The 72089-nt window shown below is 45.8% G+C and overlaps 1 protein-coding gene across 1 annotated transcript; it reads right to left on the minus strand.

Annotated features, from left to right (window-relative positions):
- Positions 1–13313: 13313 nt before the first annotated feature.
- On the minus strand, positions 13314–56510 carry LOC311121018 (choline/ethanolamine transporter flvcr2b-like; the record flags this gene model as incomplete). The annotated part of the gene is made up of 9 exons (XM_084195560.1): positions 13314–15311; positions 16579–16710; positions 22381–22436; positions 36106–36217; positions 37859–37964; positions 41103–41213; positions 46052–46155; positions 51191–51258; positions 56370–56510. Coding segments are annotated over 8 exons (779 nt in total), but the record flags the coding sequence as incomplete, so codon positions are not given.
- Between the last annotated feature and the right edge of the window lie 15579 nt (positions 56511–72089).

The raw sequence follows: 72089 nt of genomic DNA on the forward strand, positions 1-72089 counted from the left end.
CCTTCTTACATCAGCTAATATCTCGAAGTGCTGTACAGAAACCCAGCCTAAAACCCCAAACAGCTAGTAATGCAGGTGTAGAAGCACGGTGGCTAGGAAAAACTCCCTAGAAAGGCGAAAACCTAGGAAGAAACCTAGAGAGGAACCAGGCTATGAGGGGTGGCCAGTCCTCTTCTGGCTGTGCCGGGTGGAGATTATAACAGAACCATGCCAAGATGTTCAAAAATGTTCATAAGTGACAAGCATGGTCAAATAATAATCAGGAATAAATCTCAGTTGGCTTTTCATAGCCGATCATTAAGAGTTGAAAACAGCAGGTCTGGGACAGGTAGGGGTTCCATAACCGCAGGCAGAACAGTTGAAACTGGAATAGCAGCAAGGCCAGGCGGACTGGGGACAGCAAGGAGTCACCACGGCCGGTAGTCCCGACGTATGGTCCTAGGGCTCAGGTCTCTCAGTTGGCTTTTCATAGCCGATCATTAAAGAGTTGAAAACAGCAGGTCTGGGACAGGTAGGGGTTTCGTAGCCGCAGGCAGAACAGTTGAAACTGGAATAGCAGCAAGGCCAGGCGGACTGGGGACAGCAAGGTGTCATCATGCCCGGTAGTCCTGACGTATGGTCCTAGGGCTCAGGTTCTCAGAGAGAAAGAGAGAACGAGAGAATTAGAGAGAGCATACTTAAATTCACACAGGACACTGGATAAGACAGGAGAAGTACTCCAGGTATAACCAACTAACCCCAGCCCCCCGACACATAAACTACTGCAGCATAAATACTGGAGGCTGAGACAGGAGCGGTCCGGAGACACTGTGGCCCCATCCGAAGAAACCCCCGGACAGGGCCAAACAGGAAGGATATAACCCCACCCACTCCGCCAAAGCACAGCCCCCGCACCACTAGAGGGATATCCCCAACCACCAACTTACAATCCTGAGACAAGGCCGAGTATAGCCCACAGAGGTCTCCACCACAGCACAAACCAAGGGGGGGGCGCCAACCCAGACAGGAAGATCACGTCAGTAACTCAACCCACTCAAGTGACGCACCCCTCCCAGGGACGGCATGAAAGAGCACCAGCAAGCCAGTGACTCAGCCCCTGCAACAGGGTTAGAGGCAGAGAACCCCAGTGGAGAGGGGAACCGGCCCGGCAGAGACAGCAAGGGCTGTTCGTTGCTCCAGCCTTTCCGTTCACCTTCACACTCCTGGGCCAGACTACACTCAATCATATGACCTACTGAAGAGATAAGTCTTCAGTAAAGACTTAAAGGTTGAGACCGAGTCTGCGTCTCTCACATGGGTAGGCAGACTGTTCCATAAAAATGGAGATCTATAGGAGAAAGCCCTGCCTCCCGCTGTTTGCTTAGAAATTCTAGGGACAATTAGGAGGCCTGCGTCTTGTGACCGTAGCGTACGTATTGGTATGTACGGCAGGACCAACTCGGAAAGATAGGTAGGAGCAAGCCCATGTAACGCTTTATAGGTTAACAGTAAAACCTTGAAATCAGCCCTTGCCTTAACAGGAATCCAGTGTAGGGAAGCTAGCACTGGAGTAATATGATCAAATTTCTTGGTTCTAGTCAGGATTCTAGCAGCCGTATTTAGCACTAACTGAAGTTTATTTAGTGCTTTATCCGGGTAGCCGGAAAATAGAGCATTGCAGTAGTCTAACCTAGAAGTAACAAATGCATGGATTAATTTTTCTGCATCATTTTTGGACAGAAAATTTCTGATTTTTGCAATGTTACGTAGATGGAAAAAAGCTGTCCTTGAAACAGTCTTGATATGTTCGTCAAAAGAGAGATCAGGGTCAAGAGTAACGCCGAGGTCCTTCACAGTTTTATTTGAGACGACTTTACAACCATCAAGATGAATTGTCAGATTTAACAGAAGATCTCTTTGTTTCTTGGGACCTAGAACAAGCATCTCTGTTTTGTCCGAGTTTAAAAGTAAAACGTTTTCAGCCATCCACTTCCTTATGTCTGAAACACAGGCTTCTAGCGAGGGCAATTTTGGGGCTTCACCATGTTTCATTGAAATGTACAGCTGTGTGTCATCCGCATAGCAGTGAAAGTTAACATTATGTTTTCGAATAACATCCCCAAGAGGTAAAATATATAGTGAAAACAATAGTGGTCCTAAAACGGAACCTTGAGGAACACCGAAATGTACAGTTGATTTGTCGGAGGACAGACCATTCACAGAGACAAACTGATATCTTTCCGACAGGTAGGATCTAAACCAGGCCAGAACTTGTCCGTGTAGACCAATTTGGGTTTCCAGTCTCTCCAAAAGAATGTGGTGATCGATGGTGTCAAAGGCAGCACTAAGGTCTAGTAGCACGAGGACAGATGCAGAGCCTCGGTCTGACGCCATTAAAAGGTCATTTACCACCTTCACAAGTGCAGTCTCAGTGCTATGATGGGGTCTAAAACCAGACTGAAGCATTTCGTATACATTGTTTGTCTTCAGAAAGGCAGTGAGTTGCTGCGCAACAGCTTTTTCTAAAAAGTTTGAGAGGAATGGAAGATTCGATATAGGCCGATAGTTTTTTATATTTTCCGGGTCAAGGTTTGGCTTTTTCAAGAGAGGCTTTATCACTGCCACTTTTAGTGAGTTTGGTACACATCCGGTGGATAGAGAGCTGTTTATTATGTTCAACATAGGAGGGCCAAGCACAGGAAGCAGCTCCTTCAGCAGTTTAGTAGGAATAGGATCCAGTATGCAGCTTGAAGGTTTAGAGGCCATGATTATTTTCATCATTGTGTCAAGAGATATAGTACTAAAACACTTAAGTGTCTCTCCCGATCCCAGGCCCTCGCAGAGCTGTGCAGATCCAGGACAGCTAAGCCCTGGAGGAATACGCAGATTCAAAGAGGAGTCCGTAATTTGCTTTCTAATGGTCATGATCTTTTCCTCAAAGAAGTTCATGAATTTATCACTGCTGAAGTGAAAGCCATCCTCTCTTGGGGAATGCTGCTTTTTAGTTAGCTTTGCAACACTATCAAAAAGAAATTTTGGATTGTTCTTATTTTCCTCAATTAAGTTGGAAAAGTAGGATGATCGAGCAGCAGTGAGGGCTCTTCGGTACTGCACGGTACTGTCTTTCCAAGCTAGTCGGAAGACTTCCAGTTTGGTGTGGCGCCATTTCCGTTCCAATTTCCTGGAAGCTTGCTTCAAAGCTCGGGTATTTTCTGTATACCAGGGAGCTAGTTTCTTATGACAAATGTTTTTCGTTTTTAGGGGTGCAACTGCATCTAGGGTATTGCGCAAGGTTAAATTGAGTTCCTCAGTTAAGTGGTTAACTGATTTTTGTCCTCTGACGTCCTTGGGTAGGCAGAAGGAGTCTGGAAGGGCATCAATGAATTTTTGTGTTGTTTGAGAATTTATAGCACGACTTTTGATGCTCCTTGGTTGGGGTCTGAGCAGATTATTTGTTGCGATTGCAAATGTAATAAAATGGTGGTCCGATAGTCCAGGATTTTGTGGAAAAACATTAAGATCTACAACATTTATTCCATGGGACAAAACTAGGTCCAGAGTATGACTGTGGCAGTGAGTAGGTCCAGAGACATGTTGGACAAAACCCACTGAGTCGATAATGGCTCCGAAAGACTTTTGGAGTGGGTCTGTGGACTTCTCCATGTGAATATTAAAATCACCAAAAATTAGAATATGATCTGCTATGACTACAAGGTCTGATAGGAATTCAGGAAACTCAGAGAGGAACGCTGTATATGGCCCAGGAGGCCTGTAAACAGTAGCTATAAAAAGTGATTGAGTAGGCTGCATAGATTTCATGACTAGAACAGAACAGAACAGCGCCGGAAGAAGATGGCTGCCGTTTTACAGCCCTCTAACCAATTGTACTATTATGTGTGTTTTTCCGCGTTATTTGTAATTTATTTTGTACATAATGTTTATGCCATCGTCTCTTATAACCAAAGAGAGCTTCTGGATATCAGGACAGCGATTACTCACCTCGCGTTGGACGAACACTTTTTCTTCAACGAGGCGTTCGCGAAGGATATTCTACAGACTCCAGACAAGGCCCAGATCCCCGTCATTCGCGTGAGGAAGAGACGGAGATACCGTGGACGTAGGTCGGGGTGCCTTGTAAAGATCCGACGGCGAACGAGTAAACTGCCTCTCCCATCAATCCTATTAGCCAACGTTCAAGCTTTGGATAATAAAGTGGACGATTTAAGATTAAGGTTATCCTACCAACGGGACATTAAAAACTGTAATATCTTATGTTTCACGGAGTCGTGGCTGAATGACAACAATGACAACATTCAGCTAGCAGGCTATACGCTACATCGGCAGGACAGAACGGCAGACTCGGGTAAGACGAGGGGTGGCGGTCTCTGTATTTTTGTAAACAACAGCTGGTGCACAAAATCAAATACTAAGGAAGTCTCAAGGTTTTGCTCGCCTGAGGTAGAGTATCTTATGATAAGCTGTAGACCACACTATTTACCAAGAGAGTTTTCATCTATACTTTTCATAGCTGTCTATTTACCACCACAAACCAATGCTGGCATTAAGATTGCACTGAATGAGTTGTACAAGGCCATTAATCAACAGGAAAACGCTCATCCAGATGCAGTGCTCCTAGTAGCAGGGGACTTTAATGCAGGGAAACTTAAATCCGTTCTACCTCATTTCTACCAGCATGTTAAATGTGCAACCAGAGGGGAAAAAACTCTAGACCACCTTTACTCCACACACAGAGACGCATACAAAGCTCTCCCTCGCCCTCCATTTGGCAAATCTGACCATAACTCTATCCTCCTGATTCCTGCTTATAAGCAAAAACTGAAGCAGGAAGCACCAGTGACTCAGCTAATAAAAAAGTGGTCAGATGACGCAGATGCTAAGCTACAGGACTGTTTTGCTAGCACAGACTGGAACATGTTCAGGGATTCTTCAGACAGCATTGAGGAGTACACCACATCAGTCACTGGCTTCATCAATAAGTGCATCGATGATGTCGTCCCCACAGTGACCGTACGTACATACCCCAACCAGAAGCCATGGATTACAGGAAACATCCGCACTGAGCTAAAGGGTAGAGCTGCCGCTTTCAAGGAACGGGACTCTAACCCGGACGCTTATAAGAAATCCCGCTATGACCTCCGACGAACCATCAAACAGGCAAAGAGTCAATACAGGTCTAAGATTGAATCATACTACACTGGCTCTGACGCTCGTCGGATGTGGCAGGGCTTGAAAACTATTACAGACTACAAAGGGAAGCACAGCCGCGAGCTGCCCAGTGACACAAGCCTACCAGACGAGCTAAACCACTTCTATGCTCGCTTCGAGGCAAGCAACACTGAAGCATGCATGAGAGCACCAGCTGTTCCGGACGACTATGTGATCACGCTCTCCGTAGCCGATGTGAGTAAGACTTTTAAGCAGGTCAACATTCACAAGGCCGCAGGGCCAGACGGATTACCAGGACGTGTACTCCGAGCATGTGCTGACCAACTGGCAAGTATCTTCACTGACATTTTCAACATGTCCCTGACTGAGTCTGTAATACCAACATGTTTCAAGCAGACCACCATAGTCCCCGTGCCCAAGAACTCTAAGATAACCTGCCTAAATGACTACCGACCCGTGGCACTGACGTCTGTAGCCATGAAGTGCTTTGAAAGACTGGTCATGGCTCACATCAACAGCATAATCCCAGAAACCCTAGACCCACTCCAATTTGCATACCGCCCCAACAGATCCACAGATGATGCAATCTCTATCGCACTCCACACTGCCCTTTCCCACCTGGACAAGAGGAACACCTACGTGAGAATGCTATTCATTGACTACAGCTCAGCATTCAACACCATAGTGCCCTCAAAGCTCATCACTAAGCTAAGGATCCTGGGACTAAACACCTCCCTCTGCAACTGGATCCTGGACTTCCTGACGGGCCGCCCCCAGGTGGTAAGGGTAGGTAACAACACATCTGCCACACTGATCCTCAACACGGGGGCCCCTCAGGGGTGCGTGCTCAGTCCCCTCCTGTACTCTCTGTTCACCCATGACTGCATGGCCAGGCACGACTCCAACACCATCATTAAGTTTGCCGACGACACAACAGTGGTAGGCCTGATCACCGACAACGATGAGACAGCCTATAGGGAGGAGGTCAGAGATCTGGCCGTGTGGTGCCAGGACAACAACCTCTCCCTCAACGTGACCAAGACAAAGGAGATGATTGTGGACTACAGGAAAAAAAAGAGGACTGAGCACGCCCCCATTCTCATCGACGGGGCTGTAGTGGAACAGGTTGAGAGCTTCAAGTTCCTTGGTGTCCACATCACCAACGAACTATCATGGTCCAAACACACCAAGACAGTCGTGAAGAGGGCACGACAAAGCCTATTCCCCCTCAGGAGACTAAAAAGATTTGGCATGGGTCCTCAGATCCTCAAAAAATTCTACAGCTGCACCATCGAGAGCATCCTGACTGGTTGCATCACCGCCTGGTATGGCAACTGCTTGGCCTCTGACCGCAAGGCACTACAGAGGGTAGTGCGTACGGCCCAGTACATCACTGGGGCAAAGCTCCCTGCCATCCAGGACCTCTATACCAGGCGGTGTCAGAGGAAGGCCCTCAAAATTGTCAAAGACTCCAGTCACCCTAGTCATAGACTGTTCTCTCTGCTACCGCACGGCAAGCGGTACCGGAGTGCCAAGTCTAGGTCCAAAAGACTTCTCAACAGCTTCTACCCCCAAGCCATAAGACTCCTGAACAGCTAATCATGGCTACCCGGACTATTTGCACTGCCCCCCCACCCCATCCTTTTTACGCTGCTGCTACTCTGTTAAGTATTTATGCATAGTCACTTTAACTCTACCCACATGTACATATTACCTCAACTAGCCGGTGCCCCCGCACATTGACTATGCAACGGTACCCCCCTGTATATATAGCCTCCCTACTGTCACTTTATTCTATTGTATATATAGCCTCCCTACTGTCACTTTATTTTTTACTTCTGCTCTTTTTTTCTCAACACTTTTTTGTTGTTGTTTTATTCTTACTTTTTTGTTTAAAATAAATGCACTGTTGGTTAAGGGCTGTAAGTAAGCATTTCACTGTAATGTCTGCACCTGTTGTATTCGGCGCATGTGACCAATAACATTTGATTTGATTTGATTTGATTTAGAAGCTCAAAAGATGAAAACGCCATTTTTTTTTTTGTAAATTGAAATTTGCTATCGTAAATGTTAGCAACACCTCCGCCTTTGCGGGATGCACGGGGAATATGGTCACTAGTGTAACCAGGAGGTGAGGCCTCATTTAACACAGCAAATTCATCAGGCTTAAGCCATGTTTCAGTCAGGCCAATCACATCAAGATTATGATCAGTGATTAGTTCATTGACTATGACTGCCTTTGAAGTGAGGGATCTAACATTAAGTAACCCTATTTTGAGATGTGAGGTATCACGATCTCTTTCAATAATGGCAGGAATGGAGGAGGTCTTTATCCTAATAAGATTGCTAGGGTGAACACCGCCATGTTTAGTTTTGCCCAACCTAGGTCGAGGCACAGACACAGTCTCAATGGGTATGGCTGAGCTGACTACACTGACTGTGCTATTGGCAGACTCCACTAAGCTGGCAGGTTGGCTAACAGCCTGCTGCCTGGCCTGCACCCTATTTCACTGTGGGGCTAGAGGATTTAGAGCCCTATCTATGTTGGTAGATAAGAGGAGAGCACCCCTCCAGCTAGGATGGAGTCCGTCACTCCTCAGCAGGTCAGGCTTGGTCCTGTTTGTGGGTGAGTCCCAGAAAGAGGGCCAATTATCCACAAATGTTATCTTTTGGGAGGGGCAGAAAACAGTTTTCAACCAGCGATTAAGTGCTGAGACTCTGCTGTAGAGCTCGTCACTTCCCCTAACTGGGAGGGGGCCAGAGACAATTACTCGATGCCGACACATCTTTCTAGCTGATTTACACGCTGAAGCTATGTTGCACTTGGTGACCTCTGACTGTTTCATCCTAACATCGTTGGTGCCGACGTGGATAACAATATCTCTATACTCTCTACACTCGCCAGTTTTAGCTTTAGTCAGCACCATCTTTAGATTAGCCTTAACGTCGGTAGCCCTGCCCCCTGGTAAACAGTGTATGATCGCTGGGTGATTCGTTTTAAGTCTAATACTGCGGGTAATGGAGTCGCCAATGACTAGGGTTTTCAATTTGTCAGAGCTAATGGTGGGAGCCTTCGGCGTCTCAGACCCCGTAACGGGAGGAGGAGTAGAGACTAGAGAAGACTCAGACTCAGACTCCGACTCGCTACATAATGGGGAAAACCGGTTGAAGGTTTCTGTCGGCTGAATGAGCGACACCGGTTGAGCATTCCAACAGTATTTCCCTCCAGAAGCCATGAGAAAGTTGTCCGGCTGCAGGGACTGTGCGGGGGGATTTATACTAACGTTACTGTCTGTACTTACTGGTGGCACAGACGCTGTTTCTTCCTTTCCTACACTGAGATTACCCTTGCCTAACGATTGCGTCTGAAGCTGGGCTTGTAGCACAGCTATTTTCGCCGTAAGGCGATCGTTCTCCTGTATATTATGAGTACAGCGACTGCAATTAGAAGACATCATGTTAATGTTACTACTTAGCTTCGGCTGTTGAAGATGTTGATGAACCATGTCCAGATAAAGCGTCCGGAGTGAAAAAGTTGAATAAGGGAAAAAAGTTGCGATGGAAAAAAGGAAAATAACGTAAAGTTGGCAGCTAAAACGCACAGGAAAATGACTCTTCTGTCTCGGGATAAACGTCCGGGGTGAAAAAGTTTAACGAAAAAAGATGAGTGAGGACAAAACTAAAAAGTTGGTAAATTTGTTGAACACAAAGATTGATTAAACGTTTATTAAAAGTAAAACGTGAATAGTTTGGCAGGTAGCCAAGTAGCAACAAACAGCACAGCAGTACGGAGACAATGCGGAAGCGAGACGGAAGTCACGTCAAATCACAGGAAATCACAAATCCACCAGTGCAGAGCTTGCTCAGGAATGGCAGCAGGCAGGTGTGAGTGCATCTGCACACACAGTGAGCCGAAGACTTTTGGAGGATGGCCTGGTGTCAAGAAGGGCAGCAAAGAAGCCACTTCTCTCCAGGAAAAACATCAGGGACAGACTGATATTCTGCAAAAGGTTCAGGGATTGGACTGCTGAGGACTGGGGTAAAGTCATTTTCTCTGATGAATTCCCTTTCCGATTGTTTGGGGTATCCGGAAAACACCTTGTCCGGAGAAGACAAGGTGAGCGCTACCATCAGTCCTGTGTCATGCCAACAGTAAAGCATCCTGAGACCATTCATGTGTGGGGTTGCTTCTCAGCCAAGGGAGTGGGCTCACTCACAATTTTGCCTAAGAACACAGCCATGAATAAAGAATGGTACCAACACATCCTCTGAGAGCAACTTCTCCCAACCATCCAAGAACAGTTTGGTGATGACCAATGCCTTTTCCAGCATGATGGAGCACCTTGCCATAAGGCAAAAGTGATAACTGAGTGGCGCGGGGAACAAAACATCCGACATTTTGGGTCCATGGCCAGGAAACTCCCCAGACCTTAATCCCATTGAGAACTTGTGGTCGATCCTCAAGAGGTGGGTGGACAAACAAAAACCCACAAATTCTGACAAACTCCAAGCATTGATTATGCAAGAATGGGCTGCCATCAGTCAGGATGTTGCCCAGAAGTTAATTGACAGCATGCCAGGGCGGATTGCAGAGGTCTTGAAAAAGAAGGGTCAACACTGCAAATTGACTCTTTGCATAAACTTAATGTAATTGTCAATAAAAGCCTTTGACACTTATGGAATGCTTGTAATTATACTTCAGTATACCATAGTATACTGAACAGCGCCGGAGAAGATGGCTGCCGTTTTACAGCCCTCTAACCAATTGTACTATTATGTGTGTTTTTCCGCGTTATTTGTAATTTATTTTGTACATAATGTTTCTGCCATCGTCTCTTATAACCAAAAAGAGCTTCTGGATATCAGGACAGCGATTACTCACCTCGTATTGGACGAAGATTTTTTTCTTCAACGAGGCGGTCGCGAAGGATATCCTACAGACACCCGACAAGGCCCAGATCCCCGTCATTCGCGTGAGGAAGAGACGGAGATATCGCGGACGCAGATCCGGGTGCCTTGTAAGGATCCGACGGCGAGCGAGTAAACTGCCTCTCCCATCAATCCTATTAGCCAACGTTCAATCTTTTGAGAATAAAATGGACGATTTAGGATTACGGTTATCCTACCAACGGGACATTAAAAACTGTAATATCTTATGTTTCACGGAGTCGTGGCTGAACGACAACAATGATAACATTCAGCTAGCAGGCTATACGCTACATCGGCAGGACAGAACGTCTGACTCTGGTAAGACAAGGGGTGGCGGTCTGTGTATATTTGTAAACAACAGCTGGTGCACAAAATCAAATACTAAGGAAGTCTCGAGGTTTTGCTCGCCTGAGGTAGAGTATCTTATGATAAGCTGTAGACCACACTATTTACCAAGAGAGTTTTCATCTATATTTTTCATAGCTGTCTATTTACCACCACAAACCAATGCTGGCATTAAGATTGCACTGAATGAGTTGTACAAGGCCATTAATCAACAGGAAAACGCTCATCCAGATGCAGCGCTCCTAGTGGCCGGGGACTTTAATGCAGGGAAACTTAAATCCGTTCTACCTAATTTCTACCAGCATGTTAAATGTGCAACCAGAGGGAAAAAAACTCTAGACCACCTTTACTCCACACACAAAGACGCATACAAAGCTCTCCCTCGCCCTCCATTTGGCAAATCTGACCATAACTCTATCCTCCTGATTCCTGCTTATAAGCAAAAACTGAAGCAGGAAGCACCAGTGATTCGGTTAATAAAAAAGTGGTCAGATGACGCAGATGCTAAGCTACAGGACTGTTTTGCTAGCACAGACTGGAACATGTTCCGGGATTCTTCAGACAGCATTGAGGAGTACACCACATCAGTCACTGGCTTCATCAATAAGTGCATCGATGATGTCGTCCCCACAGTGACCGTACGTATATACCCCAACCAGAAGCCATGGATTACAGGAAACATCCGCACTGAGCTAAAGGGTAGAGCTGCCGCTTTCAAGGAACGGGACTCTAACCCGGACGCTTATAAGAAATCCCGCTATGACCTCCGACGAACCATCAAACAGGCAAAGAGTCAATACAGGTCTAAGATTGAATCATACTACACTGGCTCTGACGCTCGTCGGATGTGGCAGGGCTTGAAAACTATTACAGACTACAAAGGGAAGCACAGCCGCGAGCTGCCCAGTGACACAAGCCTACCAGACGAGCTAAACCACTTCTATGCTCGCTTCGAGGCAAGCAACACTGAAGCATGCATGAGAGCACCAGCTGTTCCGGATGACTATGTGATCACGCTCTCCGTAGCCGATGTGAGTAAGACTTTTAAGCAGGTCAACATTCACAAGGTCGCAGGGCCAGACGGATTACCAGGACGTGTACTCCGAGCATGTGCTGACCAACTGGCAAGTGTCTTCACTGACATTTTCAACATGTCCCTGACTGAGTCTGTAATACCAACATGTTTCAAGCAGACCACCATAGTCCCCGTGCCCAAGAACTCTAAGATAACCTGCCTAAATGACTACCGACCCGTAGCACTGACGTCTGTAGCCATGAAGTGCTTTGAAAGACTGGTCGTCATGGCTCACATCAACAGCACAATCCCAGAAACCCTAGACCCACTCCAATTTGCATACCGCCCCAACAGATCCACAGATGATGCAATCTCTATCGCACTCCACACTGCCCTTTCCCACCTGGACAAGAGGAACACCTACGTGAGAATGCTATTCATTGACTACAGCTCAGCATTCAACACCATAGTGCCCTCTAAGCTCATCACTAAGCTAAGGATCCTGGGACTAAACACCTCCCTCTGCAACTGGATCCTGGACTTCCTGACGGGCCGCCCCCAGGTGGTAAGGGTAGGTAACAACACATCTGCCACACTGATCCTCAACACGGGGGCCCCTCAGGGGTGCGTGCTCAGTCCCCTCCTGTACTCTCTGTTCACCCATGACTGCATGGCCAGGCACGACTCCAACACCATCATTAAGTTTGCCGACGACACAACAGTGGTAGGCCTGATCACCGACAACGATGAGACAGCCTATAGGGAGGAGGTCAGAGATCTGGCCGTGTGGTGCCAGGACAACAACCTCTCCCTCAACGTGACCAAGACAAAGGAGATGATTGTGGACTACAGGAAAAAAAAGAGGACTGAGCACGCCCCCATTCTCATCGACGGGGCTGTAGTGGAACAGGTTGAGAGCTTCAAGTTCCTTGGTGTCCACATCACCAACGAACTATCATGGTCCAAACACACCAAGACAGTCGTGAAGAGGGCACGACAAAGCCTATTCCCCCTCAGGAGACTAAAAAGATTTGGCATGGGTCCTCAGATCCTCAAAGAATTCTACAGCTGCACCATCGAGAGCATCCTGACTGGTTGCATCACCGCCTGGTATGGCAACTGCTTGGCCTCTGACCGCAAGGCACTACAGAGGGTAGTGCGTACGGCCCAGTACATCACTGGGGCAAAGCTCCCTGCCATCCAGGACCTCTATACCAGGCGGTGTCAGAGGAAGGCCCTCAAAATTGTCAAAGACTCCAGCCACCCTAGTCATAGACTGTTCTCTCTGCTACCGCACGGCAAGCGGTACCGGAGTGCCAAGTCTAGGTCCAAAAGACTTCTCAACAGCTTCTACCCCCAAGCCATAAGACTCCTGAACAGCTAATCATGGCTACCCGGACTATTTGCACTGCCCCCCCACCCCATCCTTTTTACGCTGCTGCTACTCTGTTAGGTATTTATGCATAGTCACTTTAACTCTACCCACATGTACATATTACCTCAACTACCTCAACTAGCCGGTGCCCCCGCACATTGACTCTGCAACGGTACCCCCCTGTATATATAGCCTCCCTACTGTCACTTTATTTTACTTCTGCTCTTCTTTTCTCAACACTTTTTTTGTTGTTGTTTTTATTCTTACTTTTTTTGTTTAAAATAAATGCACTGTTGGTTAAGGGCTGTAAGTAAGCATTTCACTGTAATGTCTGCACCTGTTGTATTCGGCGCATGTGACCAATAAAATTTGATTTGATTTGATTTGATTTAGTAACATCTGACAAAAATATCTAAAAACACTGAAGCAGCGAACTTTGTGAAGACCAATACTTGTGTCATTCTCAAAACTTTTGACCACGACTGTACTTTAGGAAACCATTCTTTATTTCAACAGAGACACGTCACATCTATTTAACAAACATTTTACAGAAAATCATGGACTGTTATACAAAACTATAATCAGTTATGTGTTTCTATAAAAAAAACAAATACTTCATAGATATAGGTAGTATAAAATGACCTTAGAAAAATACTCTACCCTTCATTAATGTGACACAATAATGTACCCATCTTCTTTTACATCAATTGATCATTTTGCAATCAATCAGTATTTGTAAAAAACATTTCTCCAAGATATTTGTGCATTCTTTCAAATATGATTAAAAAAAAACAGTTTCTGTTTTAACGACAAAGAACAGCAAAAACAAAAACCGTAAAGCTCAACGGATAGGCTACATATTGAAAACTGATATGTTACATGTCTTTGTGGTAGTTTTAGTAATGCTTCGATGCAACTGAAACCTTAAAAAAGGACAAGTTTGCTTTTTGACAGCTAAATCTCAAAATTTTCCCCACTTGTTTTTGAGAAAATTACACCAAACCAGCGATTCACTTCCTCATCCTTGTTGTGTAGTACGGGGGCTCTGGAAAAAAAATAAGAAACAATGCGCCAAAAACACCCAAATACGTCCTTTTAGAAATCGTTAGATGTTGTACAGATGACATTGTGTCATTCCGAACTTTATCCGCCATTTTGTGCAACTAGAGCAGTTTCCCCCATCCAGCTGTTCCATTCATGCTGCTAGAATGGACTGCTAGATGTGTCGCTTCAGTCGCCACAAAATGAAATATAATGTTGCGGATGAAGTTCGGAATGACACAATTTCATCTGTACAACATCTAATGATTTCTAAAAGGACGTATTTGGGTGTTTTTGGCGCATTGGTTTGTTTTTTCAGAGCCCCCGTACTGCACAACGAGGATGAGGCAGTGAATCGCTGGTTGGGGGAAGTAAAATGTTTTATTTAAAAAACAAAAATCACAAAAAGTGTCTAGAACCTCAAAACTTTAGATTTGTTATTAAAAAAGCTAAATTGTACTTTAAGAGAAAGAAAAATCATAGCTGGTGTTTAATTGAATATTGTAGATGTATATGTACTGAGTTTACCAAAAATTAGGAACACCTTCCTAATATTGAGTTGCACCCCCCTTTTGCCCTCAGAACAGCCTCAATTTGTCGGGGCATGGACTCTACAAGGTGTCGAAAGCGTTCCACAGGGATGCTGGGCCCATGTTGACTCCAATGCTTCCTACAGTTGTCTCAAGTTGACTGGATGTCCTTTGGGTGGTGGACCATTCTTGAAACACACAGGAAACTGTTGAGCGTGAAAAACCCAGCAGCGTTGCAGTTCTTGACACAAACTGGTGTGCCTGGTACCTAATACCATACCCAGTTCAAAGGCACTTAAATCTTGTCTCCCCCATTCACCCTCTGAATGGCACACATACACAATCCATGTCTCAATTGTCTCAAGGCTTAAAAATCCTTCTTTAACCTGTCTCCTCCCCTTCATCTACACTGATCGAAGTGGATTTAAATAGTGACATCAATAAGGGATCATAGCTTTCACCTGGTCAGTCTATGTTATGGAAGTGTCCTTAAAGTGTTGTATCCTCAGTGTCTACTGTAAAACGGCAGTATTATTTGTGCTAATTTTGGACAGTAAAAAATGTAATTGATTAGATATGACATTATAAATAATACAGAAATAATATTTGTTGTTGCATAAATAGTGGATGTCTTATTGGACGGTGTTAAAGGTGAAGTGGTCATAAACACTTCCTGATTGTGCTCCTCCCCTAAACTTCACCTTCTACAGGGCGGGAGATGCTGGTGATTTACTGTGTGTGTGTGTGTGTGTGTGTGTGTGTGTGTGTGTGTGTGTCTGTGTGTGTGTGTGTCTGTGTGTGTGTGTGTGTGTGTGTGTGTGTGTGTCCAGCAGATCGTCCGTCTCTAAAACCTGCTTCCTTTGAGGACTGCGGAGGCAGGGGGGTTCCCATCCTCGGGATCTGAAGGGACCTGTCATCAAAACAATCAGTCAATCACGTTACAGCTTTAAGACGATCCTGATTAGGGTTGCAAAGTTCTGGTAACTTTCTCAAAATTTCCAGGTTTTCCAGAAATCCTGCTTATTCCCTTCTGATTCCAGGAATCTTACAACCAGGATTTCTGGAAACATACATTTTTTGGGAAACCGGAATTTTGCAACCCTAATAAACCTGATGCAAACAATATTACAAGAACAAGCAGACCAACTGTGAGTATCCATGGCAACATAACGAAAAAATAACTAAAAAGGCACAAATAAACATAATACGCTACATAAATACAAGGATATACACTGAGTGCACAAAACATTAGGAACACCTGCTCTTTCCATGACATACCAGGGCTATTCAACTCTTACCATAAGAGGTACGGAGCCTGCTGGTTTCATGTCCTACCTAATAATTAATTGCACCCACCTGTTGTCTCAGGTCTAAGTCAGTCCCTGATTAGAGGGGAACAATTAAGAAATGCAATGGAACTGGCTTCGAGGTCCAGAGTTGAGTTTGAGGGACAGACTGACCAGGTGAATCCAGGTGAAAGCTATGATCCCTCATTAATGTCACCTGTTAAACCCACTTCAATCAGTGTAGATGAAGGGGAGGAGACAGGTTAAAGAAGGAACTGCAACTTGATAACTGTGGGAAGCATTGGAGTCAACATGTGCCAGCATCCCTGTGGAACGCATTTTGACAACTCGTAGAGTCCATGCCCCCGACAAACAGGTTGTTATGAGGGCAAAAAGGGGTTGCAACTCAATATTAGGAAGGTGTTCTTAATGTTTGGTACACTCAGTGTAATAAAGAAAAACACTACAAACATCAGTTATCACATACATCTTAATATACCCAGAAATACTACACATGAAATACTCCAGAAGCTGTGGAATCTGGTGGAAAGTGAAGACAGAAGGAGAAGAGGATCGAGATGCGAGGGGTGAAAGGTCAGGGAAAAGCTTCCCATCACTTAGATCATCTGAAGCCCATTTTAGCCAATAAGACTAAACGAAAGATGATCTTAGTAATAAAAAAGCTTTCCAGGAAATCTCAACCCCTGGTCAAAAGTGAAAGCGGTACAGATAGAGTGAATCCTATCTTCCATGCACTAATGTCAAACGGGGAGACTCAATTCTAATCCGATTTAAGCAGAAGTTAGGATTCACCCCCCTTAGAGAATAATGGACAAGCGTGTGGACAGAGAAGCGTGTGGTGATTGTTGGCTCGATTGGCCGTGCCCCTACCTTGGCCCGTCTGAGGTTCGAGCTAAGAGCGTAGGGGTTAGGGGTTAGTGATCAAGCCTGAGAAGAATCAGAAGGGCTGTCCGGTCTCTTGATTAGAGCCGTGGCACCGTAGTCCTGCTGCTGTCCGTCCGTCTGGAACATACAGCCTTTTTTATTGACCTTTATTTACCGTCAGGGGTTAATAAAGTACTATGTTATCATCTCTGTCGGGAAGAAAACCTTGTGTCTTTTCAGGAAAAGGAAAATAAAATCCATGTTTGACCATTAATGAACATAGATTTATGAAACTTCAGAAGTTATCTTGAATACTTTTACTTGGTCCTAGACTAGAGTCATGAAATGTTCAGATTACATTGCGTTGAGTTACTACTTTCAATACATTGAAACAATTTTTTTTAAAAGGGGCCAAAATGGAGATACAAGGTTTTCTTCAGACAGCGACGTTATCTTAATTTACCAGGTTTGTCTGTTGACGTCAAAACACCTATTTTTAAAAAGGGAGATCTGGCTGTCAAAAGACTCCATCCCAAATGGCATGCTAGTCTGAGGTCTGGGAGCACATGGGGGCAAAGGTCGAGAATGACGCGTTCTTCAACCCCTCAATCAGCCCAAGGTCTTGTCAATCGCATCACTGCTCTAGCTCATGGCTAACGCTATCAACTATCTGACTATAATATATCTGTCTATAATATATTTACATTTACGTCATTTAGCAGACGCTCTTATCCAGAGCGACTTACAAATTGGTGCATTCAACTTATGATAGCCAGTGGGACAAACACTTTATTTTTATTAAATGTTTTATGGGGGGTGGGGGAAGAAGGATTACTTTTATACTATTCCAGGTATTCCTTAAAGAGGTAGGGTTTCAAGTGTCTCCGGAAGGATATCTCTCCTCTCTGCACAGGCCATACAAACGCTTCACACGGCGTGGCTGCTGCCACTCTAATCTGGTAGCGACCCACGTGGAGTTCCAGGTCTCCGGTAGCCTCTGGAACTGCCGTTCTGCGGCCAACAAGGCAGAGTTAATCTCAGCCTATGCCACCCTCCAGTCCCTCGACTTCTTGGCGCTGACGGAAACATGGATTATCACAGAAAACACTGCTACTCCTACTGCTCTTTCCTCGTCTGATCATGTGTTCTCGCATACCCCGAGAGCATCTGGTCATCGCGGCGGTGGCACAGGAATCCTCATCTCTCCTAAGTGGACATTCTCTCTTTTCCCCCTGACCCATCTGTCTATCTCCTCATTTGAATTCCATGCTGTCACAGTCACTAGCCCATTCAAGCTTAACATCCTTGTCATTTATCGCCCTCCAGGTTCCCTTGGAGAGTTCATCAATGAGCTTGACGCCTTGATAAGTTCCTTTCCTGAGGATGGCTCACCCCTCACAGTTCTGGGTGACTTTAACCTCCCTACGTCTGCCTTTGACTCATTTCTCTCTGCCTCCTTCTTTCCACTCCTCTCCTCTTTTGACCTCACCCTCTCACCGTCCCCCCCTACTCACAAGGCAGGCAATACGCTTGACCTCATCTTTACTAGATGCTGTTCTTCTACTAATCTCACTGCAACTCCCCTCCAAGTCTCCGACCACTACTTTGTATCCTTTTCTCTCTCGCTCTCCTCCAACACTACTCACTCTGCCCCTACTCAGATGGTAATGTGCCGTCGCAACCTTCGCTCTCTCTCTCCCGCTACTCTCTCCTCTTCCATCCTATCATCTCTTCCCTCTGCTAAATCCTTCTCCCTCCAATCTCCTGATTCTGCCTGCTCAACCCTCCTCTCCTCCCTCTCTGAATCTTTTGACTCTCTATGTCCCCTATCCTCCCAGCCGGCTCGGTCCTCCCCTCCTGCTCCGTGGCTTGATGACTCATTGCGAGCTCACAGAACAGGGCTCCGGGCAGCCGAGCGGAAATGGAAGAAAACTAGACTCCCTGCGGACCTGGCATCTTTCCACTCCCTCCTCTCTACATTCTCTTCCTCCGTTTCTGCTGCTAAAGCCACTTTCTACCACTCTAAATTTCAAGCCTCTGCCTCTAACCCTAGGAAGCTCTTTGCCACCTTCTCCTCCCTGCTGTATCCTCCTCCTCCTCCCCCTCCCTCCTCCCTCTCTGTGGATTTTGAAAAGAAGGTTGACGACATCCGATCCTCATTTATTAAGTCAAATGACACCGCTGGTCCTGCTCACACTGCCCTACCCTATGCTTTGACTTCTTTCTCCCCTCTCTCTCCAGATACGGCCGGCCGCCCAACAACCTGCCCGCTTGACCCGACCCCCTCCTCTCTTCTCCAGACCATTTCCGGAGACCTTCTCCCTTACCTCACCTCGCTCATCAACTCATCCTTCTCCGCTGGCTATGTCCCTTCCATCTTCAAGAAAGCGAGAGTTGCACCCCTCCTCAAAAAACCTACACTCGATCCCTCCGATGTCAACAACTACAGACCAGTATCCCTTCTTTCTTTTCTCTCCAAAACTCTTGAGCGTGCCGTCTATAGCCAACTCTCCTGCTATCTCTCTCAGAATGACCTTCTTGATCCAAACCAGTCAGGTTTCAAGACTGGTCATTCAACTGAGACTGCTCTTCTCTGTGTCACGGAGGCTCTCCGCACTGCTAAAGCTAACTCTCTCTCCTCTGCTCTCATCCTTCTAGACCTATCTGCTGCCTTTGATACTGTGAACCATCAGATCCTCCTCTCCGCCCTCTCCGAGTTGGGCATCTCCGGCGTGGCTCACTCTTGGATTGCGTCCTACCTGACAGGTCGCTCCTACCAGGTGGCGTGGCGAGAATGTGTCTCCGCACCACATGCTCTCACCACTGGTGTCCCCCAGGGCTCAGTTCTAGGCCCTCTCCTATTCTCTCTATACACCAAGTCACTTGGCTCTGTCATATCCTCACATGGCCTCTCCTATCATTGCTACGCAGACGACACACAATTAATCTTCTCCTTTCCCCCTTCTGATAACCAAGTGGTGAATCACATCTCTGTATGTCTGGCAGACATATGAGTGTGGATGTCGGATCACCACCTCAAGCTGAACCTCGGCAAGACGGAGCTGCTCTTCCTCCCGGGGAAGGACTGCCCGCTCCATGATCTCGCCATCACGGTTGACAACTCTGTTGTGTCCTCCTCCCAGAGTGCAAAGAACCTTGGCGTGACCCTGGACAACACCCTGTCGTTCTCCGCTAACATCAAAGCAGTGACCCGATCCTGTAGGTTCATGCTCTACAACATTCGCAGAGTACGACCCTACCTTACACAGGAAGCGGCACAGGTCCTAATCCAGGCACTTGTCATCTCCCGTCTGGATTACTGCAACTCGCTGTTGGCTGGGTTCAGTGCCTGTGCCATTAAACCCCTACAACTCATCCAGAATGCCGCAGCCCGTCTGGTGTTCAACCTTCCCAAGTTCTCTCACGTCATCCCGCTCCTCCGCACACTCCACTGGCTTCCAGTTGAAGCTCGCATCTGCTACAAGCCCATGGTGCTTGCCTACGGAGCTGTGAGGGGAACGGCACCTCCTTACCTTCAGGCTCTGATCAGTCCCTACACCCAAACGAGGGCATTGCGTTCTTCCACCTCTGACCTGCTGGCCCCCCTACCTCTGCGGAAGCACAGTTCCCGCTCAGCCCGGTCAAAACTGTTCGCTGCTCTGGCACCCCAATGGTGGAACAAGCTCCCCCACGACGCCAGGACAGCGGAGTCACTGACCACCTTCCGGAGACACTTGAAACCCCACCTCTTTAAGGAATACCTGGAATAGGATAAAAGTAATCCTTCTACCCCCCCCCCACCCAAAATAAATAATAATAATAATAAAAAACACATAAAAATAAATAAACAAAAATAAAAATAAAACAACTATATATATATATATAAAACAAATAAATTAAAAACACTAAAAAATAAATGTTTTTAACATTTGAAAGAAATTTACAAAATATAATAATAATAAAAAAATACAAAATAAAATGGTAAAGTGGTTGTCCCACTGGTTATCGTAAGGTGAATGCACCAATTTGTAAATCGCTCTGGATTAGAGCGTCTGCTAAATGACGTAAATGTAAATGTAATAATGTTTCCATATCTTACACTACTCATCTCATATGTATATACTGTATTCTATTCTATAATATTCTACTGTATCTTAGTCCATGCCGCTCTGTCATTGCTTGTCCATATATGTATATATTCTTAAATCCCATTCCTTACTAGTTTTGTGTGTATTGGGTATATGTTGTGAAATTGTTAGATATTACTTGTTAGATATTACTGCACTGTCGGAGCTAGAAGCACAAGCATTTCGCTACACCTGCTATAACATCTGCTAAACACGTGTATGTGACAAATAAAATGTGATTTGATTTGTTCTAAAACTTTTGACCGGTAGTGTAATGTGATATTTCAGGTGTTTATTTGTTAAACATTTGCAAAAATGTATAAAAACCTGTTTTTGCTTTGTCATTATGGGGTATTGTGTGTAGATTGGTGAGGGGAAAAAACGATTTAATCCATTTTAGAATAAGGCTGTAACGTAACAAAATGTGGAAAATGTCAAGGGGTCTGAATACTTTCCGAAGGCGCTGTTCATAGAATCTCTTTCTTGCTTTCCCGGACTTCCCCTTCCTGACCTTACTTCCTTCTTTCGCTTTCACTTCCCCTTCTTGACCTTACTTCCTGTCTTTAGCTTTCACTTCCCCTTCCTGACCTTACTTCCTGTCTTTAGCTTTCACTTCCCCTTCCTGACCTTACTTCCTGTCTTTAGCTTTCACTTTCCCTTCCTGACCTTACTTCCTGTCTTTAGCTTTCACTTCCCCTTCCTGACCTTACTTCCTGTCTTTAGCTTTCACTTCCCCTTCCTGACCTTACTTCCTGTCTTTAGCTTTCACTTCCCCTTCCTGACCTTACTTCCTGTCTTTCGTCTTCCGCTCACAGCAATGTTACCAGAGGTGAGACAAGCATGTGATGATACGATGCAATAGATACAGTCTCAATACAATGGTCAAAAATAATAATGGCAACTAATGATTTCAGTCAATGGATGTTAATGTACAATGGAAATGGCATCGGTCTGTATGATGAACTATTTCTCCTGTAAGTCAGAAGTCATCAAATTTGACCTCACTAAACCTATATTTGTATTGTTTTCTAAGTTGTATCGTGCCTGTCTGTTACGTATATATATGGTAAGGTATTATTTACAGACAGACAGAGACAACAGAGGACATCAGACAGACAGACAGAGACAACAGAGGACATCAGACAGACAGACATATACAACAGAGGACATCAGACAGACAGACATATACAACAGAGGACATCAGACAGACAGACAGAGACAACAGAGGACATCAGACAGACAGAGACAACAGAGGACATCAGACAGACAGACAGAGACAACAGAGGACATCAGACAGACAGACAGAGATAACAGAGGACATCAGACAGACAGACATAGACAACAGAGGACATCAGACAGACAGACATAGACAACAGAGGACATCAGACAGACAGACAGACAGACAGACAGACAGAGACAACAGAGGACATCAGACAGACAGACAGAGGACAACAGACAGACAGAGACAGCAAAAGACTGTTAGGTGACTTTGGGAGCATACTGCACACCAGAAATACACAGCTACATGGATACAGATTTCTCTCTCTCTCACACACACACACACACACACACACACACACACACACACACACACACACACACACACACACACACACACACACACACACACACACACACACACACACAGCCCTAATCCCCCCCCCCCTTCACCCATACTTACAGCTGCCGTGGCCAACTGGTTGGCCTTCTGTCTCTGCAGGTCTGACTTAATGAAGCCTGGAGAGAAGAAATACATTTCTTAGAAAGTGGACATACTGTACATGTTTAGGGTTCGTGTAAGACTAGTGAGGTGTGTGGGAGCCATTTTGATGCCTGTCTCCAACAAATGACCTTTCAGCAGACCCCTCTATACCAATCCATGATCAGGTTTTCTACAGTTTAGGTCAGTGGTGTCAAACTCCTTCCATGGAGGGCTGTGTGTCTGCTGTTTTGTTATTTCCTTTCAAATGTGAGTCAAATGAAGACCTAGACAACCAGGGGAGGGGGGTTTAACTAATCAGTGACCTAGACAACCAGGGGACGGGGGATTCTAACTAATCAGTGACCTAGACAACCAGGGGAGGGGGGTTTCTAACTAATCAGTGACCTAGACAACCAGGGGAGGGGGGTTTAACTAATCAGTGACCTAGACAACCAGGGGACGGGGGATTGTAACTAATCAGTGACCTAGACAACCAGGGGAGGGGGGATTCTAACTAATCAGTGACCTAGACAACCAGGGGAGGGGGGTTTAACTAATCAGTGACCTAAACAACCAGGGGAGGGGGGTTTCTAACTAATCAGTGACCTAGACAACCAGGGGAGGGGGGATTCTAACTAATCAGTGGCCTAGACAACCAGGGGAGGGGGGATTCTAACTAATCAGTGACCTAGACAACCAGGGGAGGGGGGATTCTAACTAATCAGTGGCCTAGACAACCAGGGGAGGGGGGTTTAACTAATCAGTGACCTAGACAACCAGGGGAGGGGGGTTTCTAACTAATCAGTGGCCTTAATTAATCAATAAAGAACAAGGGAGGAGTGAAAACCTGCAGACACTCGTCCCTCGAGGAGCTTGACACACGTGGTCTAGGTGAATAAATGACTTGTTACACTGGGGTCAAATGGCATGAAGGAATATTCCGTTGCAAAGACAGTAGGGTTCAGCTTCCACTAGGGGGCACTCTAACACAATGACGGACCATACAGTATCTTCCACTAGGGGGCACTCTAACACAATGACAGACCATATAGTATCTTCCACTAGGGGGCACTCTAACACAATGACAGACCATATAGTATCTTCCACTAGGGGGCACTCTAACACAATGACAGACCATACAGTTTCTTCCACTAGGGGGCACTCTAACACAATGACAGACCATACAGTTTCTTCCACTGGGGGGGGGGGGGGGGGGGGCACTCTAACACAATGACAGACCATACAGTATCTTCCACTAGGGGGCACTCTAACACAATGACAGACCATACAGTTTCTTCCACTGGGGGGGGGGGGGGGGGCACTCTAACACAATGACAGACCATACAGTATCTTCCACTAGGGGGCACTCTAACACAATGACAGACCATACAGTATGAATGGTGACCCACAGCTGTGCTGACCCACTTCATGAACATAATCATCTAGCCGCTCTCATGTAGGTGAACTTGGCCTTCAGCCCTGGTCTGCAGTAGCCGAGTAACACAGTACCCCTCTAGATTGGCCCTTAATCCTTCTAGTCCCATCATTAACAGTCGGGTCAACAGCAATCCTTCTAGTCCCATCATTAACAGTCAGGTCAACAGCAACCCTTCTAGTCCCATCATTAACAGTCAGGTCAACAGCAACCCTTCTAGTCCCATCATTAACAGTCGGGTCAACAGCAATCCTTCTAGTCACATCATTAACAGTCGGGTCAACAGCAATCCTTCTAGTCACATCATTAACAGTCGGGTCAACAGCAACCCTTCTAGTCACATCATTAACAGTCGGGTCAACAGCAACCCTTCTAGTCCCATCATTAACAGTCGGGTCAACAGCAATCCTTCTAGTCACATCATTAACAGTCGGGTCAACAGCAATCCTTCTAGTCCCATCATTAACAGTCGGGTCAACAGCAATCCTTCTAGTCCCATCATTAACAGTCGGGTCAACAGCAATCCTTCTAGTCCCATCATTAACAGTCGGGTCAACAGCAATCCTTCTAGTCCCATCATTAACAGTCGGGTCAACAGCAATCCTTCTAGTCCCATCATTAACAGTCGGGTCAACAGCAATCCTTCTAGTCACATCATTAACAGTCGGGTCAACAGCAATCCTTCTAGTCACATCATTAACAGTCGGGTCAATAGCAATCCTTCTAGTCACATCATTAACAGTCGGGTCAATAGTTGGGTCATCTAGAGTTCTCTCTCAGTCCTGGAGTTCAGTAGCCAACGTCTGCAACCCAAATGGCACCTTTTTCCCTATACAGTGCACTACTTTTGACCAGAGTCCATATAGGCAGTGCACTACATAGGGAATAGGGTGCCATTTGGTACACAGTCAATATTTTTTTTTTTTTAAAGGAGTGACACATTGCGCTCTCTCTCTCTCTCTCTCTCTCTCTCTCTCTCCCTCTCCCCTCCCCCCCCCCCCCCCCACACTGGGGAGAAAGTAGCAAGATAGCATGTGAGGTGCTGTGTATGTATCCTGCTACTGCTTGAAAACTTCAAATAATACAGTTAAGTTGTTACACAGTAACCACGACGACATAAACAAATTCTAAGAACTCAAGATTTTGTAGGAATACATTATTGCACCATAACAAAACCCATGTTCTATATCGTGGAGCTCCGCCCCATAGGGGAGCTCTGCTCCTAGTGGTTTACCCTCTGCCCTACGGCAGAAACAGCCTGAAGCAAAATTATGCACACACCTGTCAGCCAATGGGAGCACAGGTGCCCCTATATAAAGGGACCCGTTCCCTCAATCTGCCTCCCATTATCTTCAGCGACTGGACTAGAATTGAAGAAGCCATAGAAGACTCAGGAAGATTTCGTCGTTGATATCCAGCCATCAACGTCTTCCAGTATGAGCACACCAGGGAAATTCCCACCCCCAAAAGCCCTTTTTAGGGCTCTATGTCGATGCACCGACATGGCAGCTACGGACCCCCACGACCTTTGTTTCGTGTGCTTGGGACCGCAGCATGCTAAGGACGGTCTCGGCAACCCTCCTAACTGCGCCTCCTGCGCCCTCCTTCCTATGAAGGAGAGGAAGCAGCGTTGGGCGTTCTTTAGAGAGGACGTCCCTCTAGAGGATGTATTGTCCACTCTCGCCTCTGCTTCAGAGGCGTCGACGGACAGTGCTGGCTCAGAGGACGACAAGGAGGGCGCAGAGATGGATATCCCAGTGGGACAATCCGGAGCTCTGGCGCCAGCTTTCAAGACCCCCTTTCCCTTGGAGAGCGCGAGGTCTGAAGGTTCCTTATACGATGACGACATGGGCTCTGTGAGATCAGAAGCCCTGTCCTTCGCGGCAGCCTCTCTGCGTTCGGACTTTCCCGAACTCATTGAGAAGGCGGCTAATCGACTGGAGATAGCGCTGCCCCCAGCTCCCCTTCCTGTGGAAGTGGACCTGATGGAAGGCGGCCCCTACTCCAAGCCAAGGAGGGCGGCTGAGCCTATGGCTCCAGCCATGCCTTCCCTTGGCAAATATGTCGAGGGCTCGTGGGGTTCACCTCTGGCGGCGCGTTCGCCGGCCAGAGCGTATATCCCATTCACCAGAGTGGCCGGTAATGAGTGGGCGGCTAAGGGAATCCCTAGGCTCGAAGGCACCATGGCGGCGTACTTGGTGCCAGGTTCGAGTCCCTGGGCAGCCTCCAAGAAGGCCACCCTGCCAGCACAAAGGGACAGGCTCACAGCACAGCTGGCTGAGAAGTCCTTCACGCTGGGAGCCCAGGGCGTGTCAGCGGCGAATAACATCGCCCTCCTCGCGGCCTCCCTATCCCGTCTCACAACGGGTAGGTCTGAGTTGACCGGCGAGGAAATCGAGGAGGCGTCCAGGATTTCCGGGGCCATCCTCCATCTGACGCAAGCTGTGGCAATTTGCGCAGGCAGGACCATGGCCACCTCGGTGGTCACAGAGCGTCACCTGTGGCTGTCCATGACGGCCATGAAGGAGACCGACAGAGCCTCCTTGCTCAACGCTCCCGTCTCCAGCGAGGGCCTATTTGGGGTCGCTGTGAAAGACGCAACAGAGCGTATCGCCAAATTGGATGAGGAGAGGAAGCACCTGGCCAAACATCTGCCATTGGCAATGAAGGCCAGCAGAGCCCCAGCTACTCCGTCCACCTCCAACGCCCCCAGTAGAGCTACAGGGAGGCGACGGGCCAGGCGACAGGCGTCCACCACAGGCAGCAAGAGAGCGGGTTCGGCCCCTCCAGCAGCGACAGTGGCAGCGACGGTCCCGCCGGCGAGGGAGGTCGTCGTCAAGCCGGCCTGGCAGCACCAGAAGGTCTCCCAAAAGAGGCGGCACCAATGACGAGGCGAGGGGGAGAGGACGGAAGACGGCTCGGCGCAAGACGCAATTGAGCCTACTGTTCCCCCCCACCCCACTGTTCAGGGCGTGGAGGGTGTGTTTTCTGGTTATGTGAATAAAGAGCTGGTTCTCACTGACATTGTCAAAGAAGGACATTTATTCCATAACGTACTACAGAACACTTCACGTTCTATGGTTTTCCCTCACCATCCTGAGTGTAGCTCAACCCACCAAGAGTGCGTAGTTGAGCGCATTCAGGAGAGGAAAAGGGAAAAGGTAGCAAGGCGCAGCCTTAGCTCACTTAATAAAGATCTTTTACTACAGACTCCTAGGAGTTCTGTAGTAAAGGTCTCACACAGCAGGCAGCTGTCTCTGTCCCAATGTGACATGAAGACGCAGCCGCTAGCCGGGAATGACGCCTTGCTGCAGGCTAATGCCTCAGCCAGCGCAGATCAGACCCGTGCGACGTTCACGGAGAGCGGGAATACCAGAGTTACAAGTATAACCAAGGTATGGACGCCTCCGGTCTATTCAGAACGTAACAATGCCCATGGCTCTGAGCGCAGCTCACCACACATTGAGTGTGCTGTTGAGCAGCCGCATGAGACCAGTGAGGAGGTATTGTGGCACCACCGTGTGGTACCGGTCAGTGATCACACCTTTCAGACTCTGTTGAGTACTGTAATGGATGGGTCTCATGGCAAGCAGCAGTCTCAGTCAGACAATGACATGATGACGCAATTGCTATCCGGGGAGAGCGCTCTGTCTCAGGCCAATGCCTCAGCCAGTGCAGTTCAGAACCGTGCTGCGTTCACGGAGGGCCGGATTACTGGAGTTACGGTCGTAACTAACGTATCAAGGCCCCCGATTCACCCAGAACGAGCTGATGTTTCCTCTCCCTTTCGAGGGGGGCCCGCCTTGGGCTATTCCACCAACTCAGTGCTGGGGAATAGCGGCGGCGAGGGCCATAGAGGAATACAGGTCCTTCCTACTGAATGCACCACAGCTTCGTGCGCGCCCGCTTTCTCTGCATTGCTGGCAGTGGCAACGAAGCTGTACCCTCTCACGCTGGCTAGATCAGACATTGCAGAAGGGTTATGCCCTCCAATTCCATCGGACCCCACCCCCGTTCAGGGGAGTGGTGGAGACGGTGATGAAAACGCCAGACAAAGTAGCCGCTCTGATGTCAGAGATTACGGAACTTTTGGCGAAGGAGGCGGTCACAGTAGTTCCCCGAGAGCAAAGGAACAAAGGGCTGTATTCGCCTTATTTCCTGGTGCCCAAAAAGACGGGGGGAGTGAGGCCGATTTTGGACTTACGCATTCTCAACGAGAGCATAACCAAACGGCCCTTCCGAATGCTGACGACAAAACGTCTACTGGAATGTGTCCAGAAGGGAGACTTTTGCACAAGCATAGACCTAAAGGACGCGTACTTTCATGTGCCGATACAATCGCGCCACAGAAAGTTTCTGCGGTTCGCCTTTCAAGGGGTGGCGTACGAGTTCACGAGGATGCCGTTCGGGTACGCCCTGGCACCTCGAACATTTTCCAAATGTGTGGAGGCGGCATTGGAGCCGCTGCGTCGTCAGGGGATAAGGATATTAGCCTACCTAGACGACCTGCTGGTTCTCGCCCCGTCAGCAGAGCTGGCGTTCACGCACACGACACAGACAGTGATTCATCTCACGCGTCTGGGGTTCGCTGTGAATTGGAAAAAGAGCGCACCCTGGCCCAGTCATCAGATTGTCTACCTGGGACTACAGCTAGACACTGTAATGATGAGGGCTCGAATTTCGGACCCTCGAAGGGCAGCATTGTTACTAGCCCTGAGGAAGTGTCGTCCGAATCACACAGTAACGGCACTATCGATCATGTCACTTTTGGGTCTCATGTCGGCAGCCCACTCTGTGGTCCCGCTGGGGCTTCTGCACATGCGCAGAACACAGCGGTGGTTCGCCCAACTAAGACTAGACCCAGTGCGTCAACGTCATCGGTTGGTGGTGGTTCCTCTCTCGCTAAGAGCAGACCTGGACTATTGGAGGAACCCGAGCGTTCTCACGCACGGAGTCCCGATGGGCAAGGTGTCATCCTACATTCCAGTGCTTACAGATGCCTCTCTGACTGGATGGGGAGGGACATGTCAGTCTCAAGCGATAGGAGGTGCATGGCCTCAATCAGGTCGTCACATCAACCTCCTAGAGTTGGAAACGGTTCGACTGGTTTTGACCCACTTCGCGTCTACCCTTCGGGGTCGCGATGTGTTGGTCTGGTCAGACAACCGGACCACAGTGGCTCACATAAACCGCCAGGGAGGGGTCAGGTCTCCTGCCCTCCATCGGGCGGCAGTGGAATTGTGGCTGTGGGCTCACAAGCACCTTCGCTCGTTGAGAGCAGCGCACATTCCGGGCTACTTGAACGTAGGGGCATACCTCATGTCAAGAGGGGGTCCTCGAGACGACGAGTGGTGTCTGCACCCGGACATTGTTCTACGAATATGGGAACAATTCGGGAGAGCCGAGGTGGACCTGTTCGCGTCACGTGTGAACGCGCAGTGTCTCCTATGGTTTTCCCTGAGGGAACAGGACGAACCACCACTGGGAAGAGACGCATTCGCGCACTACCCGTGGCCGAAAGTTCTTCTGTATGCATTCCCTCCGCTGTCTTGCATTCTCCCACTGCTAGCCAGGGTGAGGTCAGAGGAGCTGTCAGTGATACTGATAGCGCCAGATCGCCCGGGGGCTCCGTGGTTTGCGGAGATGAGTCAGATGTTGATTGCGCCACCTTGGCCAATTCCACATCGACGAGACGCGTTGACCCAGGCGGGAGGCTCGATAGGGCAGTGGCCCATAATCGGCCAACCACTGAAGGCTTGGTTCCTGAATGGGACAGGTTGAGGCGCCGTGGGTTATCTGATGCAGTGATCAGAACCATACAGGGCGCAAGAGCCAGTTCCACTTCTAGGGTGTATACCAGCAGATGGAATGTTTTCTCACGATGGTGTGACACACAGGACGTGGACCCCATGAGCTGTCAGGTAGAGAGTGTTCTCTCATTCCTGCAGTCTATGTTTGATAAACAGAAATCGCCCTCCACCATTCGAGTGTTTGCAGCGGCAATTTCAGCTGGTCATGAAGGGTTTAACGGGAAAAACGTGTTCAGTCATCCATTAGTGAAACGTTTCTTATTGGGAACGCGACGGCTTAGGCCGATGCCTAGAGCTACGCTGCCCAAGTGGGATTTGGCTCTGGATCTCGAAGCGCTATGTAAGTCGCCGTTCGAGCCATTGAATCAAATACCCCTCAAGATGCTGTCTATCAAGACGGCGCTGTTGCTCGCCTTGACTACTGCTAAGCGGGTCAGTGATTTGTGTGCACTGTCGACGAGACCCGACTGCCTTGCCATCAATGGCGATCTGAGCAGAGCGGTGTTACGTCCTAATCCGGCATTTGTGCCGAAGGTTATTAACAGTGCATATAGATCACAGATCGTGGAATTGTGGGCTTTTCATCCCCCTCCCCATGGGGAGAGGAGTGAGGAAAAGCTTCATTGTCTGTGCCCAGTACGCGCTTTGGCGTGTTACGTTGAGCGCACAGCAGCGGTTAGGTCATCGCCTCAGCTGTTTGTGTGTCACGGTGCGGCTGCATTAGGTAGACCACTTTCAAAACAGTGATTGTCTCATTGGCTTTGTGAAGGTATTGAGACGGCGTACGAGGCGGCGGGGCAACAACCGCCTCAGGGTATTAGAGCGCACTCCACTCGTGGAGTAGCAGCTTCTACTGCCCTCTTCAGAGGAACAGAGGTAGAGGATATTTGTAGAGCAGCGTCATGGTCGACACCGTCTCCTTTTATCCGTTTCTATCTGTTGGATATGTCTTCTAACTCTTTGGCTCGGTCTGTACTCAGCGTGGCTGAAGGGAGATCTTGAGAAAAAACAGAGAAAGAAAGCAGGATTGTGACCATGCTCATAAGTCCGCTTTTATTAGAAGAAACATATTATGGATGGACATGTTTTCTAACTCTTTAGTTCGGTCGGCATTCAGCAGAGCTGAAAGGCGATTTTGAGCTAGAAAGAGAGGACAAAGCAGGACCTTGGACAGGTTCCAATCAGGTCCGCTTTGGTTAGGAGAACGTGTTATATCAAGGATAAGCTTTTTAACTCTCAAGCTCGATTGCAATCAGCACAGCTGAAGGAGAATCTTGAGCTGGAGGAGAGAGAAGCAGGACGATAGACAGGTCTCTATCAGGTCCGCTTTGGATGAAAAGCATATCTGGTGGCATGTCTCCTGACTGACAGTGTCAGTATGGTAGAGACATGTATTGAGTGGACAGAATGTGAGGTCATCTATCTGATGGTTCAGTTTAGTATGACTGGTATATTTTGTTCCTGCCTACTAATCTCTGGGTTCCATTGAGTGAGTAAGGCGGTCTATTGGACACATAATGTAGAGTGACATTTTATGTCATTCCATTAGTGGACGATAGTGTTGTCTCAGAATATTGAGGCACGGCTATCTGCTAGTACAGATTAGCATGGCTTCTATTCTGATGATCTGCCCACTAGCCATTGGCATTGCCATTGAGCTAGATAGGGCGGGTCTATAACCGATGACGCGGTATATTGTGACGCCCGGATGGGGTTTTTAGTCACAGTACTGCGGGAATTGGTTGCAGCCATTGCTGGGCTTGATCTTTTTTCATTTTTTAATGGGAAGTGTTAGGCTCGGCAGGGAGTACATTTTGGAGCGTTTCGCTCCGCCTTAAACCACTAGGAGCAGAGCTCCCCTATGGGGCGGAGCTCCACGATATAGAACGACTAGTTACCGGAGTGTAACTCCAGTTCTATGAGTGGAGCGGAGCCCCATAGGACTTAAGGCCCTGCCGACCCTCTCTAGTCTCGCTGAAGATAATATCTCGGGAGGCAGATTGAGGGAACGGGTCCCTTTATATAGGGGCACCTGTGCTCCCATTGGCTGACAGGTGTGTGCATAATTTTGCTTCAGGCTGTTTCTGCCGTAGGGCAGAGGGTAAACCACTAGGAGCAGAGCTCCCCTATGGGGCTCCGCTCCACTCATAGAACTGGAGTTACACTCCGGTAACTAGTCGTTAACTGAAGCAATAACTACGGACTCCACATAAACCTTTTTAACCCTAGGATGCACAGTAAACATGACCCGCCAAGAATGCATATGCCGGGTCAAAATGACCCGATAATGTAATACCTGTGTTTTATTTATATGGTTCTAAAATATTATCCATTTTGTGGAACATCATTATTTTGAGTGATGATTTGGACCTTTCAATTATTTTATTGTTTGAAATGTTTTTAGTCGCTCTTCAACAGTTAGATAACATATTATGAAAATTCATAACGGCTATTGAAAATATTAGCATATTTTTCTTACAATCAATCTTAAAATCAAAGTTTCACATTCAACCTTTTAGTGTGAAGAACAAAATAAAACCACCTTAAACGTGTTTTATAATATTTAAAAACATCTATTTGAAAATCCAAAGTTCATCATCAATATAAACGACAAAGCTAACAATTGTGAATTTAGAAAACATAAACATTTTAGTCATTTAGCAGACGCTCTTATCCAGAGCGAATTCACAGTTAGTGCATACATTTTATTTAATTTTTTCCATACTGGCCCCCCGTGGGAATCGAACCCACAACCCTGGCGTTGCAAGCGCCATGCTCTACCAACTGAGAGCCTGGATTCGAACCAGGATCTCTAGTGGCACAGCTAGCACTGTGATGCAGTGCCTTAGACCACTGAGCCACTCGGAAGGTGTGCATGTGTCATGCTTACTTATGCTCTCTTAGTCCATGCATTAGTTATAAAACACAAGCATGTGACTGCTCTTTGCAGACGGTTGTGTTGCGCTGAGAACACCAGCAGCTGACTTTTCTATCCTTTGCTCTTGGGCAGAGCTGGTACCTCTTCCTCTTCTTGGGCAGAGCTGGCACCTCTTCCTCTTCTTGGGCAGAGCTGGCACCTCTTCCTCTTCTTGGGCAGAGCTGGCACCTCTTCCTCTTCTTGGGCAGAGCTGGCACCTCTTCCTCTTCTTGGGCAGAGCTGGCACCTCTTCCTCTTCTTGGGCAGAGCTGGCACCTCTTCCTCTTCTTGGGCAGAGCTGGCACCTCTTCCTCTTCTTGGGCAGAGCTGGCACCTCTTCCTCTTCTTGGGCAGAGCTGGCACCTCTCCTCTTCTGGCCCTGGCTGCTCTGAGTGGTGGTGGCACGGCTCTCTTTCATCACCCAACATCTTTCCATTGCCTCAGTTCTTCTGTGGAGATGAGAGAACCTTCCAGAAGGATAACCATCTCTGCAGCACTCCAACAATCAGGCCTTTATGGTAGAGTGGCCAGACGGAAGCCACTTCTCAGTAAAAAAGGCACATGACAGCCCCGCTTGGAGTTTGCCAAAAGGCACCTAAAGGACTCTCAGACCATGAGAAACAAGATTCTCTGGTCTGATGAAACCAAGATTGAAATCTCTGGTCGGAATGCCAAGCGTCACGTCTGGAGGAAACCTGCTCGTCCACTGTGACGCAGTCACTGGGGATGAACCTTCCTCTACAGTTTGCTAGGAAAAGGTCCCACACATACCGGAATGCTGCCAGGTGGTCCGTTGCCTCTCTGAACACTCTCTGGTCCTCTTGTCATCAAGCCTCAGGTAGCGACGGATATCCTCATATCTTCCGACCGACGTGGTGGCCTTGTACATTGGATTCTGCAGTGGATACAAAAATAGCTCCCGTGTGGAGACATCCCAGCTTTTCCCCACGCCCCCGGCGAGGAGGGTTAAACCAATAAAGGCCTTTAGTTCCTCTTTGTTGACCTCTCTCTCCACTCTTTCCCTTTTGCTGTCGCTGTTCTCCGTCCTTCTAAATATGTACACTCTAGGACCTCCTCAATGACGTTGTCACTAATGAACAGCTCCCAGGCATCTTTTGGTGGCACAACTGTTGACCCCAGCACAGGCCCTGGGCAGCTCTTCAGGATGTTATGGCTTCTGATCCTGCCTTTACTCAGTCTATTTGACTGGTTTTCAGTCCTCCCCATCTGTAGAATCATCTAGAACAGCTGGACTACCAGTTGCATCCATATCTCCAACTTGGACCCGCAGGCACATAGTCTGTGTCGTCTGAATTGGATACATCAGATTCTGAGTCAGAGGCACCAATGGCTTCGTCGTCCAGCATCTGCACAACCATTTTGGGTTGTATATCTGGCAACATTTCTTATGAAACTCCTTTTACTCAATGAGTTAAAAAGGAGAAAGGAAAACGGTGATTAATGAACATTAAAAAAACAAGATATTTAATACATTCTTTATTAATTACATTGATTTTATTATTGTTGTAGCAAAAAGAAAAAAGGTCAGTTTGACGAGTGCAATGCAGTGAATTCCATAGGAAATACATACGGGTCATATTTGACCCACATATGAAAACTTGGGGTAGTGATGCAAAAACTACTTTTACTTAAAAAAATAACATATTAAAAAACAAAACTATGATGTTGGAACATTAAAGACACATTATTTAAGGAATTCCTGGAATATTAGATGACATTTTTTTTGGGGGGGGATCAATACAGCAAAAAAACATTAGGCCGGGTCATTTTGATATGCATCCTAGGGTTAAAACTGCAGTAAAAGTGCAGTAACTGTAGTCGACTGTGGTATTTTGGACGCAGTAATTGCAGAATAACTGCAGTTAAACTGCATTGTACTGCAGTAAAAGCCAGTTACTCTGAAATTGACGACATAGCTTTACGGGAATCTTCATAATACCTTAATTTATTTTAATGAAAAAGCAAGCATCAACTGCCCAGTGAATTAACAATGTAATGACTTGCATGATATTTATGAAATTAAGCATGGTTTGTTCTAAGGTAGGCCGAAAAGCAATCTAGCTATTGTTTAGCTAACGTTGACTGACGTTAGCATTCAGCCTAGGTCGAAAATATACAGGTTAAGACAACGTCGTCACTAATCTGGGACCGCGCCGTTGCTAACTACCAGCGCCGTTGCTAAATAGCAACGCTGGTCCCATTGTTACAAAGAGTCTGTTGTCTTAACCTTTGTCATCTTCAACCTAGCATTCAGCTAACTAGGAAGCTAATGGGTACAGACATTTTGTTTAGCTTGCTAGCTACGTATAATATGAATGACACTGTATGATAACGTTACTGTACTTTCATATTCATATGAGAGGGGTAAACGTTAATTTTTGCTATGATGAAGTTACTTGATGAAGCAAATGTGGTTAGCAAAAAGGCCCTCAAAATTGTCAAAGACTCCAGCCACCCTAGTCATAGACTGTTCTCTCTGCTACCGCACGGCAAGCGGTACCGGAGTGCCAAGTCTAGGTCCAAAAGACTTCTCAACAGCTTCTACCCCCAAGCCATAAGACTCCTGAACAGCTAATCATGGCTACCCGGACTATTTGCACTGCCCCCCCACCCCATCCTTTTTACGCTGCTGCTACTCTGTTAAGTATTTATGCATAGTCACTTTAACTCTACCCACATGTACATATTACTTCAACTACCTCAACTAGCCGGTGCCCCCGCACATTGACTCTGCAACGGTACCCCCCTGTATATATAGCCTCCCTACTGTCACTTTATTTTACTTCTGCTCTTTTTTTCTCAACACTTTTTTTGTTGTTGTTTTATTCTTACTTTTTTTGTTTAAAATAAATGCACTGTTGGTTAAGGGCTGTAAGTAAGCATTTCAATGTAATGTCTGCACCTGTTGTATTCGGCGCATGTGACCAATACAATTTGATTTGATTTGATTAGCTAACGTTAGCTAGCTAGCAGCTGTGCCACTTTGGCTGTTTGCCAGAGATTGGCTTAGCGGTCAACACAGTCTTCATCAGCCCTTACATAGCCCCCAGTCTTCATCAGTCCTTACATAGCCCCCAGTCTTCATCAGCCCTTACATCGCCCCCAGTCTTCATCGGCCCTTACATAGCCCCCAGTCTTCTGAGGATGGAATCCCCTTTCTGCTACGTTCTACACCAGCAGAGGCCTCTAGACCAGACGATACCATGATCAGGTTTTCTACAGTTTAGGTCAGGGGTGTCAAACTCCTTCCATGGAGGGGCTCAGTGTCTGCTGGTTTTTGTCATTTCCTTTCAATTTGTGTCCAATTAAGTCTTAAACAACCAGGTGAGGGGAGTTCCTAACTAATCAATGACCTTAATTGCTCAAGGGAGGAGTGAAAACCCGCAGACACTCTGCCCTCCATGGAATGAGTTTAACTCCTGTGGTTTTACACTGCTCATCCTTTTCAATCAGTTTCTCCCTCTGTCTATTCAAGTACAAAATAGTCTCCTTACGTAAACATGTAAGTAAAGGGTCCGTACCTGTGAGGACCGATCCGATGAAGAGGAAGACAGAGAGGAAGATGTTTCCTGCCAGCGTCCCATAGTTATCTATAATCTTCCCCTGGCAGATAGTGAAGATTATACCAAACACCTGTATAGGGGGGGGGGGGGGGGTTGTAAATACAACCCATATTTATGTTTATTTATTTTCCCATTTTTACTTTAACTATTTGCACATTGTTACAACACTGTATATAGACATAATATGACATTTGAAATGTCTTTATTCTTTTGGAACTTCTGAGTGTAATGTTTACTGTTAATATTTATTGTTTATTTCACTTTTGTTTACTATCTACTTCAATTGCTTTGGCAATGTTAACACACATTTCCCATGCCAATAATGCTCTTAAATTGAGAGACACAGAAAGAGAGTCAGAGACAGAGACAGAGAGAGAGAGAGACAGAGAGAGAGAGACAGAGAGACAGAGAGACAGAGAGAGAGAGAGAGAGAGAGAGACAGACAGAGACAGAGAGAGACAGAGAGAGAGAGAGAGAGAGAGAGAGAGAGAGACAGAGACAGAGACAGAGACAGAGACAGAGACAGAGAGAGAGAGAGAGAGAGAGAGAGAGAGAGAGAGACAGAGACAGAGACAGAGAGAGAGACAGAGAGAGAGAGAGAGAGAGAGAGAGAGAGAGAGAGAGACAGAGAGAGAGACAGAGAGAGAGACAGAGAGAGAGAGAGAGACAGAGACAGAGAGAGAGACAGAGAGAAAGACAGAGAGAGAGAGAGACAGAGAGAGAGAGAGAGAGAGAGAGAGAGAGAGAGAGAGAGAGAGAGACAGAGAGACAGAGAGACAGAGAGACAGAGAGACAGAGAGAGAGAGAGAGAGAGAGAGAGAGAGAGAGAGATGATGATGATCTTCCCCTGGCAGATAGTGAAGATGATACCAACCACCTGTATGTGGAGAGACATGTATAGGCTGTAGTGCTATACACAGGCAGACAGACAGACATCTAGACAGACAGACGTCTAGAAGGCCAGACATCTAGACGGCCAGGCAGACAGACGTCTAGACGGCCAGGCAGACAGACGTCTAGACGGCCAGGCAGACAGACGTCTAGACGGCCAGGCAGACAGACGTCTAGACGGCCAGACAGACAGACGTCTAGACGGCCAGACAGACAGACGTCTAGACGGCCAGACATCTAGACGGCCAGGCAGACAGACGTCTAGACGGCCAGGCAGACAGACGTCTAGACGGCCAGACAGACAGACGTCTAGACGGCCAGGCAGACAGACGTCTAGACGGCCAGGCAGACAGACGTCTAGACGGCCAGACAGACAGACGTCTAGACGGCCAGGCAGACAGACGTCTAGACGGCCAGACAGACAGACGTCTAGACGGCCAGGCAGACAGACGTCTAGACGGCCAGACAGACAGACGTCTAGACGGCCAGACAGACAGACGTCTAGACGGCCAGGCAGACAGACGTCTAGACGGCCAGGCAGACAGACGTCTAGACGGCCAGGCAGACAGACGTCTAGACGGCCAGGCAGACGTCTAGACGGCCAGACAGACAGACGTCTAGACGGCCAGGCAGATAGACGTCTAGACGGCCAGACAGACAGACGTCTAGACGGCCAGACAGACAGATGTATATTTCCGTAAAACACAATATATCACATGGCTATGAAAAGCTTTGATCTGCCAACTGTCTGAAGCAGCTGCTGTGCTTGTGTGTGTGTGTGTGTGTGTGTGTGTGTGTGTGTGTGTGTGTGTGTGTTCACCTGTGCAGAGCAGTTGAGCAGGCCTGAAGAGGTGCCTTCACACTCGGGGTAGGTCAGCTCCACACCAAACTCAAAGCCCAGGGGAAGATAGCCTGTCATGAAGAACCTACAGACATACAGTACGGGTGAAAAGTTTGGACACACCTAGTCATTCAAGGGTTTTTCTTTATTTTTTACTATTTTCTACATTGTAGAATAATAGTGAAGACATCAAAACTATGAAATAACACATATGGAATCATGTAGTAACCCAAAAAAGTGTTAAAACAAATCAAAATATATTTTATATTTGAGATTCTTCAAATAGCCACCCTTTGCCTTGATGACAGCTTTGCACACTCTTGGCATTCTCTCAACCGAATGCTTGTTTTTCATATACTTTTACGATCTAGCCAATTTTGACTTTGCAGCTTGGCCATATACTGGGAACCGCTTTCCTGACCATGAAACTAGGAAGCCAATGTTCACTCTAGTCTTCTATTTCATTCTGTGGTAATACAGTGCCTTGCAAAAGTATTCAGTCCTCTTGTATATCTTCACATTTTATTCAATCAAAATGTATTTATAAAGCCCTTTTTACATCAGCAGATGCCACAAAGTGCTTTCACAGAAACCCAACCTGAAACCCCAGAGAGCAAGCAATGCAGACGTAGAAGCACGATGGCTACATCTGTGTTTTACAAAGTGGGAATTCAAATTGATTGAGTTGTCATTTTTTTGTCAACAATCTACTCAAAATACTTAAAAGTGGAAGAAAAAAATTCTAACATTTGTTAAAGATTCTTAAAAATGTAATAACTAAAATATAGGTAGATGCATAAAAGTATTCAGCCCCTTTGTTTCCGGCAAGCCTAAATTAGTTCAGGAGTAACACGGGCTTAACAAAAATGACATGGAATCACTCTGTATGAAATAATTGGGGTTGAAATTGTTTTTTAATGACTAACCCTTCCTCTGTCCCCCATACATACAACATCTGGGGCGGCAGGTAGCTTAGTGGTTAAGAGCGTTGTGCCAGTAACCGAAAGGTCGATGGTTCTAATCCCCGAGCCGACTAGGTGAAAAATCTGTCGATGTGCCCTTGAGCAAGGCACTTAACACTAATTGCTCCTGTAAGTCGCTCTGGATAAGAGCGTCTGCTAAATGACTCAAATGTAATGTTAAATGATCTGTAAGATCCCTCAGTCAAGTATTGAATTTAAAGCACAGATTAAACTACAAAGACCAGGGAGCCTGTCGAAAGCCTCATAAAGAAGGGCAGTGATTGGTAGATGGGTAACAATAACAAATCAGACATTGAATATCTCTTTAAGCATGGTCAAGTTAATAATTCTGCTGTGCATTATGCATTAAACCACCCAGACCCATCAAAGATACAGTCGTCCTTCTGAACTGAGCTGCAGGACAGGAATGAAACTGCTCAGGGATGTCACCACGAGGCCAATGGTGATTTAAAAAAACAGCTACAGAGTTCAATGGCTTCGATGGTAGAAAACTGAGGATGGATCAACAACATTGTAGTGACGCCACAATAATGACTTAAATGACAGTGTTAAAAGAAGAATACAAATATACAGAATAAAAAATATTCCAAAACATGCATCCTGTTAGCAACAAGGCACTAAAGTAATACTGCCAAAAAAAACACAGGAATACACTTTTTGGCCTAAATGAAAAGCTTTATGTTTGGGGAAAATCCAACAACACATCACGGAGTAACTGCCTCCTTATTTTCAAGCATGGTGCTGGCTGCATCATGGAATGGGTATGCTTGACATCGGCAAATACTGTGGGAGTTTTTCAGGATGAAAATAAATGGGATGGAGCTAAGAACAGGCAAAATCTTAGAGGAAAACCTGCTTCAGTCTGCTTTAAGGCAGACACTGGGAGAGGATTTCACCTTCAGCAGGACAATAACCTACAACACAAAGTCAAATATACACTGGAGTTACTTACCAAGACGTCAGTGAATGTTCCTGAGTGGCCAAGTTACAGTTTTGACTTAAATATGCTTGAAAATCTATGGCAAGAAAATTGCTGTCTACCCACGATCCCCAACACCTTGACAGAGCTTGAAGAATTATGAAAAGAATAATGGGCTAATATTGTACAATCCAGGTGTGTAAAGCTCTTTGAGACGTACCCAATAAAACTCACAGCTGTAAATCGGCGCCAAAGGTGATTTTAACATGTATTGACTCGGGGAGCTGAATACTTTGCAACAACTATATTTCAGTTATTTAATTTCTATTCATCTTTTTTTTTAAATACATGTAAAAAAAAAAAAAACACTGAGAGAATTGTGTAGATTGTTGACAACAATTTACAATTAAATCCATTTTAATCCCACTTCGTAGCAACAAAACGTGAAGAAATCCAAGGGGTATGAATACTTTTGCAAGGCACTATGTGTATATTGACGCCTAGAGACGCCACAACAGTCAACAAGGAGAAAGGGGACATACGGCAAAGAATGCAATAGAACATAAAAGAGTTGAATGCCAAACGCCTTGGACAGTTAAGTTACGCAAGGTATAATACTATACATAGCGTACTGTATTGTACAAATACCAGAATAGCCTGGGTTGACAGACAGCTTATGGCTTCATAAATGTCAGTGTGTAGGTCAGTGTGTGTAAAAGGCAAAGGTTGCAGCTCAGGTCAGAGAGAGCGAGAGGGAGAGAGGGAGGTCAGTGTGTGTAAAAGGCAGAGGTTGCAGCTTGAGAGAGAGGGAGAGGGAGAGGGGGAGAGAGAGAGAGGGAGAGGGAGAGGGAGAGGGGGGGGGGGAGGGGGAGAGGGAGAGAGAGAGGGGTGAGGAGAGAGAGAGAGAGAGGGAGAGAGGGGAGGAGAGAGAGAGGGAGAGAGGGGAGGAGAGAGAGAGAGAGAGAGAGAGAGAGAGAGAGAGAGAGAGGGAGAGGGAGAGGGAGAGGGAGAGAGAGGGGGGAGAGGGAGAGGGAGAGAGAGGGGGAGAGGGAGAGAGGGGGGAGGAGAGAGAGAGAGAGAGAGGGAGAGAGGGGAGGAGAGAGAGAGAGAGAGGGAGAGAGGGAGGAGAGAGAGGGAGAGAGGGGAGAGAGAGAGAGAGAGAGAGAGAGAGGAGAGAGAGAGAGAGAGAGAGAGAGAGAGAGAGAGAGAGAGAGAGAGAGAGAGAGAGAGAGAGAGAGAGAGAGAGAGAGAGAGAGAGAGAGAGAGAGAGAGAGAGAGAGAGAGAGAGAGAGAGGGAGAGAGAGAGAGTAGGTGGTCTTACCCCAGAGCTCCAGCAGTGAGGAAGACTACCCAGAGATGACCCAGACTGAGGGTGAAGGCGTAGACCAACATCCCTACGAAGGACATGAGGTAGACCGCCAGGGTAGTCTGTCTGGAAGACACAATCAATAAAAATCGGTAAATTGATAATTATTGTATTTATTTCATTAACAAAGTTATGCAACATCCAATTCCCCTGTGTGAAAAAGTAATTGCTCCCTTACACTCAATAACTGGTTGTGCCACCTTTAGCTGCAATGACTCCAACCAAATGCTTCCTGTAGTTGTTGATCAGTCTCTCACATCGCTGTAAAATAAATGTTGGCCCACTCTTGCATGCAGAACTGCTTTAACTCAGCGACATTTGTAGGTTTTCAAGCATGAACTGCTCGTTTCAAGTCCTGCCACAACATCTCAATTGGGATTAGGTCTGGACTTTGACTTCAAATGTGTTGCTTTTTAACCATTTTCATGTACTTTCATGACTTGATTGTGTGTTTTGGATCATTGTCTTGCTGCATGACCCAGCTGCGCTTCAGCTTCAGCTCACAGACGGATGGTCTGACATTCTCCTGTAGAATTATCTGATACAGAGCAGAATTCATGGTTCCTTCTATTAAGGCAAGTCGTCCAGGTCCTGAGGCAGCAAAGCATCCCCAAACCATCACACTACCAACACCATGCTTGACCGTTGGTATGAGGTTCTTACTGTGGAATGCAGTGTTTTGGTTTTTGCCAGGTATAATGAGACCCATCTCATCCAAACAGTCGACTCAAGTTTGTCAAAAAAGCACCTGGAAGCATCTGGATAATCATCAAGACTCTTGGAAGAATGTTCTATGGACAGATGAGTCAAAAGTATAACTTTTTGGACGATACATGTGTTGCGTACGTCTTTAGACAGCGATTGCCAACCAATTAACTGATAGTGAACAACACTTACGGATGCCTATTTGCTGAACTGAGAGGATGGAGTGGGGCAGAAACAAAGGTCAAGTAAACAGACAACGTTGGTGATGGGGCTGATTGGCTCAGGAGACAGGTTGACTGCCAGTTATTGGATTGACGTCAACCATAGACAATATATTAGTAGATAGGAATTCTAGATCTATTTGATGTCCCAACCAGAGCAGGCCCCAGCCAAAATGGCTGACAAATTCTGCAATTATGATGTAAAAGGGCCTCTATGACATCATCCTACCTAGGGTTCTAGATCCATGTCAACTTTATGGCGTGTTCCTATATTCATACTGGAATGCCAGAGTGCACTCTGGGCGTTCGTAAATTCAGAGCGTCTGCCAAAAACCAAAACACTGCATTCCACAGTAAGAACCTCATACCAACGGTCAAGCATGGTGGTGGTGGTGTGTAAAAGAGAGGCCTGTAAAATCACATTTTTTATGAATTTATTTGCAAATTATGGAGGAAATAAGTATTTGGTCACCTACAAACAAGCAAGATTTCTGGCTCTCACAGACCTGTAACTTTTTCTTTAAGAGGCTCCTCTGTCCTCTACTCGTTACCTGTATTAATGGCACCTGTTTGAACTTGTTATCAGTATAAAAGACACCTGTCCACAACCTCAAACAGTCACACTCCAAACTCCACTATGGCCAAGACCAAAGAGCTGTCAAAGGACACCAGAAACAAAATTGTAGACCTGCACCAGGCTGGGAAGACTGAATCTGCAATAGGTAAGAATCTTGGTTTGAAGAAATCAACTGTGGGAGCAATTATTAGGACATGGAAGACATACAAGACCACTGATAATCTCCCTCGATCTGGGGCTCCACGCAAGATCTCACCCCGTGGGGTCAAAATGATCACAAGAACGGTGAGCAAAAATCACGGAACCACACGGGGGGACCTAGTGAATGACCTGCAGAGAGCTGGGACCAAAGTAACAAAGCCTACCATCAGTAACACACTACGCCGCCAGGGACTCAAATCCTGCAGTGCCAGACGTGTCCCCCTGCTTAAGCCAGTACATGTCCAGGCCCGTCTGAAGTTTGCTAGAGTGCATTTGGATGATCCAGAAGAGGATTGGGAGAATGTCATATGGTCAGATGAAACCAAAATATAACTTTTTGGTAAAAACTCAACTCGTCGTGTTTGGAGGACAAAGAATGCTGAGTTGCATCCAAAGAACACCATACCTATTGTGAAGCATGGGGGTGGAAACATCATGCTTTGGGGCTGTTTTTCTGCAAAGGGACCAGGACGACTGATCCGTGTAAAGGAAAGAATGAATGGGGCCATGTATCGTGAGATTTTGAGTGAAAACCTCCTTCCATCAGCAAGGGCATTGAAGATGAAACGTGGCTGGGTCTTTCAGCATGACAATTATCCCAAACACACCGCCCGGGCAACGAAGGAGTGGCTTCGTAAGAAGCATTTCAAGGTCCTGGAGTGGCCTAGCCAGTCTCCAGATCTCAACCCCATAGAAAATCTTTGGAGGGAGTTGAAAGTCCGTGTTGCCCAGCGACAGCCCCAAAACATCACTGCTCTAGAGGAGATCTGCATGGAGGAATGGGCCGAAATACCAGCAACAGTGTGTGAAAACCTTGTGAAGACTTACAGAAAACGTTTGACCTGTGTCATTGCCAACAAAGGGTATATAACAAAGTATTGAGAAACTTTTGTTATTGACCAAATACTTATTTTCCACCATCATTTGCAAATAAATTCATTAAAAATCCTACAATGTGATTTTCTGGAAAAAATTCTCATTTTGTCTGTCATAGTTGACGTGTACCTATGATGAAAATTACAGGCCTCTCTCATCTTTTTAAGTGGGAGAACTTGGACCATTGGTGGCTGACTAAATACTTTTTTTCCCCACTGTAACTGTGTGTTCATCACTGTAGATAAAATCAGTTCATTGGTAAATAGTTTACTAAGACATCTCATCAAATGTGTTAGAAATGCCCTTGAACAGCTTCCAGTTCATGGACACACAGACACACACAGACACATCATGGACACACACACACACACACACAGACACATCATGGACACACACACACACACACACACACACAGACACATCATGGACACACACAACAGACACATCATCGACACACACAACATTGCTGTTTCACACAGATCAAGTCCAGGACAGGTAAAGAATGAGGGGTATTGTAGCTCTGGTGGTGTTGCTGTGTGTCGGTCTGACTGGGGCAGAGATACAGAACGTAGTCACAGATAATGAGATCAGTTCAGAGATACAGAACGTAGTCACAGAGAATGCGATCAGTTCAGAGATACAGAACGTAGTCACAGAGAATGCGATCAGTTCAGAGATACAGAACGTCGTCCCAGAGAATGAGATCAGTTCAGAGATACAGAACGTAGTCACAGAGAATGCGATCAGTTCAGAGATACAGAACGTAGTCACAGAGAATGAGATCAGTTCAGAGATACAGAACGTAGTCACAGAGAATGAGATCAGTTCAGAGATACAGAACGTAGTCACAGAGAATGAGATCAGTTCAGAGATACAGAACGTAGTCACAGAGAATGAGATCAGTTCAGAGATACAGAACGTAGTCACAGAGAATGAGATCAGTTCAGAGATACAGAACGTAGTCACAGAGAATGAGATCAGTTCAGAGATACAGAATGTAGTCACAGAGAATGAGATCAGTTCAGAGATACAGAATGTAGTCACAGAGAATGAGATCAGTTCAGAGATACAGAACGTAGTCACAGAGAATGAGATCAGTTCAGAGATACAGAACGTAGTCACAGAGAATGAGATCAGTTCAGAGATACAGAACGTTGTCCCAGAGAATGAGATCAGTTCAGAGATACAGAACGTTGTCCCAGAGAATGAGATCAGTTCAGAGATACAGAACGTAGTCACAGAGAATGAGATCAGTTCAGAGATACAGAACGTAGTCACAGAGAATGAGATCAGTTCAGAGATACAGAACGTAGTCACAGAGAATGAGATCAGTTCAGAGATACAGAACGTTGTCCCAGAGAATGAGATCAGTTCAGAGATTCAGAACGTAGTCACAGAGAATGAGATCAGTTCAGAGATACAGAACGTAGTCACAGAGAATGAGATCAGTTCAGAGATACAGAACGTTGTCCCAGAGAATGAGATCAGTTCAGAGATCCAGAACGTAGTCACAGAGAATGAGATCAGTTCAGAGATACAGAACGTAGTCACAGAGAATGAGATCAGTTCAGAGATACAGAACGTAGTCACAGAGAATGAGATCAGTTCAGAGATACAGAACGTAGTCACAGAGAATGAGATCAGTTCAGAGATACAGAACGTAGTCACAGAGAATGAGACGTCAAAGGGGGGCTTTGGGTTTGAAGGTGTCCTCTCTCTGAACACGTCGCCTGCGACCCCATGGGGTAAGCCAGGGTTCAGAGGTTAGGAGAGATATCAGCAGGCTGCACCTGGAAAAACAGAGCTGGGTTCTGTCTTGTCCCGAGCATGCAGCGAGCAAGTGACACAGACACAGACACCCAGCAGGGCTCTGAGTCTAGATGGGGAAACAGGCATCACACACAGAGAAACACTGAACAGCTCACAGCTAGCTGGAACACGCAACAACACGAAACAACATGAAACGAAACAGCTTTGTAATATAATAATAATATAAATAATATAATATGCCATTTAGCAGACGCTTTTATCCAAAGCGACTTACAGTCATGTGTGCATACATTTTTACGTATGGGTGGTCCCGGGGATCGAACCCACTACCCTGGCGTTACAAGCGCCATGCTCTACCAATTGAGCTACAGAGGACCACCGGGTTGGCCACCGGCTTTGCCCACTGGGTTGGCTCCAGACAGTGTTTTGAAATTAGACAAGGAAGCATATGGGAATAATAGTGCATCTTATCCCACTTCCCTGCATCTCCCCGCTCCCTTTCCCAGTGTTCCTTCATTCTTCTATTCACTTTAAATCACCTGGACTTTACTCACTTGTATGTTTTGGTTCTGTCTAGCCAGATGCCACAGATCAGCGAACCCACCATGCCAGCGATAACGATGGTGAGGCCTATCCTTCCTGCATTCAACTCTTCACCCTGCGGGTCAGGACAGACAGACAGACAGACCGGGGGAGAGTAAGGTTAGTGTGTGTGTGGCTCTGGTCAAAAGTAGTTCGCTATGTAGGGAATTCTGTGCCATATCTCAGGGTTAGCATTGTGCATGCTACACTAACCCAGCGGTTTCCATCCAAACTGTGGAGCGCGAGGGGTTGGCAAGGGAGGAAACTGGACTGGAAACGTTTCCCTGAGCTATGTCTTCAGTGTTGAACAGAGGAATGAGATGAATGTGATGCTTTACAGCAGGGGTGTCAAACTCCACGGAGGGCTGAGCGACTGCAGGTTTTTGGTTTTTCCTTTCAATTATGACCTAGACAACCAGGTGAGGGGAGGTCCTTACTAATCAGTGACCTAGCCAACCAGGTGAGGGGAGGTCCTTACTAATCAGTGACCTAGACAACCAGGTGAGGGGAGTTCCTTAATAATCAGTGACCTAGACAACCAGGTGAGGGGAGTTCCTTAATAATCAGTGACCTAGACAACCAGGTGAGGGGAGTTCCTTAATAATCAGTGACCTAGACAACCAGGTGAGGGGAGTTCCTTAATAATCAGTGACCTAGACAACCAGGTGAGGGGAGTTCCTTAATAATCAGTGACCTAGACAACCAGGTGAGGGGAGGTCCTTAATAATTTGTGACCTAGACAACCAGGTGAGGGAAGTTCCTTAATAATCAGTGACCTTAATTCATCAATCAAGTACAAGGGTGGATTGAAAACCTGCAGACACTCGGCCCTCCGTGGAATGAGTTTGACAAGCGCTATACATGCTAAAAACAGGTACCATCACGAGGGAGTGGGCAGCTAGTCTTTCTGTAGAAGAGACCGATAATATACTGATGTTTTTCAGCTCAATAGATTTGAGTGAGGGCAGCAGGGTTGGAGTGAATTCCTTTTCAACTGGAGCAAACAGAAAATAACCCAGCAGGCAACGTTCCCTCTTAATCATTTTCGGCACTGAGCAAATTTCAGGTCTGCTGAGCGCAAACTTTAACCTTCCGGCACGCGTTTACTGTGAACACTGAGGCTGTACCCACTTTAACTTACAGTTTTAACAGTGGTCCAGTAGGCTACTGTGGCTATTTGATCATAATGTAGGCCTATCAGAGTGGCCTACCATCAACAACAATGGAGAAAATGCGTCACATAACATTTTAACATGGAAATAGCTGTTCTATCGTTCAGCCGACAGTAGCAGCCAATGTGTGGTGTTCAATGTAGGCCTACATTTAATAAGACTTTAAAAAATAAAAAAAAATATCAACTTTTGTTGTGTTGTTTGATGCAAGAAACCAATTTGCAAAATACAATTCATTCTCATTCCCATACCATTATTACAGAGAATCAGACAAATTATGCTACCCTCTGCCTATTGGCTACTTAGCTTATTCAAGCCTGTCTCAAAATATAACACTGCCCCTTTAAGACATAAAAAAAAAAAGCTCTTTACCTGACTGGCTTTTCAAAGATGGCTAGAAATGGACACGTTTTGTGCTCTTGTAGGAAGCAAATCACTCCCCTATTGCTGACTACAAATGATCTATAACTGGGCTAATAACTCACTAACTAGCAAAGGATATGAACAGCATGTGGACACGTGGCTACACGCAGCTCTCTCTTTGATCTCAAAATATGTGCGTCTACTCACGACCGCTCACGTTGTAAACACGATCCAGTTCAAAGTGAATGGCACAAATCCATATATGGCAATGGTCTATTTGCATTAAGGCAGCTCTGATTGGTTATGGCGCCCCGGTCTGTGTAGAGTACCGGCCTGAGTCGTGCCTGTCAATGCAATAGAATCCTACTCCGATGCGCTCCGCTCTGCCTACAACAAAATCTCTCGCATAGTTTGTTTTTTGTTTCTGTATGTTGCATTGAAAGTAGCTAATATTGCGTTGATTCGATCACAATTCCCAACATTAAAAGGAAAAAAAACCTAAAAAGTCGAGTGAAGTTCAATCTTATGCTTCTTTGCGCGGGCTGATATTTCTTCTGCGCGGCAGCTCCACGCCCACACGCTTAGAGGAAACGTCACCAGAAGGTAAAATGTGTTCTAACTATATCATTACAACCAGCTAGGCAGGCTGGGACTGGGCCATTTCTTCAACAAACTACACTGAACAAAAATATAAACGCAACCTGCAACAATTTCAAAATGTTTACTGAGTTACAGTTCATATAAGGAAATCAGTCAATTTAATTAAATTCATTAGGACCTAATCTATGGATTTCACATTACTGGGCAAGAGTGCAGCCATGGGTGGGCCTGGGAGGGAACAGGCCCAGCCAATCAGAATGAGTTTTTCCCCCACAAAAGGGCTTTATTACAGACAGAAATACTCCTCAGTTTCATCAGTTGTCTGGGTGGCTGGTCTCAGACGATCCCGCAGGTGAAGAAGCCGGATGTGGAGGTCCTGGGCTGGCGTGGTTACACGTGGTCTGCGGTTGTGAGGCCGGTTGGACATACTGCCAAATTCTCTAAAACGATGTTGGAGGTGGCTTATGGTAGAGAAATGAACATTCAATTCTCTGGCAACACTTCTGGTGGACAGTCCTGCTGTCAGCATGCCAATTGTGCACTCCCTCAAAACTTGAGACATCTGTGGCATTGTGATGTGTGACAAAACTGCACATTTTAGAGTGGCCTTTTATTGTACCCAGCACAAGGTGCACCTGTGTAATGATCATGCTGTTTAATCAGCTTCTTGATATGCCACACCTGTCAGGTCGATGGATTATCTTGGCAAAGGAGAAATGCTCACTAACAGGTCTTTAACATTTCTGGGATCTAATATTTCTGCTCATTAAACATTGGACCAACACTTTACATGTTGCATTTATATTTTTGTTCAGTATATATCATTACAACCAGCTAGGCAAACTGGGCCACTTCTTCAACTAACTATATCATTACAACCAGCTAGGCAAACTGGACCACTTCTTCAACTAACTATATCATTACAACCAGCTGGGCAAACTGGGCCACTTCTTCAACTAACTATATCATTACAACCAGCTAGGCAAACTGGGCCACTTCTTCAACTAACTATATCATTACAACCAGCTAGGCAAACTGGGCCACTTCTTCAACTAACTATATCATTACAACCAGCTAGGCAAACTGGGCCACTTCTTCAACTAACTATATCATTACAACCAGCTAGGCAAACTGGGCCACTTCTTCAACTAACTATATCATTACAACCAGCTATGCAAACTGGGCCACTTCTTCAACTAACTATAACATTTACACATCCATGTTTTTCAATCATTGCACCTACACTGCTCACGAGCGTCTGCGTAGCCAGGCGCTAAAATAGAACTTGGTTCTATTTGTGACGCTCGACGCGCTGCAAGTCCCGCCTCTCCCATCTCCTCATTGGTTTTTAGGAGCATATACCCACATGGGTGATCGAAAGGTCCACACACCAGTCCAGTTGGGGGTGGTAATGCACCTTAAAGTTGGTTGCCAACTGCCATATAAAGTCCAAAGAAGAAGAGGAAGAAGCAGCAGAGTAGAGGACCTTGTACATTTCAGGTAAAATAACAACCCAATCTTTATGTCCCAGGACTAATTAGCTAGCAACAGCAAGCTAGCTAGCTAAATTGCCATACATGTTTAATGGTTTTCGACCTGTCCCCAAGTTAATATAGTTGGTTCAGAGTTCTGTGGGGTTCTATTTTCTCATAATTGGATCTGTATGTGATGAATAGCTTAGAAGGAATGCATTAATGATAAGCATAGGTTTGTACTATACTGATATAAATTGTTTCACATAACAGGCTGTGATTCATGTGAGGAACGTTAGGGGGTAGGATGAGATAAGAACTTGTGTCTCAAAATATTAGACTACACTGATTCTTTGTGATCTGTGAACCGTCCAAGGACATGGGTACTGAAAAAAAGTGCTGACTCTACAGGTTGTTATGATAACAACTTATGCCTGGCAACAGAGATGCACCAAGGGTCTGGGACCAGCCGGTGCGCCAACGGATTGGCTGAGTAAGTCTAAACCACGCTCAGTCTCTACTCTGATTGGCCAGCAGAGAGGTGGGAAATATCTCTGTCAGAGTATTTGAAGAAGAACCTGTAACAATGGATCAGTTCTCTGAGTGCCCTGCGTGGTATTTCAGCGGACCCGTATATACGAACCTTCATACTTATCATACATACATTTTGCATATAATAAATTTAGCTTGGATTGAAGATCTCTTGATTCTTATTCCAATACCAGATTTGAATTACGCAATTTCTAACAGTTTGTTTATAGATATTTCAACCCGCGTGTCCTGATCGCGTCTGGTGTGTGTGTGGCGCGTGGTCTGGTCAGCATTTTACAGGGTAGAGTTAAGAGGGAAAGACAATAATGTCTGCAGTGTGACCTCCTGTAAATGTTCCTGCTGTATTTTCCTGTTTCAGCGTGGGTCTTATTTCGTGTTTCAGCGTGGGTCTTATTTCCCAACACACAGGAAAGAGATTAGGACTTACAGGGTAGTCCTTGAGACTTGTCAAAATAACTTTCTCTCCTTATCATTTACCAAATACTGTAGGCTACTTGGCATAATGCCTAGATTGTTACTCAAATGACTGTGTTTTCCAGTATTTCAATGCTGTGTTTGACCGTAGTGTTTTCAGTGCCCACAGGCTGCATTAAAGAGCAGAGAGATCAGGACTCTGCATAATGGGGAAGGACAGTAATGTCTCTATTGTGATCTAAATGAGACACGCTCCAACTGTACTTCCTGTGTTTTCAATGAATAGTTCCAGTGTCCCCCTACTGCACCGTAGAGCCAACAGGGTCAGAGTTCAGTAGTGCGTACACCACAGGAGGTTGGTGACACCTTTAAATTGGGGAGGACGGGCTCGTGGAATAACAACAAATACAGACACGTGGTTTCCAGGTGTCTGACGTCATTCCATTTGCTCCGCTCCGGGCCGTTATTGTGAGCCGTCCAACCCCTCGGCAGCCTCCTGCGTCCACGCAGTTCGTAGAGGAAAGAGGGCGGGACTTACAGGGTAGTGTTCGATGATCGTGCGGTTCAGTAGTGTGCCAACAGCGTAGAAGCAGCCCACGTTCAGTCCTGTGGGAGAGAGACACACAGTCAGTGAGGTACAGCCAATAGGGACTTGGGCACGCTCAGAGAGCAGCCAATAGGTGGTTGAGGTTTGAGGTAGGTCACCCGTCTGTGGTGGATACAGTAGTAGCAGAGGCCGATGGGGTCAGTAAGTCAGGAGAGAGAGAGAGAGAGAGAGAGAGAGAGAGACAGAGAGAGAGAGAGAGACAGAGAGAGAGAGAGAGACAGAGAGAGAGACAGAGAGACAGAGAGAGAGAGAGAGAGAGAGAGAGAGAGAGAGAGAGAGAGAGAGACAGACAGACAGACAGACAGACAGACAGACAGACAGACAGACAGAGAGACACAGAGACACAGAGACACAGAGACACAGAGACACAGAGACACAGAGACACAGAGAGACAGAGAGACAGAGAGACAGAGAGACAGAGAGACAGAGACAGAGAGAGAGAGAGAGAGACAGAGAGAGAGAGAGAGAGAGGTAGTGGTTAGGGCTGTTGCGGTGACCGTATTACCGCCACACCGGCGGTCACGAGTCATGAAGGCAGTCAAATTCCACGTGACCGTTTAGTCACGGTAACTAGGCTTCTCCAAGCTCTGATGCTGCTGATGGTCGTTAGCAGCCAACCAAACTTGCTAACTGCCTGGTACTCAGCACTCCATTGTCCCTATTATCACTCTGACATCAATGCAAATGTAATCGAAAATCGAATCAAACACTTCATCCCAGCCCATGAGCTGATGTTGCGCAACATTTCTATAGGGTATGTCATTGCATGAGAAAACAGAGTGATGGCCTCTATTAAAAAGAGGAGGATCCCATCAGCTTTCTATAGGCTAGACCTACTATATTTATTTCTCAACATTCCTAATATTAAGCAAATATTAAGCACATTGCTTATTTTTACAACAGGAGTATAGCCAACTGGCTGGCATGAAAATGAACCACAGGAAAAGCGTCCTCCATTCGTTGTTTAAGTGCATAGATGACATGTATTTTTTCCCCCTGCCCCTGTTTCTATACAGGTGCATGATAATGGTCCATTCTAAATCAAAACAAATTTCACACATATATTATTTAGTATATGTAAAGACAAGATTAAATCAAGAATAGTCTGATGGGTGACAATATTAGCCTCACTTCTGAATGATATATTATCACTTGTGAATGATGCCCAGCATAAGTCAAGAAACAACGCCTTTTTGTGTGACTTTTTCTAAATCATAGTCGCACACAAGGTTTGTATCACAACTAAAGTGGCCAAATAACTTCTTAAAATTAAGCACATTAATCCGCTTTACAACGGGTGTAGAGCCTAACTTGCATACATATGCAGCGCGTGAGTTTCAAGTTTGGGAAGATAATTTTCACCATAAAAATGCACCTTTATAATAAAAGCATTATATGCATAATCACATTTGTGGTCACTTTTGATAATGGTGTTTTCCCGCTAATGGAACATTCGCGCCTATAGCCCACTGCCATCTACACATTGCTGCGCTTATAATGTGAAGAAATAGCCTAATAGTTTATCAACATATTAAGCTAAACGTTCTGATCTGTTGAGTCAGCCACATTGCGTAAAAAAGGTTTTTTGATGCTAGTGGTTGTATTAATTTGGGATCTATCGCATCCCACAACTGTCCCAGACTATGTTTGGAATATTTGTTTCTCGCACAGAATAGGTCAACTTTTGTTCGCTCGGCCTACTCATCTTGTTGGCTGACAAAAAGTAAAATGTGGACCGTTCTTCCAATATCTTTAATATGCACCTCGGAATTGGATAAGGACGCGCGCAGTTGCGTCCCCGATGTGTGTCTTCACTTGTAGCCTGTGAGAAAGACCTGATCACATGGAGAGAAGTGTGAGTGAGAGGTGCTTCGGAGCGGGCTGCAAAAGGCATGGATGTTTTTTTAGGGTTCATTATGGCCACACAAAGGAGATGCCGCCGGGAAATTCGAGGCATTATCAAGTGCTTCTCAAATTGTGAATGAGAGACTGACGAAGTGTGTACAGCCTGCGCAAAAAACAAACAAAGCAGAGCTCATGCCTTTCAAGCGACTTTTTTCAAATCATCATTAGAGTCGCATCATGCAGCCTTACAATGTATTAAAAATCAAAACATATAGCCCAACGTTTGTAGATCAACTAAAGTTACATTAATAACTCAAAATTAAGCATATAGGAGTACCTATTTCTTTGTTAACCGCTCAACACAGAATAGCCACATGTGCGCACTCCCTCAAATCGTTTGGATAAAATATTTATATTTTATTCAGCTTTGTTTAATTGTGTTCTTCAGACTATGAAATAATGTAAAATAATGGCATTGAATTCTAAGCAAATCGTGTCTGCTAAATGAACTAGTGTAGCCCACAGCCATATGGCATAGCCAGATCAGGACCTAACATAAGGACAACTCAGAGTATGCTATTCTGTTCTTCTGAAATAGACTACATTTTCTTCATATCATGTTTCTTTAGACTGGTCTAAAATAAATAATGGATTTATTGTGATGGTGTAGGCTATATTAAATGGATTTATTAGACTTTTTCAAATGTAGATGTTCCAAAAGGTCTGCATCAGTGGCTTGTAGGCTATGTGTGGAAGCCAGGAGATGCTAAATTTGTTTATGTTAATTACCCTCTACGGGATCGGTGTCCCGTATACGGGACGGTTGAGCTAACGTGCGCTAATGTGATTAGCATTACTGTTCAGCAAACCTTCCAGGACATAGACATGTCTTATATGGGCAGAAAGCTTACATTCTTGTTAATCTAACTGCACTGTCCAATTTACAGTAGCTATTACAGTGAAAAGATACCATGCTATTGTTTGAGGAGAGTGCACAACAACAACAAAAAACGTATCACGGCAACTGGTTTGATACATTCACCTCTGAAGGTAAATAATGTACTTACATTCAGTAATCTTGCTCTGATTTGTCATCCTAAGGGTCCCAGAGATAAAATGTAGCATAGTTTTGTTTGATAAAAATCCATGTTTATATTCAAATGTAGGAACTGGGTTCTACAGTTTGAACCCCTGCTGTCTCTGGCTCCACACCCACCCCACCTGGCGATCTAGATGTGTGAAAGTTAGTGTATAAGCTAATGATCCATCATGTATGACATTCCTGGGAATGTTCTCTATAGTTATGTACTTGAAAATGTATCAATTGACCAATTCGGCACATTTGGGCAGACTTGATACAAAATAGTCCAGTATTGCAATGCTTCACTGGATCAATCTGAAACTTTGCACACACACTGCTGCCATCTAGTGGCCAAAATCTAAATTGCACCTAAACTGCAATATTATATTGTGGCCGTTCTCTTGCATTTCAAACATGATGGAACAAAACAAAAAAATTGAAATACATGTTTTTTTGTTTGTATTATCTTTTACCAGATCTAATGTGTTATGTTCTCCTACATTAATTTCACATTTCCACAAACTTCAAAGTGTTTCCTTTCAAATGGTATCAAGAACATGCATACCCTTGCTTCAGGTCCTGAGCTACAGGCAGTTAGATTTGGGTATGTCATTTTAGGCGAAAATTGAAGAAAAAAAAAAAGGGTCCGATCCTTAAGAGGTTAAGGGTCAATTACAGTGAGACCGACAGTTATTTGCTTGACAATCACTAGTAGTGGTTCCCTCTGAAACACATGTAGTAGAGGCCCCTAACCACAGGACCACACACTTACAGTGTAGACACACACACCATGGCCTTTGCAGTTTAGTTTAATGTCCTGGGACACAAGGACAACATTGTCCACCTGGCCCAGAGAATGGCCCTAACACATGTCAGAGATGTCCTCTGTAGCTCAGCTGGTAGAGCACGGCGCTTGTAACGCCAAGGTAGTGTGGGTTCGATCCCCGGGACCACCCATACACAAAAAAAGTATGCGCGCATGACTGTAAGTCGCTGTGGATAAAAGCGTCTGCTAAATGGCATATTAAAATGTCAGGAGAGGAGACAGAACAAAGCTGTTACTTTCTCCTGCTTGTAAACCCAACAGCTGCTGTTAAACCAAGGCTACGTCCCACAAGGCACCCTATTCCATATATAGTGCACTACTTTTGACCAGGGACTATGGGCCTCTGGTCAATAGTAGTGCACTATATTAGGTAATAAACTATCCTATTATGACTTATGAAATAGTTTAGACAAGACGCAGAAAATAGACTATTCTATTATGACTATAGAGTGAAAGTAATCTTGAGTAACCCGTTTTTTTATTGTCTCTGAAGGTAGCAATCGATCAAATACATTTAGCCTATGTTAATAATAGACTGAATTATCAATAAACGTTTAACCTTTGGGGCAAAAATGTCTAACATCTGAGTGTTTAACAGGCAATAAGCCTGACGTGAATTTATGATACTGTGATTAGATGAAATAACGAAAGGGGAACAGAAAAACATTATTTTACCCTTTACCATGACAGCATAACACTTCCTTGTGCATCTGTTTGGGGACAGCCAATGGCGTCTGTTTGGGGACAGCCAATGGCGTCTGTTTGGGGACAGCCAATGGCGTCTGTTTGGGGACAGCCAATGGCGTCTGTTTGGAAACAACCAATGACGTCCTAGCCTGCACAGAGAGTCCTTTCCCATAGGATAATACATTATTGGTGTACCTGTGATGCAGTGTGGGAAATATGGTGCGTTCAGATGCTATCGGAAATAACCACTAGAATGGCCTTCCTAGTGGGAAACTCTGACCAGAATGATAATACATGAGTTTAGGAGTTTGTGACCTTTCACCTTTCAGACCAAAAGATGGTAACACAAACATGTAGCTAGGTTAACCCATACAATCAAGGGGAGGTAGGAGTTCCTGAGATGCCATCCGAACGCACCAATAAACACCTGGCACCAAGACTCAACTGGTTGGCTACTGTGGATTAAACTGACATTGATTATCAGACTTTTAGAACCTAGCACTTATCACGCTTCAAACTGGCTCAAGAATCACCTTCTAATAGAACGGCAGGTCACCAGGTACTGAAGACAACCAAAACCAGGCCAGCCCAGTACAGCTCGGCTCGGCTCAGCTAGGCTCAGCAGTGCGGTAGAATAGTTACAATAGTGATTACCAGGGTGGTGTACTGACCGTATGTGAGGATGAGGAGGAGGAAGGGTTTGTTTCGGAGCAGCCTGAGGATGGAGGCGGTGTAGGAGTACTGTTCTGGAGGGATGCAGCGAGCTGTCGCCTGGGCCTGGGTGGGAGGAAGCTCCGGACGCTCCTGGAACACTATGGAGAGAGGGAGGGGGGATGGAGAGATGGTGAGAGATGTAGAGAGATGGTAAGATGGTGAGAGATGCAGAGAGATGGTAAGATGGTGAGAGATGGAAAGAGGGAGGGGAGATGGAATGAGACATCAGTAACATATCATCAAAACAACGTAACGGGACATTTAACAATGAATCAGAGTGGGTTATACAGAGAAGAAGATTAACACATTATTCCTTCATCTCAGCTTCATACAGTCCTAAAGAATGAACACATTATTCCTTCATCTCAGCTTCATACAGTCCTAAAGAATGAACACATTATTCCTTCATCTCAGCTTCATACAGTCCTAAAGAATGAACACATTATTCCTTCATCTCAGCTTCATACAGGCCTTGAGGTGATTGTCTGAACATGCAAATATTATAAGGTGTTTAGCATGTTTTGCCTCATTGTCTTGTAATTGGTGCTTTCCATACTCCCTAGGAGATATGTCAATTAAGTGATAATGCCTGAGAAGCCGGTGTTTGGAGGATATATTCGTAGAGGGCCAGCAAACCGTGACAATGTATTCTTCAAAACACCGGCTTCGAGTGCATTATCACTTTTATCCAACGGGTTACCAACATATTCAAATATTGATTGACATATTTTCATTCAAAGTTACTTCAAATCTAAATATGTGTATGTGACCAATACAATTTTGATTTGATTTGATTAAATGTTAATTTGATGAATATATTCATACCATTTCATCCTTCCACGAGATATAGTCCCGACACAAATCTAGGATTGCTGCTCAAGCCGGTTGGTCGTTCGTTCTATCGGTTAGGTTGCTATAGAGACGCGACCCAGTCGTGAGTTTCAAGTTACCGTGGCGATAACTAGGCACATTAAATTATTAGAATATGGCAAAGATGAGTAAATTATTGCATTCTATCCATGCTGGCTTTAAATGGGCTACCACCGACCTATAGGTGGGAAGGGTATACAGGTTGTCCTCTTTATTAAATGCACAATTTGCCTAAATGGATCATTGAAACACTACAACCACATCATTTTTAAAAGGTGTGACGACATTACATACAGCTGTTTTTAAAATCGAAAAACAAGACAGTTCAAAGGAAACGCACCGTGGCAGGCAATGGTCCCCATCTAATTTCTAATTATTTTCACCCTAAACTCATTATTGTACTCTTCCAGATAAACACACACACACACACACTGATAAACCTAAACCTAAAAACGGACCTTCATCCATTTATAAAGGGAGAATATAGCCCTGGAGGCTATTGTCTGAACATGCAAATATTGTAAGGTATTTATTTAGCAGGTTTAGCTTCAGTCTTGCCATTGGGGCTTTCAAAACTCAAATATAGGATATGTATCAGTCAAAATTCAACAGTTGACATTCCTTTGGGTCTGAGAAATGTTTTTTTTGTTATTGCGTCTGTGTCTTTTAATCCTTGAAAGTATCTTGTTTGTCATCTAGCTGAAAGCCTAAAAGCCTGTGGACAGGAGTGGTGAGCTGTCCTGGTTTGACCTATGACATGCTTCAAGCTGCCATTCTCCTGAGAGAGCAGGCTTTCAGCCAGGAGTCAGGGGGAGAGAGATGCTGCAGATGACTTTGTTCTAATCTCTAAGCTATGGTCTTCCCTGGGGTGTCTTAACCAGCAGGAGTGTACTCTTTGCTAAGTACTGTCAACTACACTGTTCTCACTGAACTGGCCCCCTCAGCTACATTACACTCAGAGCAGAGACCCCAACTACAGAGCAGAGACCCCAACTACAGAGCAGAGACCCTAACTACAGAGCAGAGACCCCAACTACAGAGCAGAGACCCTAACTACAGAGCAGAGACCCTAACTACAGAGCAGAGACCCTAACTACAGAGCAGAGACCCCAACTACAGAGCAGAGACCCCAACTACAGAGCAGAGACCCTAACTACAGAGCAGAGACCCTAACTACAGAGCAGAGACCCTAACTACAGAGCAGAGACCCCAACTACAGAGCAGAGACCCCAACTACAGAGCCGAGACCCTAACTACAGAGCAGAGACCCCAACTACAGAGCCGAGACCCCAACTACAGAGCAGAGACCCTAACTACAGAGCAGAGACCCCAACTACAGAGCCGAGACCCTAACTACAGAGCAGAGACCCCAACTACAGAGCAGAGACCCCAACTACAGAGCAGAGACCCTAACTACAGAGCAGAGACCCCAACTACAGAGCAGAGACCCCAACTACAGAGCAGAGACCCTAACTACAGAGCAGAGACCCTAACTACAGAGCAGAGACCCTAACTACAGAGCAGAGACCCCAACTACAGAGCAGAGACCCCAACTACAGAGCCGAGACCCTAACTACAGAGCAGAGACCCCAACTACAGAGCCGAGACCCCAACTACAGAGCAGAGACCCTAACTACAGAGCAGAGACCCCAACTACAGAGCCGAGACCCTAACTACAGAGCAGAGACCCCAACTACAGAGCAGAGACCCTAACTACAGAGCCGAGACCCTAACTACAGAGCAGAGACCCCAACTACAGAGCAGAGACCCTAACTACAGAGCAGAGACCCCAACTACAGAGCAGAGACCCTAACTACAGAGCCGAGACCCTAACTACAGAGCAGAGACCCCAACTACAGAGCAGAGACCCCAACTACAGAGCAGAGACCCTAACTACAGAGCAGAGACCCCAACTACAGAGCAGAGACCCTAACTACAGAGCAGAGACCCCAACTACAGAGCAGAGACCCCAACTACAGAGCAGAGACCCCAACTACAGAGCCGAGACCCTAACTACAGAGCAGAGACCCTAACTACAGAGCAGAGACCCCAACTACAGAGCCGAGACCCTAACTACAGAGCCGAGACCCTAACTACAGAGCAGAGACCCTAACTACAGAGCAGAGACCCCAACTACAGAGCCGAGACCCCAACTACAGAGCAGAGACCCCTAACTACAGAGCAGAGACCCCAACTACAGAGCAGAGACCCCAACTACAGAGCAGAGACCCTAACTACAGAGCCGAGACCCTAACTACAGAGCCGAGACCCTAACTACAGAGCCAAGACCCTAACTACAGAGCCAAGACACTAACTACAGAGCCAAGACATTAACTACAGAGCCAAGACACTAACTATAGAGCCAAGACCCTAACTATAGAGCCGAGACCCTAACTACAGAGCCAAGACCCTAACTACAGAGCCAAGACCCTAACTACAGAGCCAAGACCCTAACTACAGAGCCAAGACCCTAACTACAGAGCAGAGACCCCAACTACAGAGCCAAGACAGGAACCACAGACTCAAGACAGGACCCACAGACTCAAGACAGGACCCACAGACTCAAGACAGGACCCACAGACTCAAGACAGGACCCACAGACTCAAGACAGGACCCACAGACTCAAGACAGGACCCACAGACTCAAGACAGGACCCACAGACTCAAGACAGGACCCACAGACTCAAGACAGGACCCACAGACTCAAGACAGGACCCACAGACTCAAGACATTGAAAGCCCTGTGATAGACTAGTGTCCTGTCCAGGGAGTGTACTCGTACATCATGCTACTTTTTATTTTTTATTTTTTTTATTTCACCTTTATTTAACCAGGTAAACCAGTTGAGAACAAGTTCTCATTTACAACTGCGACCTGGCCAAGATAAAGCAAAGCAGTGCGATAAAAACAACAACACAGAGTTACATATGGGGTAAAACAAAACAAAGTGAAAAATACAACAGAAATACATATAATATACAGTGTGCAAATTTAGCAAGTTATGGAGGTAAGGCAATAAAATAGGCTATAGTGCAAAATAATTACAATTAGTATTAACACTGGAATGATAGATGTGCAAGAGATGATGTGCAAATAGAGATACTGGGGTACAAATGAGCAAAATAAATAACAATATAGGGATGAGGTAGTTGGGCGGGCTAATTTCAGATGGGCTGTGTACAGGTGCAGTGATCGGTAAGGTGCTCTGACAACTGATGCTTAAAGTTAGTGAGGGAGATAAGTGTCTCCAGCTTCAGAGATTTTTGCAATTTGTTCCAGTCATTGGCAGCAGAGAACTGGAAGGAATTGCGGCCAAAGGAGGTGTTGGCTTTGGGGATGACCAGTGAGATATACCCGCTGGAGCGCAGACTATGGGTGGGTGTTGCTATGGTGACCAATGAGCTAAGATAAGGCGGGGATTTGCCTAGCAGTGATTTATAGATGGCCTAGAGCCAGTGGGTTTGGCGACGAATATGTAGTGAGGACCAGCCAACAAGAGCGTACATGTCACAGTGGTGGGTATTATATGGGGCTTTGGAGACAAAACGGATGGCACTGTGATAGACAACATCCAATTTGCTGAGTAGAGTGTTGGAGGCTATTTTGTAAATGACATCGCCGAAGTCAAGGATCGGTAGGATAGTCAGTTTTACGAGGGCATGTTTGGCAGCATGAGTGAAGGAGGCTTTGTTGCGAAATAGGAAACCGATTCTAGATTTAACTTTGGATTGGAGATTCTTAATGTGAGTCTGGAAGGAGAGTTTACAGTCTAACCAGACACCTAGGTATTTGTAGTTGTCCACATACTCTAGGTCAGACCCGTCGAGAGTAGTGATTCTAGTCGGGTGGGCGGGTGCAAGCAGCGTTCGGTTGAAGAGCATGCATTTAGTTTTACTAGTGTTTAAGAGCAGTTGGAGGCTACTGAAGGAGTGTTGTATGGAATTGAAGCTCGTTTGGAGGTTTGTTAACACAGTGTCCAATGAAGGGCCAGATGTATACAAAATGGTGTCGTCTGCGTAGAGGTGGATCCGAGAGTCACCAGCAGCAAGAGCGACGTCATTGATATACACAGAGAAAAGAGTCGGCCCAAGAATTGAACCCTGTGGCACCCCCATAGAGACTGCCATAGGTCCAGACAACAGGCCCTCCGATTTGACACATTGAACTCTATCTGAGAAGTAGTTGGTGAACCAGGCGAGGCAGTCATTTGAGAAACCAAGGCTATTTAGTCTGCCAATAAGAATGCGGTGGTTGACAGAGTCGAAAGCCTTGGCCAGGTCAATGAAAACGGCTGCACAGTACTGTCTATTATCGATCGCGGTTATAATATCGTTTAGGACCTTGAGCGTGGCTGAAGTGCACCCATGACCAGCTCGGAAACCGTATTGCATAGCGGAGAAGGTACGGTGGGATTCGAAATGGTCGGTGATCTGTTTGTTGACTTGGCTTTCAAAAACTTTTGAAAGGCAGGGCAGGATGGATATGGGTCTGTAACAGTTTGGATCTAGAGTGTCACCCCCTTTGAAGAGGGGGATGACCGCGGCAGCTTTCCAATCTCTGGGGATCTCAGACGTTACGAAAGAGAGGTTGAACAGGCTAGTAATAGGGGTTGAGACAATTTCGGCGGCTAGTTTTAGAAAGAAAGGGTCCAGATTGTCTAGCCCAGATGATTTGTAGGGGTCCAGATTTTGCAGCTCTTTTAGAACATCAGCTGTCTGGATTTGTGTGAAGGAGAAGCGGGGGGGGGGCATGGGCAAGTTGCAGCGGAGGGTGCAGAGCTGGTGGCCGGGGTAGTGGTAGCCAGGTGGAAAGCATGGCCAGCCGTAGCAAAATGCTTGTTGAAATTCTCGATTATTGTAGATTTATCGGTGGTGATAGTGTTTCCTAGCCTCAGTGCAGTGGGCAGCTGGGAGGAAGTGCTCTTATTTTCCATGGACTTTACAGTGTCCCAAAACTTTTTGGAGTTAGTGCTACAGGATGCAAATTTCTGTTTGAAAAAGTTAGCCTTTGCTTTCCTAACTGCTTGTGTATATTGGTTCCTAACTTCCCTGAAAAGTTGCATATCGCGGGGGCTATTTGATGCTAATGCAGTACGCCACAGGATGTTTTTGTGCTGGTCAAGGGCAGTCAAGTCTGAGGAGAACCAGGGGCTATATCTGTTCTTAGTTCTGTATTTTTTGAATGGGGCATGTCTATTTAAGATTGAGAGGAAATTACTTTTAAAGAACAACCAGGCATCCTCTACTGACGGAATGAGATCTATATCCATCCAGGATACCTGGGCCAGGTCAATTAGGAAGGCCTGCTCGCTGAAGTGTTTTTGGGAGCGTTTGACAGTGATGAGGGGTGGTCGTTTGACCGCGGACCCGTTACGGACGCAGGCAATAAGGCAGTGATCGCTGAGATCCTGGTTGAAGACAGCGGAGGTGTATTTAGAGGGTAAGTTAGTCAGGATGATATCTATGAGGGTACCCATGTTTACGGATTTAGGGTTGTACCTGGTAGGTTCGTTGATAATTTGTGTGAGATTGAGGGCATCTAGTTTAGATTGTAGGATGGCCGGGGTGTTAAGCATATCCCAATTTAGGTCACCAAGCAGTACGAACTCTGAGGATAGATGGGGGGCAATCAATTCACATATGGTGTCCAGGGCACAGCTGGGGGCTGAGGGGGGTCTGTAGCAAGCGGCAACAGTGAGAGATTTATTTCTGGAAAGGTGGATTTTTAGAAGTAGAAGCTCAAACTGTTTGGGCACAGACCTGGATAGTATGATGGAGCTCTGCAGGCTATCTCTACAGTAGATTGCAACTCCACCCCCTTTGGCAGTTCTATCTAGACGGGAAATGTTATAGTTGGGGATGGACATTTCAGAATTTTTGGTGGCCTTCCTAAGCCAGGATTCAGACACTGCTAGAACATCAGGGTTGGCGGAGTGTGCTAACGCAGTGAATAACTCAAACTTAGGAAGGAGGCTTCTGATATTTATGTGCAGAAAACCAAGACTTTTACGGTTTCAGAAGTCAACAAATGATAGCTCCTGGGGAGTAGGAGTGATACTGGGGGCTGCAGGGCCTGGGTTAGCCTCTACATCACCAGAGGAACAAAGGAGGACTAGAATAAGGATACGACTAACATTTACATTTACATTTTAGTCATTTAGCAGACGCTCTTAACCAGAGCGACTTACAGGAGCAATTAGGGTTAAGTGCCTTGCTCAAGGGCACATTAACGTCATTTAGCAGACGCTCTTAGCCAGAGCGACTCACAAATTGGTGCGTTCACCCTATAGCCAGTGGGATAACCACTTTACAATTTGGGGGGGGGGGGGGGGGGGGGGGTTAGAAGGAATACTTTAGCCTATCCCAGGTATTCCTTAAAGAGGTGGGGTTTCAAATGTCTCCGGAAGGTGGTGAGTGACTCCGCTGTCCTGGCGTCGTGAGGGAGCTTGTTCCACCATTGGGGTGCCAGAGCAGCGAACAGTTTTGACTGGGCTGAGGGGGAGCTGTGCTTCCGCAGAGGAAGGGGAGCCAGCAGGCCAGAGGTGGATGAACGCAATGTCCTCGTTTGGGTGTAGGGACTGATCAGAGCCTGAAGGTACAGGGGTGCCGTTCCCCTCACTGCTCCAAAGGCAAGCACCATGGTCTTGTAGCGGATGCGAGCTTCAATTGGAAGCCAGTGGAGTGTGCGGAGGAGGGGGGTGACGTGAGAGAACTTGGGAAGGTTGAACACCAGACGGGCTGCGGCATTCTGGATGAGTTGTAGGGGTTTAATGGCACAGGCAGGGAGCCCAGCCAACAGCGAGTTGCAGTAGTCCAGACGGGAGATGACAAGTGCCTGGACCAGGACCTGCGCCGCTTCCTGTGTAAGGCAGGGTCGCACTCTCCGAATGTTGTAGAGCATGAACCTGCAGGAGCGGGTCACCGCCTTGATGTTGGCGGAGAACGACAGGGTGTTGTCCAGGGTCACGCCTAGGCTCTTCGCACTCTGGGAGGAGGACACAGCGGAGTTGTCTACCGTGATGGCGAGATCATGGAACGGGCAGTCCTTCCCGGGGAGGAAGAGCAGCTCCGTCTTGCCAGGGTTCAGCTTGAGGTGGTGATCCGTCATCCATACTGATATGTCTGCCAGACATGCAGAGATGCGATTCGCCACCTGGTGATCAGAAGGGGGAAAGGAGAAGATTAGTTGTGTATCGTCAGCGTAGCAATGATAGGAAAGGCCATGTGAGGATATGACAGAGCCAAGTGACTTGGTGTATAGGGAGAAAAGGAGAGGGCCCAAAACCGATCCCTGGGGGACACCAGTGGTGAGAGCACGTGGTGCGGAGACAGCTTCCCGCCACGCCACTTGGTAGGAGCGACCGGTCAGGTAGGACGCAATCCAGGAGTGAGCCGCGCCGGAGATGCCCATTTCGGAGAGGGTGGAGAGGAGGATCTGATGGTTCACAGTATCAAAGGCAGCAGACAGATCTAGAAGGACAAGAGCAGAGGAGAGAGAGTTAGCTTTAGCAGTGCGGAGAGTCTCTGTGACACAGAGAAGAGCAGTCTCAGTTGAATGACCAGTCCTGAAACCTGATTGGTTTGGATCAAGAAGGTCATTCTGAGAGAGATAGCAAGAGAGTTGGCTAAAGACGGCACGCTCAATAGTTTTGGAAAGAAAAGAAAGAAGGGATACTGGTCTGTAGTTGTTGACATCAGTGGGGTCGAGTGTTGGTTTTTTGAGAAGGGGACTAAAGGCTTTAAGAACTGGTCTTCTAGTGCGTTGGGTACATAGAATAAAGGGGGCAGTTCTCCGGGCGTTGTAGAAAAGATTCAGGGCATTATGTACAGAAAAGGATATGGAAGGATATGAGTACAGTTCAGGTAACCCTAAGCGTTGGGTAACAATGAAAGAGATAGCGTCATTGGAGGCATGGATTGAGCCGGTCTCGGCGTGTATGGGGGGAGGAACAAAGGAACTATATGAGGCAGTTTGAGAGGGACTAGGGGTTCTACAGTGAAATTGTATAATAAGAACTAACCCAAACAGCAATAGGCAAGGCATAATTGACATGGGAGAGAGGCATAAAGCAGTCACAGGTGTTATTAGAGAGAGCTAAGACACAACTGGAAATAGCGATAACGTTTGGGCTAAGACTAAACAGAATAAACAGGACAGGGTACCGTGTAAAGGAACAGTCCAGCAGGCATCAGCTGTGCAGCTGAGTGATCATAAGGTCCAGTGAACAGCAATATGTGAGTCCGAGAGCAGTTCGAATTGGTGCTTCGGCACAGCTAGCAGGGAGCACAGTTGTAGTTTGCGTGTGCTAGCGGGCCGGGGCTGGCAGATGGATCTTCGTGGTCGTCGCAACGGGAAGCCTGTTGAAACCACATCAGACTATTTCGTCGGCAAACCAGTCGTGTTGGATCGGCGGGGCTCAGTGTCAACACTAGGAGGTCCCGTCCGGTTGACAGAGAGGTAGATAGCCGGGAGATGGGCCTGAGGCTAGCTCAAGGCTAACTGGTGCTTGCTATAGGGCAATGGTAATGGTAATCAGCCAACAACAGGTTGCAGCTAGCTAGCTGGTTGTGATGATCCGGCGCTAGGGTCCAGTGATTCCGGCAGAAAGTCCGATAAGCTCTGGGTCGATTGCACGCTGTGCAGACTGGCCGACGAATTGTCCAGGCTAGAGCTAGAGCTGGCTGGTGGATAGTGTAGGCCACGGACAGTGGTGAAGACGCTAACGTTGACTAATAGCAGGTAGCCATTCAGATTGCGGCTACACTCGTTTCAGCTTACGGTTCTTGATGAAAGTTATAAAGAAATAATAGAATCCTTTCCACGTTGGGTGAGGCGGGTTGCAGGAAAGTATATTTAGTTAAAGAATGAAAGTAAAAAATTGAGAAATATATACAAAATAGACAAAAAAAACAAGAAACGGGATATTTACACAGGACGAAGAAATAAAAGCGACCGCACTGCTACGCCATCTTGGAACATGTAGAAACAGGAGATGGGCTCCTGCCCTATGGGTCTGCTCTGGCTCGGACAAGGCTACCCCCTTAGAATACATTGAAACTAAAAAGGCTCACTGGAGTGGAATGAAGCTGTCCAAGACATGGCTTTAGTACCAAGGTAGTATGCATGTAAAGTACTGTATGAGTCAATGTACTGAAAAGCCTGGCAAGGCAAACACCACATGCAGGCCAATATTCACATCTGAAAGCCTCTTCCAGACTGACACAGAAATAAACACCTGAAACATATCGGTCTTCTGTCCTCCTTCATCCACTGTGACACAGAAATAAACACCTGAAACATATCGGCCTTCTGTCCTCCTTCATCCACTGTGACACAGAAATAAACACCTGAAACATAATCGGTCTTCTGTCCTCCTTCATCCACTGTGACACAGAAATAAACACCTGAAACATATCGGCCTTCTGTCCTCCTTCATCCACTGTGACACAGAAATAAACACCTGAAACATATCGGCCTTCTGTCCTCCTTCATCCACTGTGACACAGAAATAAACACCTGAAACATATCGGCCTTCTGTCCTCCTTCATCCACTGTGACACAGAAATAAACACCTGAAACATATCGGCCTTCTGTCCTCCTTCATCCACTGTGACACAGAAATAAACACCTGAAACATATCGGCCTTCTGTCCTCCTTCATCCACTGTGACACAGAAATAAACACCTGAAACATATCGGCCTTCTGTCCTCCTTCATCCACTGTGACACAGAAATAAACACCTGAAACATATCGGTCTTCTGTCCTCCTTCATCCACTGTGACACAGAAATAAACACCTGAAACATAAATCGGTCTTCTGTCCTCCTTCATCCACTGTGACACAGAAATAAACACCTGAAACATATCGGCCTTCTGTCCTCCTTCATCCACTGTGTGATGGAACAGTTTATGTTGGTGCTTTTCTAATAGCCGTTTTCTGTGTTCATGCAAGTGACTGATTGAACGAACCCTCACTATCTGTATCTGCAATTTGGCAGTACGCCCAGACTCTTGTTTTGAAAAACGAAAGATGTCTCAGTTTCAAGGTCTCAGCTTAGAGAGGAGAAGCCGCCTCGTGAGGTATTGGTCTGTCACATGCATGACCCAGTATTGGTCGGTCACATGAATGAAGCACGCGTTAATTATGAATGAATTATGAATAAGCTAAATCATGCAAATATGACTTGTCTGCAGTATATAAGGGAACTAACGGGACTGCCCCGTTAGAGCTCCTGACAGACGTTCACTGTGGTGCATCAAGTTTGTTGGAACTTCTCCAGCAGCGCTGACAATAAACAATGATTCATTTAAGATTGACTTTGAGTGTCCGTCCCTGTGTAAGAATTTCCACGACAACTGATAGACAGCGCCAAAACTGGCGACATGCCCATCTAGACAGTCTCTGCTGTTACACACAACATTCTGCACCTGACACAACATTCTGCACCTGACACACACACACACACACACACACACACACACACACAACATTCTGCACAATCATCCCCGCTTAGAGCGCGCAGTTTGATGCTTGTGAGGAGAGAAAGGGCTTTACCTCAGATAGCTGCTGGTGAGGAGAGAAAGGGCTTTACCTCAGATAGATGCTGGTGAGCAGAGAAAGGGCTTTACCTCAGATAGCTGCTGGTGAGGAGAGAAAGGGCTTTACCTCAGATAGATGCTGGTGAGGAGAGAAAGGGCTTTACCTCAGATAGATGCTGGTGAGCAGAGAAAGGGCTTTACCTCAGTTATATGCTGGTGAGGAGAGAAAGGGCTTTACCTCAGATAGATGCTGGTGAGGAGAGAAAGGGCTTTACCTCCGATAGATGCTGGTGAGGAGAGAAAGGGCTTTACCTCAGATAGATGCTGGTGAGCAGAGAAAGGGCTTTACCTCAGTTATATGCTGGTGGGGAGAGAAAGGGCTTTACCTCCAATATATGCTGGTGAGGAGAGAAAGGGCTTTACCTAAGATAGATGCTGGTGAGGAGAGAAAGGGCTTTGAAGAGTGTGTCGGAAACATGAGTGCTGCTAGTGCTAACAAAGAAGGATCTTCAGTGGTATGGCAGTATTTCAGGACATCGTCAGTGGTATGGCAGTATTTCAGGACATCTTCAGTGGTATGGCAGTATTTCAGCACATCGTCAGTGGTATGGCAGTATTTCAGCACATCGTCAGTGGTATGGCAGTATTTCAGCACATCGTCAGTGGTATGGCAGTATTTCAGCGCATCTTCATTGGTATGGCAGTATTTCAGCGCATCTTCAGTGGTATGGCAGTTTTTCAGCACATCTTCAGTGGTATGGCAGTATTTCAGCACATCGTCAGTGGTATGGCAGTATTTCAGCGCATCGTCAGTGGTATGGCAGTATTTCAGCGCATCTTCAGTGGTATGGCAGTATTTCAGCGCATCTTCAGTGGTATGGCAGTATTTCAGCGCATCGTCAGTGGTATGGCAGTATTTCAGCGCATCGTCAGTGGTATGGCAGTATTTCAGCACATCGTCAGTGGTATGCCAGTATTTCAGCGCAGCTACTTGGCAAACCGATGTCAACCAAATGCAAGTGTTGTGCAAAAAGTGTCTTACAGTTGTGACAACAACAAGAGGCAACACGACACATTTATTCAATCATTTGAAGAAGAACCATCCCCTGCTTTACAATGATTGCATGGTGGAAAAACAAATCGCAATTAGATATTTTGTCCATATTGTGCAGCCCTACTTCAGAATCCTCTTCAAACCTCAAATACACTACAAGTTGTACATTTCCTGCATTGCAGGAAAGTTACCCTGCAACAGGGTGATCAAATTAAGATCATACATCTGTAGGTAGAGCTAAATAAGAATGACAAGGGCTGAAGAGACTTACTAAGGTTACACTAACCATCTACCTGTAGGTTACACTAACCATCTCCCTGTAGTAGGTTACACTAACCATCTACCTGTAGGTTACACTAACCATCTACCTGTAGTAGGTTAAACTAACCATCTCCCTGTAGGTTAAACTAACCATCTACCTGTAGTAGGTTACACTAACCATCTACCTGTAGTAGGTTAAACTAACCATCTACCTGTAGTAGGTTAAACTAACCATCTACCTGTAGGTTAAACTACCCATCTACCTGTAGGTTAAACTAACCATCTACCTGTAGTAGGTTACACTAACCATCTACCTGTAGGTTAAACTAACCATCTACCTGTAGTAGGTTACACTAACCATCTACCTGTAGGTTAAACTAACCATCTACCTGTAGGTTAAACTAACCATCTACCTGTAGGTTAAACTAACCATCTACCTGTAGTAGGTTACACTAACCATCTACCTGTAGTAGGTTACACTAACCATCTACCTGTAGTAGGTTACACTAACCATCTACCTGTAGGTTAAACTAACCATCTACCTGTAGGTTAAACTAACCATCTACCTGTAGGTTACACTAACCATCTACCTGTAGTAGGTTACACTAACCATCTACCTGTAGTAGGTTACACTAACCATCTACCTGTAGTAGGTTAAACTAACCATCTACCTGTAGTAGGTTACACTAACCATCTACCTGTAGTAGGTTACACTAACCATCTACCTGTAGTAGGTTACACTAACCATCTACCTGTAGTAGGTTACACTAACCATCTACCTGTAGTAGGTTACACTAACCATCTACCTGTAGTAGGTTACACTAACCATCTACCTGTAGGTTAAACTAACCATCTACCTGTAGGTTAAACTAACCATCTACCTGTAGGTTAAACTAACCATCTACCTGTAGTAGGTTACACTAACCATCTACCTGTAGGTTAAACTAACCATCTACCTGTAGGTTAAACTAACCATCTACCTGTAGGTTAAACTAACCATCTACCTGTAGTAGGTTACACTAACCATCTACCTGTAGTAGGTTACACTAACCATCTACCTGTAGTAGGTTAAACTAACCATCTACCTGTAGGTTAAACTAACCATCTACCTGTAGGTTACACTAACCATCTACCTGTAGGTTAAACTAACCATCTACCTGTAGGTTAAACTAACCATCTACCTGTAGGTTAAACTAACCATCTACCTGTAGGTTAAACTAACCATCTACCTGTAGTAGGTTACACTAACCATCTACCTGTAGTAGGTTACACTAACCATCTACCTGTAGTAGGTTAAACTAACCATCTACCTGTAGGTTAAACTAACCATCTACCTGTAGGTTAAACTAACCATCTACCTGTAGGTTACACTAACCATCTACCTGTAGGTTAAACTAACCATCTACCTGTAGTAGGTTACACTAACCATCTACCTGTAGTAGGTTACACTAACCATCTACCTGTAGTAGGTTAAACTAACCATCTACCTGTAGGTTAAACTAACCATCTACCTGTAGTAGGTTACACTAACCATCTACCTGTAGTAGGTTAAACTAACCATCTACCTGTAGGTTAAACTAACCATCTACCTGTAGTAGGTTACACTAACCATCTACCTGTAGTAGGTTACACTAACCATCTCCCTGTAGTAGGTTAAACTAACCATCTACCTGTAGTAGGTTACACTAACCATCTACCTGTAGTAGGTTACACTAACCATCTACCTGTAGTAGGTTAAACTAACCATCTACCTGTAGGTTAAACTAACCATCTACCTGTAGTAGGTTAAACTAACCATCTACCTGTAGGTTAAACTAACCATCTACCTGTAGGTTAAACTAACCATCTACCTGTAGTAGGTTACACTAACCATCTACCTGTAGGTTAAACTAACCATCTACCTGTAGTAGGTTAAACTAACCATCTACCTGTAGTAGGTTAAACTAACCATCTACCTGTAGGTTACACTAACCATCTACCTGTAGTAGGTTACACTAACCATCTACCTGTAGTAGGTTACACTAACCATCTACCTGTAGTAGGTTACACTAACCATCTACCTGTAGTAGGTTAAACTAACCATCTACCTGTAGTAGGTTACACTAACCATCTACCTGTAGGTTAAACTAACCATCTACCTGTAGGTTAAACTAACCATCTACCTGTAGGTTAAACTAACCATCTACCTGTAGGTTAAACTAACCATCTACCTGTAGGTTACACTAACCATCTACCTGTAGGTTAAACTAACCATCTACCTGTAGTAGGTTAAACTAACCATCTACCTGTAGGTTAAACTAACCATCTACCTGTAGGTTAAACTAACCATCTACCTGTAGTAGGTTAAACTAACCATCTACCTGTAGGTTAAACTAACCATCTACCTGTAGTAGGTTAAACTAACCATCTACCTGTAGTAGGTTAAACTAACCATCTACCTGTAGTAGGTTAAACTAACCATCTACCTGTAGTAGGTTAAACTAACCATCTACCTGTAGTAGGTTAAACTAACCATCTACCTGTAGTAGGTTAAACTAACCATCTACCTGTAGTAGGTTAAACTAACCATCTACCTGTAGTAGGTTAAACTAACCATCTACCTGTAGTAGGTTACACTAACCATCTACCTGTAGTAGGTTAAACTAACCATCTACCTGTAGGTTAAACTAACCATCTACCTGTAGTAGGTTAAACTAACCATCTACCTGTAGGTTAAACTAACCATCTACCTGTAGGTTAAACTAACCATCTACCTGTAGGTTAAACTAACCATCTACCTGTAGGTTAAACTAACCATCTACCTGTAGTAGGTTAAACTAACCATCTACCTGTAGGTTAAACTAACCATCTACCTGTAGGTTACACTAACCATCTACCTGTAGGTTACACTAACCATCTACCTGTAGGTTAAACTAACCATCTACCTGTAGGTTAAACTAACCATCTACCTGTAGGT

Source organism: Coregonus lavaretus, assembly GCF_964263955.1.
Source record: "Coregonus lavaretus genome assembly, contig: HAP1_SCAFFOLD_1459, whole genome shotgun sequence".
Classification (NCBI taxonomy): domain Eukaryota; kingdom Metazoa; phylum Chordata; class Actinopteri; order Salmoniformes; family Salmonidae; genus Coregonus; species Coregonus lavaretus.